Source organism: Anabrus simplex, chromosome 2, assembly GCF_040414725.1.
Source record: "Anabrus simplex isolate iqAnaSimp1 chromosome 2, ASM4041472v1, whole genome shotgun sequence".
Lineage (NCBI taxonomy): Eukaryota > Metazoa > Arthropoda > Insecta > Orthoptera > Tettigoniidae > Anabrus > Anabrus simplex.
Window position 1 is genome coordinate 555,308,682 of NC_090266.1, and position 72,089 is coordinate 555,380,770.

Genomic DNA, 72,089 nt, shown 5'->3' on the forward strand with positions numbered 1-72,089 from the left:
ATGCTTGAGGGCTAAGTGGCTGAGGTGGTAAATGTACGCTCGGTTTACGCAGAAGGACATGGCTTCGAGCACCCTTCAGGAAGTCTGATAGCGAAATTTGCTAGAGCCTCTGAGGTCTTCATTGTACCCTTTTAGCATGACGTGGCGGTGAAACTGGTTCGTAGACTCTGCCTCGGCTCTGAAATAAAATATACTCACCACACACGTGCAACTTACCTCAGGGAGTGAAGCGTCAATTTTACTCGTTTGGGTACACAGGGTAACTAGACTACGGGCAAATCTACTTTAAAATGACAGTAACCGGAATGGGTTAACTAACTGATTTATTAACAAAATCAAAGTATAATTGAATAAGTTGAAATGAGGAAGATTATAATGATTAAACATAAAAACAAATAACTGGAATTAAAACAAAACAAACACCCATCTAACCTAAATTTAAACTGAAATGAGGATTCCATAAAAAAATAACTCGCTCCCAAAACGAAGATAAAATTGCAACACCAAATTAAATTTGTTAATTACACTTACAAATCAGTAAATCTCTCATAAAGAAAAGAGTTCGTGACTTGAATTGGGTACACCCTTTGTAAAGTACACAAACCATACTGCCTTATGCACTCCTTTCTACCACCCATAAACCTGGTAAAATGTGTTATTCTTCAAACAATCAAGTGACATAAATCGATGAACCAGCACTGCAGACTGAAGGCTGCGTAAAAATCAACATTTAATTTATGTGAACACACACACACTCGTTAATTACACGTAGTTATAGTTATTTATGACTGATTAATATAATAACATGGCTCAACTGTTTTACGATGCTTAATGTCTCGATCAGACATCACTTTTACCAACATAACTAACTAAATAATATGATGCTGTGACGACACCTAATTTCACTGAAGGAACAATCGCCTTTCTTGACTGAATTGTAATCACCTGAACAGACCAAAATTTTGCACAGTATAAAATTGATGGTTTTTACCATATCTAACCCTTTTCTGTTAGATACTAATTATTGTTTCTTCACCACTTAACACTTTCTAGTACCCTTAGTCAAACCGAATACACACATAATTTTACATCACTGACTCCTAGGATGGTTAGTTCAGGGATTTTACATAGACTGTGTTATCTTCTTGATTGTAGTGAAAATGTGGAAATGTTGATTTCATTACAAGCTCCGAAGTGTTGTCCTCAAGCCTACTATCGCAAATAAAATTATGGATTAAATTTCCATTTCACTTATGTACAACTACACATGTAACGCTGTCAAAATGCTAACATTCTGAATCAAATGAACCAAACTAAAAACAACTCTGAAAATAGAACACCCTAAAATAGAATAAACCTGCTATTTACAACAGCTGATGTTCACGCACCTCTCCTGATTTGCATAAATCGTGTAGTAAAATTTGCACAAAATCGTGCTGCGTTGTATTGGTATAAGGGCATGCCAGTGACTATTCAATACGTTTCTCACTATCTCGCCAATGGTCATGTCCCAAATTATATTTTATGACAGTGTATTTCATTATTGGATAATCAAAATGTCTCCTATTCTCATCAATAAATGCTCACAAATCACACATTATTTAACACAATTTAGCTTATCGCACGGCTGAGTATGGCAGTAATTTCCTTTTTTACATAACAGCATTGGATCTCATTAATATTCGTACATATATTCTCATGACGGCAATTAGACGTAAACCAATTTCAAATTAACACATTGTATTATTCATCCCAGGATTGCCAAATTTGCCAACTGATTATCTCATCAGCCCAACTCTACTGCTATTTGCCTGCGGTCGAACTTATCGGAGTTAGGTCCGTTTAACAGCGTCGCTGAGCACTCAAACTCAGAACACAGACACATATCTCTCATTCATTTCTCTATTTATTTAACCCTTAATACTACGTGCCTATCGCACAACTATCAATATCGACATAGATTCGTAGCGCATTATTGATTGAACTACTTATATATTATCATCAGGTACTCTTTCTCCCTATTCTTCGCGATTAACCTCCTTTCATGTGATACACTGACCTGACTTTCACATCCCTCTTGACGGGAAATCCTATCTCATTTATTTACGAGGTACTAAATTTGGCCACTGCGCTCATATTTTCTTACGTTTTCTGGATCACTCAGCTTTTCATCAACTATTCTATCATTTTCACCTTCAAGTTAGTAACCGGAAGTTCAACTATTTAGAAGACTCAACTTTCACACAGTAAACTAATTGCCTCTTCATCAGAATTCAGCGTACTTATCTCTACCGTACGTTACTATTAAATCACATCTAGCCCCAATAGATTTAGTAAATTTATACAATTAATAAATTATTTGCTAGTTCTTCACCACAATTATTATAACTCCACATTATTCATCAAAATTATTATTTCTCAACCGTTTTTCACTATTATTATTATTATTATTATTATTATTATTATTATTATTATTATTATTATTATTATTATTATTATTATTATTGTACCGGTTGGTACACCCCGACCCCGCAAATTTAAATATTGCGCCAGTTGAAAAACTCCTCTACAGGAGAAAACCTGAACTTTAACAAACTGTATTAACTCAACGGTTTCTCGGAAGATGTCACTATTGTAAATTTGGTAATTTTGAAGTGTTCTGAACTGTGTCTATTTCGATTTGTGTTTGTTTATTCCGTATCAAGAAGGGTGGACATTCTCTTCTAGATGTCTCTACAGAGAAAAGAGTACGATTGTGCACTCTGGTGCGAAGTGAAGGGACTGTTCTTGAAGAAACTTTGTATTCATAGGTTGTTCTTTGTTAAATTTCTTTCTTTTATTGTTTGGGTTGGCAATATTAATCCTTCTGTCCGCCAGTTTTGAACTCAGCCAATCCCGAAATTCTTTAATTAATTTTCAGCCAATCATGTATGTCTTTGTCGATATGGATATGCTGCAATTAGTTACCCAATAAAATCGTGTGGCTGTGTCTACTTATTCCTGAAAGGCCTTGAATTCTCCACGAGGGTATAAAAACTGCTGATTTTCTTGTCTCGGTGCCACTTCAGTAACATCTCTCTTAGTGTGTGAATATGTAGCAGGGGGCGGGAAGCGCCTCTTTCCTCAAGCAGAAGTTCTTCAACAAGGTAATGGCCTGTTAACATCTTTATTTCTCGCTAGCTCAGCAGTTTAACTCTCGGGGAGGGTTCGAAGCCTTTAATACGTAACCTATTCCTTTAAAATGTAAATTTCCTTTCTGTGTATGTAAAAACTTCAAATATCTTTAACTATAAAGCGGGGATAGAGAGTGCTTCTCCCTCTCGAACTCCCCTTCATTGTGAAGTTGAGGTGACTATGTTTTCGTAACCGTTTTTCTCTTCCGTCTTAAAGTCTTAAACTTATTTTGCCGACTAGTCACCTCCATAGATTGGGATTAGCCCCTGTATTATCGGCCTAGCGCCACATAGGTTTTTGGACAAAAACGTTGTGTAGTAGTGCAAGTTATCGCCTCCATTCTATTTTGCATTATGGGCCAGTAACTTAACCTGATGTTTATTTTCCTCATGTAAAGACCCTGTAGGTTGGGTATCTAATACCCTTGTTTCCTGGTGTGCCTTGAGGGCAGTCTGAAGTGAAAGTTGTTGCGGCCTTTGAGGGGCTTGTCAAATTGAGAGCGGGTCTGCTCTTTTCCTTAACATTGCAATTAGGAGCAAGTGCTCCTTGTACTTAGGGGTTTTCTGCACTTTAGCAATTGTGATCGTGAGCTGAGAGCTCAGAAAGTAAACTTGGGGCTCGAAGCCCAAATTTTGTAATGAGCTGTAATTTATTAATTGTTGATCTGCTACTTGGTACCTGTTATACTCTGTTATTTGTTGATTTTGAAAAGAAAATATAACCTTTGTTAAATTTTTAAATTAACTTTAATTTTGTAGTTGAGACCTATTCCAGCCAGCACCTTCTTTCACCTCTAACTACCACGGAGATCTCCGTAACAATTATTATTATAACAACATCTAATGACAATGGTTACATTCAATATAAGTTATCCACTATTTGAGAAATTAAAACAATTACATCTGGACAGATTTGAATTCACTTACTTTAACCCCTCAAACACTGTATCATATATATTATTATTGTTATGGTACGTGAAATCATTTACGTTACAAAAAATGGTTATAAATAATCCTTCTTAACTGAGGATTCTTCATTCATTTACATAAAATCGGACATCTATTTGGACCTTGCATAATATTTACAGGTAAAATAAAATCAAAATTTCAAAGTTGCACTTACATTATTGCCGGCTGCATTCCATTCATTCAGTGGCCCTCTACATGGTTGACTACGCCATAACGATCATCTAATGCATACTGGTTGAGATGTGGTTATATCCATTGGAACACATTTTATTCACTTGAATCCACACGTCAAATATCACTCGGGTCTTCTTTGTTCTTATACCGCTTATTTCTACTTACTTCTATTATAAATGTTTAGCTTAATCGTCTGTCTCTGTAAGATTGGCTATTATAATTTATTCTAGAAGGCTGTTTCTTCCATTGAACCGCTGTCCAGTAGTTAAAGAAAATATTTTCCTCCTTCATTTCCCTGTCATTCCTTTCACATGTTAGTAAACAAAATCCCTGCTAGTTCAATGACCTGATGTTCATTTTACTGGACTTGAAATGCTATTGGAAAGTGATCTTGTCTTTCAGCTAAATACAGCCTACGTGCATGCTTTGCCATTCAACCCAACCTTGTTGCAGGTGACCATGCCCTTTCTTGCCGTACTAATTTCTTTCCTGCGTACTGCAGGAATGCACCATCTTTTCGAGAACTTGTCTCTAAGTTTATTGTCTCTGACTTTACGTACTTTTATAAATTCCCCTTTATTATTTCTGATTCGTATCTCCGTACACTATCATTGTCTATAGAATGAATAGTACGACATCATCCTAAATCATTTATGTATGACACTGAAAATATTTATAATGTTTATAAGTTTGACTTACTCCACGGCTGACGTCTCGGTATTGTACTCGGCACTTACCGCGACGCGGTAGACCGTCCAACCTCCATCTTCATTCTCCTTGCGGTGATAAAAAAAATTGTGCGACTGCACTAAGGATCGACTGAATGACACAGTTGATACTGATCAACTGAGATACCCTGTGTTAGTTGCCGTACCTTTTGTAGTCATCCAAGAGTCTCCATAGGATCCCGCCGGGACTATTTGCTGCGAATAGAATGTGTGATCTGCGAGAGCTCTACTTTCTAAGTATTTTTTTGCTAGGGGCTTTACGTCGCACCGACACAGATAGGTATTATGGCGACGATGGGATAGGAAAGGCCTAGGAGTTGGAAGGAAGCGGCCGTGGCCTTAATTAAGGTACAGCCCCAGCATTTGCCTGGTGTGAAAATGGGAAACCACGGAAAACCATCTTCAGGGCTGCCGATAGTGGGATTCGAACCTACTATCTCCCGGATGCAAGCTCACAGCCGCGCGCCCCTACGCTCACGGCCAACTCGCCCGGTCTACTTTCTAAGTCAATGGTCTAATATCATAACTTCCATGACTCCTTAATGTGTAAAATTAATGCATTTTCACTGAGGATTTCTGATTGTACACTCTTAAAATGTTTACATGGCTTGGATGTGATTAAGTTTCCTGGCGGAGATATACTTCCAGGGTGTACTTTGTCGATGACCGCTGGTAGAGTTGGCATAAGCATATTATATGATACACTTGTTCCCAATTAATTACTTCAGTCACGAGCGAGACAGCGTGCAGTGCGGACGGGCTAGTGAAAGTGTTGTTGATGATGATGATGATGATGCTTGTTGTTTAAAGGGCCTAAAATATAGGTCATCGGCCCCAGCGGAAATGTAGAAGGAGCGATGGGAATAACAACACAACAATACAGGTTAAGAATAGGGTGCTGGAATGGTGCAAGATGGAGTTGGAAGAAAGCTGGAGCAGATGGAGGAAGAGAAAAAAGCAGCTATAAATGGCTGCTAGAAATGATGTTGTGTGCGATAGTGGTAGCGACGTTACCGGCGGTAGGAGGAGTGGAAAAGAATGCGGGCCCAGGACCATTCTGGTGAGAGGAATTAGAAGGAATCGAGAGAGTGGTAAAGGAATCGAGCAAAAAAGAAGAAATCAAGGAGATGTTGCCGGAACACCGATCAGTCCAATTGAGGGAGATGAAGAACCTAAAAATCTTTATTAAAGAAGAGATTGATGGGGTGAATGAAAAATTAGTGGACTTGGAAGTGGAAGTAGGGAGTTTAAGAGAGAAGGTGGGTGCATTGGAAGAAGAACTGACAGTAATGAAGAGAGAAGCAAGGCTGGCGATGCAGGAAGCATCAAGGAAGAATGTGTTTATTTATGGTGTACCGGAAGAGGAAAAGGAATCGAATGTGGAGTTAGTTCTGAAAGTGGTGGACATAATTTCAAATTAAATGAAGATGAACTTTTCAGAAGTGGATATTGATGACATACATGGATTGGGGAAGAATACGAGGAACAGACTGGTGAAAATGAGACTGATATCAACCCTGATATCTGATATAATTCTAAGAAATGGTGGGAATCTGAAAGGATCCAACATATACTTGAAAGCCGAAACAAGAAAAGAGGAGGGAAAACAGATGGAAATTTTAAATAGACACGCATGAAAGGCAAGAGTGCAGGAATTGCCAGTTAGGATAGTAGGGAGATGTTTGGTTACATCAGACAGGAAATGGACCCGATCGTGGACACCGGAGGAGCTACTGATGATTAAAATAAGAGAAGAGGAAATGAGTCGCTGAGTGCGAGAGCAAGACGTCACCAGCGACGAGAAGAAAGACAGGAGTTGACAGCAAGCAGATGGTTGGGAATGCAGAGACATTGGTGAACCAAAACAGCGAAGAGGTGAATGAATCAAAAAATAAGACACGAGTGGTGCATAGTGAAGCGAGTGCGGAAGATGAAGGGGAGAGTGAAGGCAATAGGAGGCAGGGCAATAATTCAAACTCACCGAGTGAAGGAAATACAGAGAGGAATGTGGAGAGAAGACAGGCGCTAAATAAGGGAAGATCGATAAGTTTGAAATATTTATGGGGAGGGAGAAAAGGTTCTGGCACGGAGAAAGGAGAGGAGGAGGATGATAAGAAAGAGGAGAGAGATGGGTAATGCTTGTAGGGAAGAGTGACAATAAGTAGGGGTGGAAGGGGAGAAACACAGAATCAGAGAGGGGAGGGAGAGGGAATAAATAAATAGATATGGTGATAGGGCTGTTGAATATTGAGGGGATGATGGGGAAGCTAGGGAGCAAAAATGTTGTGGAATTAGTAAAAGATTTTGAGTTAATTGCTTTAGTGGAGACGTGGCTAGGGAAAGGAGTAAAAATTGAATGGGACGGGTATTGAGTATTTAACGTGATAAGGGAACAAATGGGGAAGATGGGAAGAAACCCGGGGGTATAATAGTTTTAATAAGAAGTGAGATAGCGGGGAGGGTAGAGAGGATACAGAGCAAGGTATAGGGGGTAGTATGGTTTAGAATTAAAATGGGAAGAGATGCACAGGGCGCAATTTGTCTGGCCCTACTATATAATCATCCTAAATATTCAGTATATGCAAACAACATTTTTTTTAGGAATTGACTGAAGAAATAAACACGGTTAAGTGGCTGTACGTGGAAGATGGAATGGTTTTAATGGGGAATTAGATTGCAACAAAGAAGCAACAGAGTACAAGATTATGCGAGAGAGGACACCGAAGTGAAATGGTACCAAAGAAGAAAAGATAATGGTATAAATAGTTATGGAGTAAGGCTTTTAGACTTATGTGCTATAGAAAATTTATATATTTTAAACGGTTGGATGAAGGGAGATAGTGAGGGAGAACTGACGTACAACACATCGAATGGGGGAAGTGTAGTAGATACAGGAATAAGCTCGGAGATAGCGTTAAGGGGAATGATAAGTTTCGAGGTCTTAGAATGTGGGGAAACAGAACACATGCCCATTAAGATAAAACTAAGAGGAGAGGATGATGAAGAGAGGAGAGAGGAGGGACAAAGAAGGGAGGGGTATAAGAATGAGGCATGGTAGTGTATATGGAACGATACTACGAGAGAGAAGATGAGATTGGAGTTAAGATGGAGGGGGAAATATCTTAAGGGTAGAAACTGAAAGGGCGTTGGAAGGAAATGACATGGATAATGTGCTACAATTCATAGAACGCCCAGTATGGAGTGTGGGAAAGTAAGTGAAGAGAAGAGAAGGGAGAAATAATAACAGAGTCACTGGGTGGTTTGATGAAGACTGTAGGAAGAAACGAGAGGTTGTAATGGGAGCTCTAGCGGAGTTTAAGAAGGGACGGGAGCAAGAGAAGAGAGAGGAATATTGTAAATTAAGAAGATAATACAAGGAGGTATTGAACGAGAAGAAAAAAACGGTGGAAAGAGGCGGAAGCAGAAAGAATAAACGGATATTGCACAGAGAAGAGATTCGAGAGGATTTGGGAATCTATAAATAAGAATAAGGGAGCGGGACCAATGGGGGAGGAGACAGATATAGGGGAAAATGAGTGGGTAGGACACTTTAAAGGGCTTTTAGGAGGAGGAGGAAACTGGTATGGGGAAATGTGCAATACATATATTGTAAGAGAACTAGAAGTAGGAAATCAGGTACTAGATGAGCAGATAACAAACCAGGAAGTAATTAGGGTTACAATAAAGGCAAGAACAAATGCAGAAGGTGGTGTGAACGGTATTACAAACGGTGTATGGAGGGAAGCGGGGGCCAATGACCCGATGTTGAAGGTGATGGTCAAATTATTTAACAGGTTGTTGGAAACGGCGAATTTTCCTAATGAGTGGAGAAAGGGGGTATTATGTCCAATCTATAAGAATAAAGGGCCTAGAAGTGATCCAGGTAATTACAGAGGAGTAACACTCTCAGACACTCTGTCGAAGGTGTATACAGGGATCTTAGCGAATAGGATTAAAATCGGGCAGAGAAGTATGGGAGGATATCGGAGTTTCAGAATGGTTAGGAAAGGGAGGAACACGGTGGATATTGTGTGAATTTTGGATACCTTGATCACGAAGTACGTGAGGAGAGCAGGGATGAGATTATGTAGCAGCGATTGATTAAGAAAAAGCATTTGATGCAGTGAGTCAGGAGGAGTTCTTTACGAGATTAAGGGAGATAGGGCTGTGGAAGAAAATGAGGGCGGTAATCTATATATATAAAATAGCTTGTCCTGACTGACTGACTGACTGACTGACTGACTGACTGACTGACTGACGGATTCATCATCGCCGAGCCAAAACTACTGGACATAATGAAATGAAATTTTGGGGATACATTCATATTAAGATGTAGGTGCTCGCTATGAGAGGATATTTGGATATTCCGTTGCTAAGGGGGTGAAAAGGGGGGTGAAATTTTAAAATGAGTGTATCTATATCTCAAAACTTTAAAAGTTTACAAATGTAAAAATTGGTATTAAGAGTCTTCTTTGAAAATAAGGAAACACGTATTTTTGGGTTTTCAGAAAATCCCAATAAGACGGGTAAAAAAGGGTGAAAAGGGGATTGCATGCCTTTAATCAGGATACCGGTACTTATATCTCAGAAACTGTAGATATTACAGACCTGAAAATTGGTACTTTTGATCTCTTTAAAAAAAAAAGAAACAAGTATTTTTTGTTTTTGAAAATCCAATTAATGGGAGGGCGAAAAGGGGGGTGAATTTTTAAAATGAGTGCTTCCATATCTCAAAACCTTGAAACTTTACAGATGTAAAAATTGGTATTTAGAATCTTCATTAAGAATAAACAAACATGTATCTTTTTGTTTTCGGAAAATCCCAATTGGAGGGGTGGAAAGGGGTGAAAAAGGGGTTGAATGCATTTTTAATGAGGATACTTATGTCTCAGAAACTGAAGATATTATAAACCTGAAAATTTGTGTTTTGGATCTCCTTTAAAAATAAAGAAACACGTATTTTTTGTTTTTGGAAAATCCAATTAATCGGGGGGTGAAGAGGGGTGAATTTGTCAGTTTAGTGTATCTATATCTCAAAACTTTAAAAGTTTACAGATGTAAAAAATTGGTATTTAGAATCATCATTAAAAATAAAGAAACACGTATTTTTTTGTTTTCAGAAAATCCCAATGGGACGGGTTTAAAAGGGTGAAAAGGGGTTGAATGCCTTTAATCAGGATACCGGTACTTATATCTCAGAAAATGTAGATATTACAGACCTGAAAATTGGTACTTTTGATCTCTTTTAAAAATAAAGAAACGCGTAATTTTTTGTTTTTGGAAAATCCAATTAATGGGAGGGGGAAAAGGGGGGTGAATTTTTAAAATGAGTGTATCTATATTTCAAAACGTTAAAAGTTTGCACATGTAAAAATTGATATTTAGAATCTCCTTTAAAAATAAAGGAACACGTATTTTTTGTTTTCTGTAAATCCGAATAGGAGGGGTGTAAAAGGGTGAATAATGGGTTGAATGCCTTTAATGAGAATACATATATCTCAGAAACTGAAGATATTACAGAACTGAAAATTTGTATATGAGATCTCCTTTGAAAATAAAGGAACACGTATTTTTTTGGAAATTCCAATTAATTTCGGTTAAATAGGAGTGACATATTGGGGTGAACTTTTTGAAAGACTATATGTACAGAATATCTGAGAAATATAGAATGATACAGACGTAAAAAGTGGTATTTGGAATTCCCTGTAAATGTAAAGGAACCTAGGTGATTTGTTTTCGGAAACTCCTCTTAAGGGGAACTAAAAAGGGGGTGAAATTTTAAAATGAGAATTTATACAGTATATCTTAAAAAAACCTAAACATGTTACAGAAGTGAAAAATTGTATTTTTATCTTTATTAAAAATAAAGGAACGTGTATTGTTAGTTTTCAGAAAAACCCCTTGGGTGGACGGTGGGGGGGTAAAGCGACTGAAAAGGGTGTAGAATTATTTTAATTAAGCTACTGTTATCTCAAAAATGAAGATGTTACAGACATGAAATTTGATATTAGGAATCTGCTTTAAAAGTAAAGAAACACGTATTCTCGGAAAATCCAATGAAGGGGGGGGGGAGGTGAATGAATTGAAAAATTAATTGACTTAATTGTATGAGAATACTTACATCTATTAAAAACTTAAGTTGTTAGGCCTACAGACGTGAAAATTGGTATTTGGATCTCCTTTCAAAACAAAGAAAAACGCATTTTGGGGGGCAAATCATCTTGGGGGCGGGAGTGAAAAGGAGATGAATTCCTTTCATGAGGACACATAAATCAAAAACTGAAGAAGTTACAGAGTTACAGTCGTGAAAATTGGTATTTAGAACATCCTTTACTATTAAAGAAACAAGTACTTTTTGCCGGAAATTTACTTAGTGGGGGAGGATTAGTGTGAAAATGAAAAAAGTGCATTATTTTAATCTCAAAACTGAAGGTACTAGACGTGAACATTAGTGTTTGGAATCTCCTTTAACATAACGAAACACGCCATCTTTTAGTTTTTTTTGGCGGGGGGTGGGGGGTTGGCTAAATAAACTTAACGGCGGTGGGGTGTAAAGAGAGATGAGACAAATTGATTTTACTGTTCATAATGTATTTATAAGGAGCCTCCGTTGCTCAGGCGGCAGCGCGCCGTCCTCTCACAGCTGGGTTCCGTGGTTCAAATCCCGGTCTCTCCATGTGACAAAAACAAAGGCGGGACAGGTTTTTCTCCGGATACTCCGGTTTTCCCTGTCATCATTCACTCCAACAACACTGTCCAATATAATTTCATTTCATTTGTCATCCATGAACCATTGCCCCAGAGGAGTGCGACAGGTTTCGGCTGCCGGCACAATTCCTATTTTCGCCGTTATATGGGGGCTTTATTCATTCTATTCCTGACCCTGTCGAATGACTGGAAACAGGCTGTACATTTTCGATGTACTCATTCTGATCATAAATCGATCATTTTTAATCTTTCCTGGGTTCGTTTCCTTCGGAGAACGTTCCTAGATTACAGTAGATTCTCCTGGCATATAAATAAAAATTTAAACACATTTGAAATAAACGATAGGAATGGGATTCACCGTCCAATTTTTCACCTCCATAATAAGGTAAATAATGCACGGAAGTATGTCATTCGTATGGCCAGAAATCCAGCACACTTGCCTACGCGCGACAATGCTGTTGGTCACATTTTCAACAATGACAATGGCAGCAGATGTAATTTACCGCCAAGTAGCGGTCTTGCATCTTGCTGTGGGGTCCATAACATCTATAATAATAATAATAATAATAATAATAATAATAATGTTCTGGACCGTCGTCAAATGTGCGGACCGCGCTGAAAACGGTTCCTGGACGGGTAATGACTAAGAATGCAGTCCGGCCGCGGGTTCAGTATCGCTAAGGCACCCAAGACGACACCACGCTGGATCTCCTGAAGGATTTGACCCATATTAAAAATGCTTATAGGAAAAGATGGCAAAGATTATGGACCCAACTGACCGGGTGGAATACCTGGACTTAGCACGGGAAGTACGAAATCGATTGCTGGAAAGAAAGATTGAAAAATGGAAGGAAACTTGCCATTATCTATTAGAAAACGAGTCAGATCACGAATTTTGGCGGATTCTCTCAGAAAACGAGTCAGATCGCGAATTTCGGCGGATTATATATAAAACAATAAGCATTCAATTCTAAATTTTAGTATAATACCGTAGCGAAGCACGGGTATATTGCTAGTAGAAGTAAAATATGAGAAAGTACTTGTGACGATTAAATTACAGGGGGGAGGGATGAGTAAGTGTATTGAGTTGAAGAGGGGATGAGACAAGGATGTACGTCATCGTCGATATTTTTTAATTTTTTATAAATCATATTTTAGAGAGGCATGGAGGAGAGAGGTGTATACGGAAGTGGGAAGTACCAGGCCTACTATTTGCAGATGATCTATTGATTTTGGCATTAACAGCAAGAGGGTTGTAAAGAGGGTTGGACGGGGTAGTTGAATATACTAGAAGATGGTCGCTCAGAGTAAATGTATGGAGGGCACAGATAATAGTATGTAGGAACAAAAGAGCCAGGAAAGAAAAGAATGTCTGTAAGGTAGAGCAGGAAGAAATCAGACCAGGGGAAATAGAGTATTTAGGTGTAATAATTAGTAATAAGTATCATGTAAAGAATTATGTAGCAGGGCCAAATTAAAGCGAAGGGGAGCACTGGCAGCAATAGGGGTACTAGAAAACAAATTCCCTGGAATAAAGTATAAAATTCAGAAAATGGTGTTCCAATCACTGGTAAAAGACAAAATGTTATTTGGTGTAGAAGTATGAGGATTGGAGGATGGGAGAGTTCTAAACCAAGTGGTGGCGAAATTATGCAAGATGGGCCTACCAAACTGCACTGCAAATGCGGGATCTAGATTAGTGTGTAAAGAATCGATGGAGATTGCAATTGCTAAGAGGGTGATTAAGTATTGGATAAGATTGGAAGAAGGGTAGGGAGGAGAATTACTACAAGAAGCGTATAGGTTTCAGAAAGGTATGGATAACGAAGGATACTGGGTGAATAAGTGTAAAAAGGCTACAAAAGCTATGTTGCGTGAGTTAGGGTGCGCGTGGTGGGGGGCGAGGAATGAATGGGCATGGAAAAGGGTAAAGGGGAGATTATTAGACATAGAAAGACAGAGTTTATTAATGGAATGTAGGGAGGGAGACTCTCTATCAGTATTAAACAAGTTGGTGGAAGTAACGAACCCGGAAACGGAATATGAGGGCAGAAGAGTTAAAAGAGGTTTATATTGGAGGGTAATGAGAGTTCCTGAAAACAGGGGATGGGTAGGGCGAGTAAAAAAGGATAGATGTATTTTGTGTGTGGAGAGTTGGTCGGACTTGCATATATTCAACCAATGCAGAGCCTTAGAGGAGATTAAAAAGAAATTACTGAATAAGAAAGAGATGGAAGATGAGAGCATGGTTGTGTAGAGAGTGGGAGAGAGGAGCAAATATAGCGAAATATTTAAATGTGGTTAGAGCCAGATTTTAAGGAAATTGAGGGAATAACAGGAAGAATGAAGGGAGCGAAAATGGGACAATGAAAAGAAGAGAGAGATAAGGTAGGGAGAAGAGGAGATGGAAGAAAGAAGGAATAAGGAGGGCTGGAGCTATGTTTAGAACAGTGATAGGAAGTGAGAGAAGCAGGGGGAGTTGAGTAGGAAGGTAGAAGGAGATAGGAGAAATGGAGAGTTGAATCTAAAAATTGAGTGCTCAGAGAAATAAGTAGACAGATTTAGATGAACGAGGGAAGCAACTTGCCCAGAGGAATGGTTATCCGCCCTGAGCAGGGTGGTGCTAACTAGAACGCGAGAGCTGTAATGATATAAGTTATGTGCAATTGAAGAGATTGTTATAGGGTAGTGTAGTGTAGTAGGGTAGTAAATTGAAGGAGGAACGATTGGCAGAGAGTTAGTGTAAATGGGAGTAAAAGAGAGTGGGAATGGATGAACTGTTGAATATCTAGAGTAGTTGACTAGTGAGATGGATTGAGCAAGTCTTTGATGAATGAGGGGGAGCATCTTGCCCAGAGGAATGGTTATACGCCCTGAGCAAGATGATGGTCAGTAGAATGAATGTCACGAGGTGCGTATGTATTATGTACAAGGTAGAGATATTAAGAAGAGATTTGTATATATTGGTAATTGAATGTATTATATCTAGATCGGGGGTGACGTCGAAAGGCTTTGTAAAAAGTAGAAATTAGATAGGGGAAGGAAGGCTGAGAGAGTAACTGTAAAGAGGTTAAAAGAGAGTAGGAAATGATGAACTGTTTGATATATAGAGTAGTGTAGTTGACCATGGAGATGGATTGAGCAAGACTTTGATGAATGAGGGCGAGCAACTTGCCCAGAGAACTGGTTATCCGCCCTGGGCAAGATGATGGTCAGTAGAATATTATATGATATACAAGGTAGATATACCAAGAAGAGATTTGTATATGTGGGTAACTAGCAATTACCCGCGGCTTCGCTCGCGTGGATTTCTTAATTTGATTAAATTAATCGCTCCCCGGCATCGTACTAAAACATTATCTGAAAATTCCTAAAGTATAAAAACTCACCCGGAAATTGAGTTTCATTTACCCCAGAAATTCTTTGTGGACCATGTTCGTGGTATTACCTTTTGGGGCTAAGACGACCATGCGACATAGAACTGCACATGTGAGAAACAGTCTTCTGTCAAGTCGAAAAAATAAATACATGTGTCTTTATTTTTAAAGGAGATACCAAATACCTATTCCCATATCTGTATCATCATCAGTTTTTGAGATATACATAAGTATCCCCTTGAAAAGAATTCAACCCCTTGATCAGACCTTCCCCATCCCACCCCAATCTAAGTGTATTTTTGGAAAACGAAAATACATGTTTCTTTATTATTAAATGAGATTCTAAATATCAATTTTCACGTCTGTAACATCTTCAGTTTTAAGATATAAATATCCTCATGAAAAGTAATTAAACTACTTTTCACTTCTTTTCACCCCCTGTTAAGTGCCTTCTCCGAAAACAGAAAAGTACAGGTTCCTGTATTTTTAAAGGACTTTCCAAATACCAAGGTTCTTGTCTCTAACGTGTTATGTTTTTGAAATATAATGTAGATATACCGGTACTCATTTTGAAAATTCAGCCGCTTTTCCAAATCTTTTCAGCCACTTAACTGGATTTTCCGAAAACAAAAAATATGCGTTTCGTTATTTTTAAAGTAGAATCCAAATACCAGTTTTCATGTCTGTACGTCTGTAACCCTTTCAGTTTTTCAGATAAATGTATACTCATAAGAATAATTCAACTTCTTCCTCTTCACTTATTTCTACCCCTCTCCCGCCTTAAGTGGACTTTCTGAAAACAAGAAATACGTGTATATTTATTTTGAAAGGAAACTGAAAATACCAATTTTCACGTCTGTAACAGCTTCAGTTTTTAAGATAAAATATCCTCATAAAAATGTTTCAACACCTTATTTACTTGTTTTCAACCCCATGTCGATTTTCCAAAAAAACATATGCGTGTATCTTCATTTTTAAACCGGATTCCAAATACTAACTTTCACGTCTGTAACATCTTCACTTTTTGAGATATAAGTATACTCATAAAAATAATTCAACTCCTTTTTCACACCCTCCCCCTCCTTTCCTACCAGTTCAGTTGATTCCCCCTCTCCAAACTTGCATGTTTATTTTTAATGGAGATTCCTACCAATTTTTAAGTCTTTAACATTTTCAGCTTTTGAGATATAAGTATCCTCACACAAAGAATTCGACTAATTTTTCAATTCATTCACCCCCCTTAAGTGGATTTTCCGAAGACAGAAGAACACTTGTCTCTTTAATTTGAAAGAAGATTCCATGTACAGATGTTCATGCCTCTAACTTCTTCAGTTTTTGAGATATAAGTAACCTCATAAAAAGAATTCAACTCTTTTTTCACCCCAGCCCGATAAGTTTTTCCCCCTCCAAAAATGCGTGTTTCTTTATTTTTGAGGTGAATCCAAATACAAACTTTCATGTGTTTTTAGTTTTTAGGTTATAAGTTTCTCCGTAAAAAGAATTAAAAGCTTTCATTTCCTTTAATCCTCCCCCTTAAATGAATTTTCCGAAAACAAAAAGTATTTATAACGGAGCTTCCAAATTCCATTTATCACGACTGTAACATCTTCAGTTTTGAAGCATATATTGCATCCGTCCAACTCCCGAGTCCCAGACTAGCATTTATCTCAGGGGTGTCGGTTCATTATTTTAAGTCCACGAATATATAAATATAGAGGCATAATAGAACACGGGAATGAACGGAGCAATTAAAATTAAAATGGGGAAAGCTCGATTGTAAACTTGAATTTAAGGACTCCATGATAGGGCTAGGAAGTTGCAGTTAACTTTAAAAAGGGTATCATCTAACTACAATAAAAAGATTATGAGAATGGTTTCCTTTGAAATAATTGCCAGAAGGAGCAGTTTATTACGCCATCCGACGTACGAAACTTTGATACATTTGGCAATGATATTTAAATTTCCACACATGTTACATAAACAAATCACTTGCTATACCGCAAGTGGTATCAATATGTTGCTGGGTTGCTTCTGAAAGAAATTACAAGTGGAGTATAACTTACGGATCGATTCCATTTGAATCGAACCGTTGTTCAAGGATATAGCTTCCTTCTATCGGGAGCCCGAGCATAACCCATGTTACGGTCGACTTCTCGATTTAACTAAGATGACGTACCCCGGCTATATACATTTTTCCGAGACCGGTACTTGGACTGGGTAATGTTTCTCGTGAATTACGAAAAATGGATTACACGGACAGTTCCTATCTTACGATGTCCAGCTGATGCCATACCACTGAATTAGCATTTATATTTTATTTACACATGATCTGAAATGTTACAAAGTAGCCTCAGTAGACTACTGCCACAGATGAGATAACGAGAAGTGGTGGGAAATACCGTGCCGATGACCTCCCCTCGCATCGCAAGCGAAGTAAACAAACACACTAAGTATTACTGTAACTCGTCCCGTGCGGAAACCGAACGATAACGAGGTAACAAATGACTATAATATTTATTATTCTTATTATTCAAACATACGAGTAGAGGGATGTTGTCACCAATTAATTAATTCACTATCGTCAGAATATTCATTCATCCCCGAATTTATTATCATCCTTGAAATTATTATTATTATTATTATTATTATTATTATTATTATTATTATTATTATTATTATTACTCAACGGTTCTTGGCACTGTTACGTTTGATTAATATCGTCATTATTATGCGGGACGCAAACACAAATGGCTATTACTGTTATTATTGTTATTATTATTATTATGATATCCCTCTTGTGATTATTATTATTATTATTATTATTATTATTATCATTATTATTATTATTATTATTATTATTAATGAATAGGTGACTCCAGATATTATCATTATTATTGAACCGGTCACTTCCGCCAAAAATGCATTAGGATATCGTTCGCGATTACAATTATTTTACTGATCAACCAACGACATCATTACTGTTATTATTATGACAATTATTATTAATCTGACCGCGACGATTTGACATCGTCCTAACATTGTTACTATTATTATCGGTTGCATATTCTCATTTAGATTCCCGTTTAACATCTTTATCAACGCTCATTTAATTAAGGCGGTCCAATCATTTATCTGCAATATTTATTATTATTATCACGGCATCATGATTGTCATTACTCGTCATTACAATGATTACAATATACGATCATTTATGTGGACTCTGAACTGTCATTATCCCTAGATCCGTTGTATCTCAACGAATGGCTACGCAATCTATTTATTTCGTACATGCTGTCACGGATTCGAATTCTACCCGCTACGTAACTCAGTATTTCTCTGTGACACTGCCCGTTCATTTTACACTCATTTCAATATCCTAAGTGTCTCTCGTACGGAATTTATATCCCTTTCTATCTCAATATTCCTTGATTCATTTATTTCTCACAGAATTATCAACTGACTTATTTATTCCACTTCTGACATCGTACGACCTTTTATTATCTGACTGCAGGTTCTTTAACATTTTTCTATCTCATTTTGATCTACGCCTTAGTTCGTTCTCCACAAATAATCGTAACATCTTGAAATTATATTTACCAAAATTTGACAATCATGGTTTCGTAACATTAGTCCTACGTGTTCCGGCTACTGAACTGCAAATTTAAGACACGACATTTATTCGTAAAGAAAAATATTGGACCGTAATTTAAACCACACGTTCATTAACATGTACGGATGATTAGCACCGATATACGTTTCAATATTATTAATTTATCAAGTTAAATTTCCACACACTTTAATTCCGAATTAAAAACGACATCCCGTCATTAAATGATTCCCGATAAACTCAACACCTGATCACTTAAATTTTATTATTACGCACTGCTCACTAAAATTTCCAATATCTCATGAATTATTATTATTATTAATATCGCTTCTCACAAATTTAACAACTTCACTTTGAAATTCTGAACACACTGATCAACAACAAAACACAGCTGGCATGACAAAGCTGGACTTTCTTTCAATGTCATTACATAACTCGTCAAATTGACTAACAGAAAAAGCACAGATCGGGTCTATTTGACTATGATAACAAAGTCAAATGTAAAAAAAATAGTCTTGACTACAAAGAAATATGAATGCATGCATGACTTAACGTACTACCCTATATCTACAAAATTTACATCTACAACAAACTGAATACATAAATAGACCCGATTATTTACATTGTTATTATTTAATACTGTCCGTGCTACAAATTTAGGATGGGGTCGTTAAGCGACTCATCTTGTTACAGAAGGTAACCAAGTCTAATCAAATTATTCCCATTTTTCCAATCACGCTAACATTTCCCAAATATTATCTACATTTTAGTACTCATCTTAGTTATTTGTAATCCATTGCAGCTTGGCAGATGAGAGGCTCCTTTCGGCCACTATCCGCCGTATTACTCCTCCATTCTTGATGGCGTAGTTCCACAAATGATTTCCTGGCACATTACCATTTTTACACAAATACCTTAATTATCACAATACTTCACCATTGACAATGTTAACACTGAAAACTTTACTTTTATAAAACAAATTAATACCCTAGACCCAAAAATTTAATATTTTACGCTGTTTTAAGCTTCGTCTAATTACCGCACACATGGACATGGACACGTACGACGGTGTGTCGAATTTTACGCCCGTCGCGATTTATGTCGTCCGACGCGATACGCCTGTTTCATACGGCCCTCTTGAAGTGTTCACAATAGCGGTGCGATATTCCAAAGTACAGGCTATTATTCCCTCAAAGTACTGTTCGTCACACAGTATGTTATTTACGTACTTATTGCGGTGCAATTCATATTACTCACGCTTACAATGCAATTAATTGACTTCACTATGATATTTATAACTGGCAAACACTGCCCTAAGTTAACTACTTTCAGTTCATGTTGCTTGAGCGCGATCACATTTTATAAGTACTGGCGGATGCTCGCGCCATTAAATGTTGAGTTACTGTACGCCCGACGGATTTGAAGTCAGCTGCGAACGACGGTTCAGCTCCAGAGATTCATTTCAAGTGTGTTGGCGAGTATCCCTTGCACCCGTATATATGGATGAAGCTTTCCCTCGCGGATTCATTGACGTCATACCCATGAGGGGGGGGGGTGGATTTTTAATATCGGCACTTGCACTCCGAATTGGACGTTAAAATTTATATCAAATTAATCCACTCCTCTAGCTTATTTGCTGGATTAAATATGAAATCCTGACGATCATAGATTTAGGAGATACGGGTGGATTTAGCTCCTCACATTTCGCGCCTTTGGGAAGCGTCCCTTACAACGTGGTTTTCGTCCAGCCAATGACATTCAAGCTGTCTGGTTTCCAAGAAATCCAGCCTTCAATTTATTTAATTCGCCAATAATTAGCGATTATTTTTCTATACGTGACATCTAATAAGTTCATTACATCGATCCGTGTACTCACAATAATTTATTACTGATTACTTTTGAAGTTACGAGAATATCTCATCCATCATTCCTTAAGATGGTATCCCTGAGTCTCCATCTAAATTTTCGTGATTGGCCTGCAAATGGTCACGTGATTTAAATTTCCACCTGCGATAACCTAGGCTAGCGAATGTCCCCGCAACCACTGTACTTTTCCATTCAACCTTTCCTGGAATTCATGACGTCGCGAAGTTTCCGTCCGCCAAAAATATCCCAGCGCACTACTCATGTTGCAAGCTTCCTTTGTGTCAAACTACCCCCTTCTCTTTCTGACCAAGACTTATTTGTGGACTTGTATTTTTGTGGTCGCCAACTAATGGGCTCCCCTGCTGTGAAGCAGCTAAATGTTGTTGTGTCGAGCTAATCCGTCAGGCTCCAGTCTGTCGTGTTCCTTAGCTCATATTTCAACACTACACAGATGAAATATTTTCAACTACACTTCTGTATTTCAATAAATGTACTATTTCCCTTCATAAATCAAATCATGATTGACTTTGGGCCTAAGTCACTCGGGTTCAATATATCCTCATAAAAAGGAATTAAATCCCCTTTCCACCGCCCCCAAGTTGATCTCCCCCCAAAATGCGTGTTCCTTTATAATTAAAGGAGATTCCAAATGCCAATTTTTACGTCTGTAAACTTCAGTTTTCAGATATAAGTTTCTCTAGAAAAAGAATTCAATTTTTCTACTTCCTTTCACACACCCCGTTCAAGTGAATTTTCCAAAAAATAAGAGTACCCGTTTCTTTAAAATAGCTTCCAAATACCAATAATCACGACTGTAACATCTTCAGTTTTTGAGATATATGTATCCTAGTAAAAGGAATTCATCTCCGATTTCAAACATACATATACATTCTCATACAAATAATTCAACTAATTCTTCAATTTTTTACCCCCCGTTAACGGTTGTTCCCGAAAACCAAAGAATACATGTTTCCTTATTTTTAAAGCAGATTCCACACACCAATTTTCACGTCTGCAACATGTTAAGTTTTTGAGATATGTTACTTATTCTTGATAAGGAGATACATTTAGTAAGTCCAGATTAGGTGTGTTAAACAGTACAAACTCAGTGAAGATTAGGTGATGACTAATAATAAGAGTAATGGTGTACGACTGAAAAAGCAGTATAAATCTGTCTGTACGTAGAACCAAAAATAAAACACTGAGCCAAAAGACGAGTGCAATAGAGGACACCAGCCAAGTCGTTACGTGGCAAACATAAAGTATTGTCAAGCTCCAGTGTACAAACATACAGGGAAATAGAGCGAAGCATAAATCAGAAAATCAAAACCTCAACATTTCAGCAGAATTAGCGCAGGGTTTCCTGGGCTATTTTCCAGGAGGTATGACGTGGTAAGCACATAAAAAGCGGGGAAAGAGGGGAAGTAGGGATAGCTAAGGTAGCTTAAACAACCAAGTTGAAATTTACAAAATGTATTGATAACACCTACAAAAGGAAGTATTTTACAATCAGGACTATTCTGAAATACCAAGAGTAAATTATTGTAATAACTTTACTTTCAACCATTAAGTAGAATTCGAAAAGTTTATGGAGATAATTGTGACTAGAGTTTCCAAATATTTCTTACCAATACAAAGAAAACGTTAAGGAAAAACGGTCACTAGACCATTATCTAGACCTGGGTACAATTAGGTAGATATAAATAACATCGCGATATAAGGAACTGCATATGAGATCGTGATAGACTTCTTTGAAGACAGAGTAATTTATCGACTATTAAAAAGGGATCAAAATAGCAACTCTTACACTTTAGAAGAATAAGTACAATAGTTACACACCAACAATGATAGTTAATAAAACGCGAAGGCCACTTTTACAAATTTGGAAAACACCAAAGAAAAGGAAAAATATTAGAGGGACAGGAAAGGAATGGACAGGGAATGAGGAAATCAATGTTAAATGTGACAAGAAAGGATAGAAACATAAGAATGGAGGGTGAGAGATAGTAAAAATCAGGCTGCTATAAATTCAAAGTCATTCTAACACACGCACGCATGTCGTTAATAAAGGTTGCACATCGGTCAGTCATTCACTACATTTAATTTTAAAATGTTCGCCCAAGCTAAGAGTCCTTTTTGTAAGATTTGTTACTAAGTCTGGATGATTTGAAGTTCATTAAATAAACAGTGAGAAGTGCCCTGAATGGGCCAGAGTTCGAAATATAACTTGGGGCCTGAGGGGCAAAGTTAAAAAAGAATAGTCTAAGGTGTCAGAATAAGATAGTAAAACTCTGCTCACCCAGCATAGTGATGATAACACAAAGTCACGTAGAAGATGGAAATATTGTAAAATCGCAACGGACCAGCCGTGAGTAAAGTTTCTGCTTCCACCGCTCGAGTTGACATAGAATGCCTGACCCCCGGAAACAGGGCAGCAGCGACTTATATAGCACAAGAGAAGCGGAGCCGAGAACCTACGAGAACCTCGTGACGTAGTAGAATGCAGTCCGGGAGGTAGAGTCAACAAACAGTCGCTGGTGAGCCCAGTTAGCAGACGGAGAAAGATGAGTTGACTTGCAGTATAGACAGCAGCAAGGCGGCGAAGTAGGCAGAATGTAAGGTCGAACATCAACGTAGTGGAATGCTTAGGAAGCTCGTAACATAATCCCACCACCCAGAAGAATCCGAAGGATGGGTGGTAGATACGGCGAGGCGTAGAAAAAGGACAATACAGATGGAGTAGAAGATGCGGTGAAGGTCCCACGATGTCCCGGAGAGGCGCCATGTCACGAACATGCAGAAGGGTGCCGTCGATAACACCAGATGCGGAAACAAAAGAACAAAGATGAGCGGCATGAAGAAAGAAGAAAAGAAGAAAGGGTGACAGGATAAAAGAAAGAAAAGGAGAGAGGGAAAGAAGTGAGAAGAAGGAACGATCCGGACCGTATACAAAGTAAATTAGCAAAATTATAAGTGGGCAATATACACACTAAAATAATTTTCAAGAATAACATATGATATTAACAATTCATGCTTCCCATGTAAAGGAAAGAAAACAAATCCCAGAAGGGAAAATTTACAAGTCATGGAAGAGTCAGGTGCGAGGGAATTTCAGTGGGGGAGCAGGGCTGGGTGATAAGAAAAACTAGCACAACAAGAAAAAAAGGGTCATGCCTGGGCAAACGTTAGAAGAAAAAAGGTGAGGCAGACTGATTAATACAATCATCTCACTGCCGTCAAAGATTAAGTAGAAAAAGATTTTTATTGCGAAAAGTGGACTTTTTTAATATCATTGGGAGACTGAGTGGATTGCAGTTGGGCAATATTGGGAAAGGGAAACGAAAGAATCCGAAAGGGGCCAAGCCAATGAGGTGAAAGTTTGGCTGAGAGATTCGGAGATGTGGAACTGACAGGGTGATTTTTAAGTAACACAAGATCATAAAGTTTAAAGGTGGGGGTTCGGGTGCGAGAATTACAAGCTTCCTTATGGAGGAGGTTTTGAAAGCCATGTCGCAATTGAGACTCAGTGAGAAGGTGAGTGGGGTATCCAATAAGGAGGGTATATTCCAACTTAAAGACAAAGGCGTATGTAGTTCCCTACCTAAAACAACTTAGCTGGAGTATACGAAGTGGAACTATTGATAGTAGAATTTAGAGCTAAAACAAAATGTGGGCGTTCAGTGTCCCATGATTTATGATCCTGGGAATGGAAAATAGATAAAAAGGATTTTAGGTTTCGGTGGTAGCGTTCAACAATATTGGCTTGTGGATGGTAGGGCGAAGTACAAATCTTTTTAATACCATACGAAAATCAAAAATTATAAAAAAACTTTAGAAGTGAAAATAGATGCGTTCAGAAACAAGTACCTATGGAAGACCAGTAATCGGAAAAATTTGATTGGATAGCAAATTAATAATGATTTGTGAAGAAATGTTACGCAAAGGTCGGACAATAAGCAATTTAGAAAAGCCATGAAGTAACGTAAAAATATAGGAGTTAGATTTAGAATATTTAACAAGTGGACCAACAATATCAATATAAAAAATTTCAGCAGGGTAAGTGGCAGGAGAAGCAGCATAAATACCATAGGGTTGATGATTGAGGGGCTTATATTTATCACATAACTCACATAAGCGAACCCAAGAACAAATATCCTTTCGCATTTGAGGCCAGAAAAATTGAGAAGCCAGACGGGCGTAGGTCATAGCCATGCCAAAGTGTCCTCTGACAGGGGAATCATGAAAGTACTGAAAAATCATAGAACGTAAAGCAGAGGGAAAGACAAGACGAGGAGTAGCCTTGGGGGTAGGTTTGAAGAGAAGAAGCTTATTCTGCAAACGAAAAGGACCGGAATAATCAGGGGAAGAAAGGTCACGAACATGTTGTTGGCAGTAGGGGTCATGTTTTTGGTGTTGCAAACAAGACTTGAAGAGAGAGGAAAATTGGTTAGTGAGGAAATGGAGGTAATGGAATTAATAGGAAGATGGCTTATTTCGGAATCAGGAGACTGATGATCTTCAAAAAGACGAGATAAGGCGTCAGCAACGGAATTGTGGTAACTACATATAAACTTAAGAGAAAATTGGAATCGGGATAGACGAAACAACCAACGGCCGGTGCGACCTATCTTAGGGGCGTTATGAAGCAACCAGGAAAGATCTTGATTATCAGTACTTACAATGAATTCGCGCTGATCAAGATAGTCAGCAAAGTGCTCAATGGAAAGAATGAGAGCAAGGGCTTCTTTTTCATAGGTAGAATATGTGCGTTCAACTAGTGATAAGATGCGGCTGAAATAGGCAATGGGTAAAGTTTATCCATTATAGGTTTGTTGCAGTACGGCACCGATAACTACATCAGAGGCGTCAGTAGAAAGTTCAAAGTTCGGATTAAAGTCGGGAAGCCTGTGATAATTTAGATTTCAACATGGCAAATGGAGTTTGTTGGGGGGAAAATAAATAGAATTTAATGCCTTTCCTCTTGAGAAGATTTAAAGGCTCGGAAATTAATGAAAAATTCGGAATACACTTCGCATAGAAACCAACCATACCAAGAAAGGAACGTAGTTGTTTTACATTTTTCGGAGGAGGTATTTTGTGAATGGCGGAAACTATCAGCATCAACAGTGATACCCTGAGAACTCAAAATATGTCCAAGGAATTTAATAGATGTTTGGGCAATAAGTACTTTCGAAGGGTTAACAGTTCAGGCAACAGCGCGAAGACGGGTAAGAACTTCACGAACATGTGATAAATTAGATTGAAGATCAGGAGAATGAATCAGGATATCGTCAATAAAGGGAAACAAATACTTATACTAAATATCAAAAAACAAAGAATCAACAAAACGTTGCATAATTTGATAACCAAGATAAAGACCAAAGGGAACTTTTTTAAACTGGTATAAACCATTAGGAGTAATGAAAGCGGTGTAACGAGAACTGATTTCATCCAAAGGAATTTGGTTATAAGCAGAGTTAAGATCAAATATGGTGAAATATTGAGAACCGGAAAAGTGCTGGAAAGCAGACTGTAATTGTGGCATGGGGTAAGCATCATATAATATCATAGAGTTCAATGTACGATAGTCAACAATGAATCTAGCTGATACATCGGGCTTGTCCACAATAAATGCGGGTGAGGCATAGTTAGAATATGAACGGATGATAGTGTTATCAGTGAGCATCTTGTCAACTAATTGGTTTAAAACATTCATCCTAGGAGGGCTCAGAAAATAAGGGGAGGAGCGGACCGGAGTGGTATCAGTAAGGTCAACATGAGCAGAAAAGTTTTTACGGTATCCAAAGTTGGGCTAATAACATCGAAAAATTCAGTAAGCAAAGATTGGACATGATCGGAGCGAACTGAAGTAACATGAGAAGAAGTAGAATGTAAGGAATGGGGATAATGGAAAGTATTGACCAAGGAAAGTGACTTAGAAGAAAAATGAAAAGGGACCTTAGAATTCGCAGAATGAAGAATAAGTCCAGTATGCTAGGGGCTTTACGTCGCACCTACACAGATAGGTCTTATGGTGACGATGGGATAGGAAAGGCCTAGGAGTTGGAAGGAAGCGGCCGTGGCCTTAATTAAGGTACAGCCCCAGCATTTGCCTGGCGTGAAAATGGGAAAACACGGAAAACCATCTTCAGGGCTGCCGATAGTGGGATTCGAACCTACTATCTCCCGGATGCAAGCTCACAGCCGCGCGCCTCTACGCGCACGGCCAACTCGCCCGGTAAGTCCAGTATGAAAAAAATCGAATAGGAGATGATAATTCTTCTACAACGAGAAAGGTAAATGGCCAAGAGAAATATTGTATTTTGATATTCAAAGAAATGGTACCAAGAATATGCAAAGGATGCAGAAAGACATTGAGTGGAAGTCGGAAAATAATGCAATTGGGTAGAAATTGACTTTAAAGATTCAAAAAACTCGAGACTAATAAGAGGCACTGCTGCGCCCGAATTCAGGAGGGCAACAGAGGGCAAATTGTTTACGGCTAGAAGAACGTGAGAGGTCGGTGGTAAAAATGAAGCAAACTCAGTCGAAAAATCAGAAGAGGGTATTTGAGAAGAAGCTTGGGATACATGAGAAACGGAAGGCAGGTTTTCCCTTTTTAAACGTCTACTACCTAACGACGTGGGTGAAAGTCGTTTCCCGAAGGCTGAATATTACAATATTTAGCAATGCGTCCTTGTTCTTTATAACGAAAACAAATGACCGGGGGACGAACAGTAGAAACGGAACAGGAAGGCAATGATCGAGGTAGTGATAACTGGTGGTGGAATAGAAGAATAATAACAACGACCGCCTAAGGAATTCATAGCATGAGATTGAGCTATATTATATAATTGAAGAATGGAAACGGGAGGGTTAAGCATATTAAAAAGTTGACGGAAAGAAGGGTTAGCATAAAATTGAACAATGGAAATTAATTCCGAAGTATTATGGGCAATATTGAGAACATCACTATAGGTAATGATAGAGCCTAAGTAATCATGTGCTGGTTCATTAGCTAAATGATGACGTCGAACGAACTCGGTACACAACTTATATCGCAATTCAAAAGGTAAAAAATAATTGTGTATCGCATGTCGTAATGCGTACCAATTAGAAAAACTGGACATATTATTTAGCCAAAATGTCGAAAACATCCAATAGTCTTAGCGGATAAGAGGCCAATTAATTGTGGAAAAGAAGCAAACTTAATATTTAAAAATTTTCATACAGAAGAAAGCCAGATGGTTAAACTACGAGGGTCAGTTGCCTGTAACTGAGTGACCGGGAGTAATGATTGCTTAACTATCTGTATATAAAGTGAACTATCCACTGGAGTAAGTTGAGGTATGGGAGAAGAAGAATAGAGAGGTGGAGACGGAACCATGGAATGCTGTCGAAAGGACGAAGAAGGTTTTATATCCTCGGTTAATATGTCAGGTGTAGGAGTAGTAGATGGAGGGATATGGGGAAGACATAGAACTAGAAAAAGAAATCAAATCACCAACAGAAGGGTTAGGCAAAGACAAGTTATGATACGGAAAATTATTGGGAAAACGTGCCATTTTGGGTGAGATGGAAAACAACATGAGTATTCAAGAAGAAATATAGATCGATATAGTGGTGAAAGAATCAGGTAAAGGGATACTCTGCTACCATTTGTTACGTATTCTTGATAGGGGGATACATTTAGTAAGTCCAGATTAGGTGTGTTAAACAGTACAAACTCAGTGAAGAGTAGGTGATGACTAATAATAAGAGTAATGGTGTACGAATGAAAAAAGCAGTATAAATCTGTCTGTACGTACAACCAAAAAATAAAACACTGAGCCAAAAGACGCGTGCAATAGAGGCCACCAGTCAACATAAAGTATTGTCAAGCTCCAGTGTAAGAACATACAGGGAAATAGAGCGAAGCATAAATCAGAAAATCAAAACCTCAACATTTCAGAAGAATTAGTGCAGGGTTTGCTGGGCTATTTTCCAGAAGGTATGACGTGGTAAGCACATAAAAAGCGGGGAAAGAGAGGAAGTAGGGATAGCTAAGGTAACTTAAACAACCAAGTTCAAATTTACGAAATGTATTGATAACACAAACAGAAGGAAGTATTTTACAATAAAGAATATTCGGAAATACAAAGAGTAAATTATTATAATAACTTTGCTTTCAACCATTAAATAGAATTCGAAAAGTTTATGGAGATAATTGTGAGTAGAGTTTTCAAATATTTCTTGCCAATACAAAGAAAATTTTAAGAAAAATCGGTCACTAGACCATTATCTAGACCTGGGTACATTTAGGTGGATACAAATGACATCTCGATATAAGGAACTGCATACGAGATCGTGACAGACTTCTTTGCAGACAGAGTAATTTATTGAGTATTAAAAAGGGATCAAAATAGCAACTTTTACACTTTAGAAGAATAAGTACAATAGTTACACACCAACATTGATAGTTAATAAAACGCGAAGGACACTTTTACAAATTTGGAAAACACCAAAGAAAAGGAAAAAAGATTAGAGGGACAGGAAAGGAATGGACAGGGAATGAGGAAAGCAATGTTAACCGTGACAAGAAAAGATAGAAACATAGGAATGGCGGGGGTGAGACATAGTAAAAATCAGGCTGCTATAAATTCAAAGTCATTCTAACACACGCACGCATGTCGTTAATATAGGTTCCACATCGGTCAGTCATTCATTTCATTTAATTTTAAAATGTTCGCCCAAGCTAAGAGTCCTTTGTGCAAGATTTGTAACTAAGTCTTGCAGTGGCGTATCCTGGAATCTCCATTGAGGCATGCAACTAGTAACCATGCAGTTAACACAATGTATTAAGTAAATTTCAATTCTACTCACCCTAATTACATGTAGGTGAACTCGAGCCAAATAGTTTTACTGTAAGTTTCTGGATTGAACGTGCGTACACAATTCTTGTTTTCTGTTTTTAAATTTACGAGGGTCCGCCTCTGTGGTGTAGTGGTTAGTGTGATTAGCTGCCACCCCCGGAGGCCCGGGTTCGATTCCCGGCTCTGCCACGAAATTTGAAAAGTGGTACGAGGGCTGGAACGGGGTCCACTCAGCCTCGGGAGGTTAACTGAGTAGAGGTGGGTTCGATTCCCACCTCAGCCATCCTCGAAGTGGTTTTCCGTGGTTTCCCACTTCTCCTCCAGGCAAATGCCGGGATGGTACCTAACTTCAGGCCACGACCGCTTCCTTCCCTCTTCCTTGTCTATCCCTTCCAATCTTCCCATCCCCCGCAAGGCCCCTGTTTAGCATAGCAGGTGAGGCCGCCTTGGCGAGGTACTGGTCATCCTCCCCAGTTGTATCCCCCGACCCAGAGTCTGAAGCTCCAGTACACTGCCCTTGAGGAGGTAGAGGAGGGATCCCTCGCTGAGTCCGAGGGAAAAGCCAACCCGGGAGGGTAAGCAGATTAAGAAGAAGAAGAAATTTACGAGGGAAGTTAGAGGTCTCCCGGCTTTAACTATTTGAATCTTTTCATCAAACGAAAGGCCAGTAAATGGCTTTTCAAACTGATTTACAATTATATCCGTTAATACCACATGTGCCACAAAATATAATAAAACACCGAAAACACAATGAATTACCTCACTAGTTAGCCACAACTCAAGCACTGGAGGTGAGTCACCCCAGTGGCATTGGTCAGTTTCGTCACGTTGGGTAATCTGTGGGTCCCGTTCGCTGTAAAGATGCCGACTTTCTCCAAGTTGCTAACAGATGGCAGAGCGTAGCACGGGTATGGGGTGACAAATTCTGACCAAGTTTCAATTGCAGCGACATCGTTCGGAGGGTTTCAGAACTACGTCTGCCACCGAATGCAATTTTAAGATTGAATGCCTTACAACCGGAACTCCTCCATTCGCTGTCTCTTTCTTCCTAGAGTGGTGAAGACGGCGAGACTACACCAGCACCACACGTAGTCAAGCAACAGAACCAGTACAGTTGCGCGGACCTTTTGAACTTCTGAGAGATGAAATCATTAATATTCGACTTGAAACAACCTAAAATCGTACATCAGACAGTTCTTTGTGTTATCATAACGCATGCAATGAATGCCTTGCATTCAAGGAGAATACGCCCCTGAAGTCTTGATGATTTGAAGTTCACGAAATAAACAGTGAGAAGTGCCCTGAATGGGCCAGATTACGAAATATAACTTAAGGCCTGAGGGGCAAAATTAAAGAAGAATAGACCAAGGTGTTAGAATAAGATAGTTAAATTCTGCTCACCCAACATAGTAATGATAACACAAAGTAGCGTAGAAGATGGAAATATTGTAAAATCACAACGGACCAGCCGTGCGTAAAGTTTCTGCTCCCATCGCTCGAGTTGACACAGAATGCCTGACCGCCGGAAACAGGGCATCGGCTTCTTATATATCGCAAGAGAAGCGGAGCCGAGAACCTACGAGAACCTCGTGGCGCAGTAGAATGCAGGCCGGGAGGTAGAGTCAACAAACAGTCGCTGGTGAGCCGAGTGAGCAGACGGAGCAAGATGAGTTCACATGCAGTATAGACAGCAGGAAGGCGGCGAAGTAGACAGAAGGTAAGCTCGAACATCAACGTAGTGGTATGGTTAGGGAGCTCGTAACAGATATACTGTAGATACGCTAATTTAAAAAAATCACCCCAATCTTTCAATTCCGCTTAAGTAGATTTTCCGAATAAAATTATGTTTCTTTACTTTTACAGGAAATTCAAAATACAATTTTTCATATCTGTAATATGTAACGTGCCTGAGATAATTTGCAGATATAGTCTTCTTTTATAATTCACCCCGTTTATCACTCCTGTTCACCCCCTATTCAACGGATTATCCAAAAGCACAAAGTATGTCTGTAGCATCTTCAGTTTTTGAGATATGTCTCCTCATAAAAGGTGTTCAACTCCTCTTTTTTCACCCTCTCTTAATGGGATTTTCCGAAATAAAATATACGTGTTTCCTTATTTTTAAAGGAGATTCCAAATACCATTTTTTACATCTGTAAACTTTTAAGCTTTTGAGATATAGATATCCTCACTTTAAAAATTCACCCCTCTTTTCACCCCCTTAGCTACGTAATATCCAAAAATTCTCCCTCAGCGGGCACCTACATGTTAGTTTGAATGTATCCCCAAAATTTAATTTATTTATGTCCAGTAGTTTTGGCTCGCCGATGATGAATCTGTCAGTTAGTCATTCAGACAGGACAAGTTACTGTATTTTATACCGGGTGGCTCTCGAATGCCGTACTTTCTACTTATACATGCCCCGCATGCACAAGTGATGAATGGGAAATCTACCAAATGTTTTTCACAGGGGAACTACAGCCAGCGGGCAAGTTACGTCAGAATATGGAGAGATGAAACGGAGTGTCGGTCGCAGCATATTACTCAGCGCTTCCGGACTAATGCACTCCTTGCATTAGCAAACATTGTTTTCGACCGCATAGTTCTAGGCTGGTGTATGGTACAGCCGCACTATATTTGCTGTCTGCATATCAGCAATGGCTAGTGTGATCAGCAGCGACGAATACACAGATATTATTTTAATCTGGACAATCTGGTCGGAATGCAACCGAAGCTCCAAACAGACGTATGCTTTCTACACACGTACTTCACCGAACAGTATTAGTTTTTGTTTCATACAAGCAACTCTTCCACCGAGTGGAATGTTTACACGCGTATAAATTAATAAGTTATTAGATATCCTTTTCGGCATCTTTGGCGTGTCTACAAACAGTAGTGGCGATTAGGAGGTGAGGCGAGGAGGGACAGTCGTCCCCCCCAAACTTTGTGGAGTAAACATTACATTTTTAATCCACTTTAGCCAGCTGGAAGGGGCCGCCTGGCCGAGGCGGTAAAGGCGTGCTCGGTTCGCCCGGAATCCCCGTCAGGAAGTCGTAATTTCTTTTGCTAGTTGCTTTACGTCGCACCGACACAGATAGCTCTTATAGCGAAGATGGGACAGGAAAGGGCTAAGAGTGGGAAGGAAGCGGGCGTGGCTTTAATTAAGGTACAGCCCCAGCATTTGCCTGATGTGAAAATGGGAAACCACGCAAAACCATTATCAGGGCTGCCGACAGTGGGGTTCGAACCTACTATCTCCCGAATACTGGATACTGGCCGCACCTAAGCGACTGCAGATATCGAGCTCGGTGGCAGTCTTTTTAGTGTCTGTTAATTTCTTAGTGAGTATTCAAATACCAAATGATGTTTAATTGCATAATCATGCCCTAATTCTATTTAATTATACCGGGTGAGGTGGCCGTGGGGTTACGGGCGCGCAGCTCTGAGCTCGGTAGCCGTAAAATTTATGAAACAAAATTTCCACTTCCGGAGGTGCATATGGCTCTGAGGTTCACTCAGCCTACACCAAAAATGAGTACCAGGTTAATTCCTGGGACAAAGGCAATTAGTGGAGACTTTGCGTATGCTGCGAGGAAGGGCAGTAGGGGTACATATTTTTTTGCCGAGGTCGTGGCCACTGAGTTATAATTCACCAACTTGCTGCGCGCATTCATCAGTCTGGCAGTCTTTTTTTTAGCTATTTGCTTTACGTCGCACCGACACAGATATGTCTTATGGCCACGATGGGAAATCAATCTTCCTGTGCTAGGGAACATCAAAACGGCAGCTATGAGTATTGGAGAAGGGTTGTAATTCGTTTCTTCATCTGGATGATATAAATTAATTCAACCTGGGGCTGTACCCTAATTAAGGCCACGGCCGCTTCCTTCCCATTCCTAGGCCTTTCCCATCCCATCGGTTGTATGCATGTTAACTGTGTTGGCAAGCTGTATTTGATCGATGGTATCATGGACCACAAACTCTACGTTGCGTTCTGAAATTTCAATTTCCAAAAAGTATCAACCATACGGCTTAATGGGTACTAGGTTTTCACCATAGATCTAAACATACAGACTTCAACATAAAAATATGGTTGCTGTACAACACGCCACACTGGATGGCAAATTCGCTACAAGTACCGGAGTAGTGGTTTTGCAGGGGTTCTGCTGCCACCGCCACCGCTGGCCGCCTGAACGAGGCCTCCACCTCATGTAATGTGCTGACTAAGACTGCTTGCTTGACCTCACATGACCTTACTTGGCAGGCGATTTGAAAAGTAAGGTGGTTGGCTAAGACTTCACCCTTAACCTCACAACATGTCCAGGTTTAATTTCACAGATCTCGGGTTAGACACCAGGCCTAAGGGCCTAAGACCCTAGTTCGAAGCACGCATCCAGGCTTAACTGTACTGACCCCCGGGTTAGACTCAGGCCAAAGGGCGTTAACCGTAGAGACCTTAGTTCGGAGCATGTGTCCAGTTTTAACTTTACAGACCTCGGGTTCGATCCTAGGCTTAGGGGCCTAAGACCCAAGTTCGATGCCAAAAAGTGCAAGCTTACCCCAACAGCCAACGTGATTGTTGTTAAGAGGACAAACTTAACCTAACACGCATTACGTATCAAGTCTTAACCTCACAGATCCCGGGTTCGACCTCAGGCCAAAGTGTGTTAAGCCTACAGATCAAAGTTGAATGCCGAGGCTAATCGCATAACTGGAGTTGAACTTGGAACAAGATGGCGGCTATAAGTCTTAATACGTATGCTTTTAGACTTCAAGTTCGATACCAGGGCTAACTGCAGGCCTAAAGTTACGCTTACCATGCGTTAACCTAACTTATCCTCTCAGGACTTGGAGTTGAACTTGTAACAAGATGCCGGTTATAAGGCTTAATACGTGTGATTTTTAGACTTTAAGTTCGATACTCGGGTTAACTGCAGGCCTAACGTTACGCTGACCACGCGTTAACTTTACTTAATATCCCAAAACTTGGTGCTGAACTTCGAATAAGATGGAGGCTACAAGACTTAACGCATATGATTTATTCATAGCGGCGTAACATTGGAAAGCAAATTAAGGGAGCTTTGAGCTGAACTTGGAACAAGATGGCGGCTATAAGTCTTAATACGTATGCTTTATTCATAGGGGCGTAACATTGGAAAGCGAATTAAGGGAGCTTGGAGCTGAACTTGGAACAAGATGGCGGCTATAAAGCTTAATACGCATGCTTTATTCATAGGAGCGTAATATTGGAAAGCGACTTATGGGAGCTTGGAGCTGATCTTGGAACAAGATGGTGGCTATAAGGCTCAATACGTATGCCTTATTAATAGGGGCGCAAGGCGACTTTGGGGACACATAGCTGAACTAGGAACAAGATGGCGGCTGCATATGGGACTAGGGAGGTGGTGTAAGGCTTAATGCATGTACTTTATTCATAGGGGACGTAACGTTCGAAAGCGACTTAAGGAAGCTTGGAGATAAACTTGGAACAAGACGGTGCCTGTGCTGACGCGTAATGCGCTGTTCGTTTCTTAGTACCTGGAACACTCAATTTTAGGTTTGAACTTAGAGGTTATAGCTTTGAACTCTAGAGACTTACAGCAGCCTACAATATTGTTTATATTGTAGACTAAACCCTTGTGTTTAAAACTGAAAACTCTTTTGCGCTATTTACCAGGTACCTAAGAAGAGAGATTAAGACTTACCTGATAAATACTGACGACATTTTCAAGACATATCACTGGAACATAAATAATACTTACAGGTAGCACGCTGCAAAAAAATTATACTGGATAGCTGTGCATATGTTCATTGATGAATGTAGATTGCGGTATTAGGAGTGGTGAATAATGGTATAGGCGTCTTGAAATAAATTAATACCATTTCTTTGGTTTATCACATACATATTAACACAGCTGATATACAGCTTTAAAAGTACATAGCGTTAAAATATATTGCTTAATTCAAGCTTACACAGCCTACAGTCCTTAATCATTGGATTTAATCCATCCCATTCGCTATTACCGTTTGTACCTCGATTCTTGTATTGTTTCTGGCAACGCCTGCATGCGACTACTTCTAATGCTATCTTAGAATGGAAAGGTAGCATCCCCAAGCGGAATGTATATTGTAAGCAGCGTAAGTTGATAGAAAACATGGTGGTAAATACATAATCAAATACTGCGATATACAGCGTAAGCGTTTATGTATATAGGAAACTGCAATAGCCATACTTACTAGTGTATCATTAGGTCCAATGCAAGATTTGCACAAACAAGTTTTTCTTACTTCATCGTCTCCACTTTCGTCTTTCCAATCCATGATTCTCAATGTAGAAGCACACACACACACTAATAATAATGAAGTAAAATAATCTTTTCATAGTCTTGTGACGATATTCGATAGTGGATGGTAAGTAACATCAGTCATCTGAATTATAAGACAATAGACTGTAGTGTTAGCAGGAATATTTTTAGATGTTTCAAATTCTAGACAAATATCGACAGGAGATTCTTTTATAGCCTCTTCATGATAAAAGCAGTCTATAACTACAATCGATGCTTTATTCTTAAATTCTTCAGAAGAAAATAGGGGGCGATCTTTTTCTTGTAATGTAATGATTGAAATTTACGAAACATGTCATAGAGCAAGCCAAATTTATTTTTCTCTAAATTAATGTCCATGTTTTCGTAGGGGTAAGTAACTCCATTGAGGTGTCGTCTGATATTTCTTAATTTGCAGTGATCAAACTGAGAGCTATCTTTCTCATGGTTGAAATTACGATCCGTTGGAAATCCATAAATAATGTAGAGAGGTTTTTCATGTGAAACGTGATGTTTTTACTGCCCAGCTATGCTTGCTTGTAGGTGGTAACACAGGATACTCATGCAGATCCGAAATTCGAAACCGTATTGGTAATGGTGTATCATTTCCTACAATCTTGAGCAATCGAAGCTTTTCTCGATCAGATAAAGCTGCATGTGGGATGCTCCACAGGATACGTTGAAGGGTAAGTTTTGAGTCTACACGTACAGCTGCTGCTTTAAGAGCATTGTAATCACTACGATCACGGATAAGAATTAGCTCTTGTTTTGCGTTGATTATAATACGTCTATAATCATCAGCGAAGCCAAGAATATGTTAAAATGATAATATACCTGCAAAAGTAACATCATCTTTAATCATCCAGTTGTTGGTAGGTTTTGGATACCATCTTGCCATCCGTAAAATTACTTTCTTGAACAATAAAAGAAGGGTAGAATTTTACTGCACTTGTAATACCCACAATCTTCGATCTATCTATCTCAACACTATTTACTTCGTAACGCGCCTCCGAAAAGATAAATCTAAACCATGGTTGTTTATTTGAGATGTGCTCGATCCACTTGCATCAGATTTATCTATTATTCCTTCGATATAGCGGTGGCTTTCGTGAGGTAGGTTGTAAACATCTTGATAATCGATAATCATGCGAATTTCATAATTGTTATTAAGTCCGAACGCAAAATTTTGATAAGAATGGAACTCACTTCGTACTACACATTCATGAGTTTCCCCTGTGTTCATAATGTCTAGCATCTCTTCCGTATTTTTGTTGTAGTAGCGTATAACCTAAGTCTTGGAGAATCTGCCTATGCACATCTGCTAACTCGATAACACCACGCAAACATGTGGCATGTCTCCTCGATGTACATCGTGTTCTATAGATTTCTTTCATATTGATTTAAGCTGAAGTTTTTAAGCTACGTACGTGTGACTATCTAAATGAATAAGCTAATTTCGTTTATTCTCAGGTCTAAGAGTAATAATATGATGTGTTTTACAGTTACTGGATGATAAAGCACAACTGATTGTTTTTCACGAATACCGTAACCACGTCCTTCAGTAAAGACAAAGTCGTGCAGGACGTGCGAAGTTTGTTGATTACTATGCAAGTCTGTAATAATATTAGAAGTAACGCTTACGTGAAGGTCATCGAAAAGTGTTATAGGTTGATCAGACTCATAACGTACGTTCGGTGTTAGTTCTCGTGATGAAAATCAGAGCAACGGTCCAATCGAATCAGGTTGTGATGTAAAGTCAATCTTGAAAGAAGATTCAATAACATATATATTTGTAAGGCTGCTTAATGAAAGAGAGGACTTGTATTTATTGTTACTAAGACTCTCATTATTGAAACTGTTCAATCAACACACTTTCAATGTATTCATGAATATCATCTAAATAATAAGTGCCTGATGGTAGGGTTAGGACATACTCATCGTAGTAGAACTTGTTTCTGCCATCTCGCACGTTATAGATTTTATTGTAGCTTTCAAATGGCACTAGCCCAAAACTATGTAGCCGATGATTGAGTTCGATCTGTGGTTAAAGTAGACAATTGTTTCAGCTCCTTCTCCACGTACAGTAAACGTTCATGCAATGCTCATCATCACATGCACACCAATGCCTTTTATCTGCAGTCTGGGTTTGATATAAGAACATTAGACATAATAGCCCACACATGTGTGTATTACATTTTTTGCACACGCTTTTTATTGTAAACAATGTCTGCACTGCTTCCGAAATATTGTATGAGCTCAGATAGAGGGGGCAAGTCTCCATAACTATCGAAATACCATACTTTAGAGTTACGTTTTACGTAGGCAACGTAATGAGTTCCAGGTCCAAGGCTGTCGTCTAAGTTGATTACAGCACTCTCAAGTTTTCGTGGGCATGCTGGTAGCTGATCTCGCATATACACACCGCGAAAATCGTGAATTCCTAGTGGTTTAGCATAAGAAGCAACTTCCTCATGGATTAAAGCTCGATGTGGCAGTGTATTCATTAGGCGTTTTTTGGCGACATGTAGATACCAAGCCCTTTTCGTACTGCGCAGGCTTCTTGTGCACACCTTTACCTCGCAATGCAATTGCCTTCATCGTCTTTTTATGACTCGCACCTTCTTTTAATTGCTGATTCGCCTTCTCTACAGCCATAGCATTTCATGCTACTGCACTGGCACCACCTAGCAGAGACCCTAAAGCCGCTAGTCCTGCAAACAGCGCTGGAAGGAATCCGCCTCGTCTCGGTACAGGAATAATTGGAGAACGATTTATAAACATTACTTTACTCTTAGGCGAATTTCTCGCTCCGGCTGCACGTAGTGGTTTGGTAATAGCTACACGTGGATTGCATTCTCCTCGAATAGCTTTATCGCACCCTTTACAAAACTTCTTTCCATCCATCAGTCTTAGTTTTCATCTTCTTCATAATGTCAGGATACCGTTGTTTCACCATTCTGGACACGACTTCTCTTGCCAACAGCGATTTATGAACTGATAGTTACTTGTTGTTACGTCTTTCGTTATATATCTTTATGATGTGCCCCTTCTTCATTCAGTCAGCATGAATATTATAGGATACTGCACCAAGGCACACTACATGTCAGTGACATAGTGTCACATCTGCTACCGAGTTCTGCTACAACTACGGAATGTTGCCATGGAGCATTCTTTCTCTCTACTGTTCAATGTATCAGAACTGGACCATCAGGATGTGACAAGACAAATTTTTTACTTGCACTTATTACCTCTTTAAATGGCATACGCTTCAAAATCATTTACATTTTCGCAAAGTCACTCTATCAACCTATGCACACTATTCTACAACTTATTATGCAAGATCTCATAAAAGCTAGTTTCAGATATTATCAATTTAATGCGCGTGAGCAAGTATTGCCAGCAGATGATTTTCTACCCAATTCTCTTATGATCTTTGACGATATCGCTACAGAACAGCAAGATGTTATTCGTGCATACTTTAGTATGACACGTCATAAATACGTAGATTGTTTTTATTTATGTCAAACCTATTCTCGTGTGCCTGAGCGGTTGATACGTGACAAAGCCAATATTACTGCGCTTTTTCGACAAGATGAACTCAACATGCGACATGTGTGTGACCATCATGTTACAACTGATATGACATTCAATGTCTTTAAACAACTGTGGGCTACATGTTGGTCATCACAACATTACGCCTTACTTGTTATTGATAAAGAGATTAATGCTAAACGCGGACGGTATCACATGGACTTTGATAATTTTATAAGCATCAACACAACGGTTACAGACTGCACTTGATCTAAAACAGACATCATGTCCACATCAAGTAAAGTCATTACACAACGTACAAGGTATTATCCGTGCGCGAAACAATATTCGACGTAAATATAAGGAGCTTAAACGAATTCAAGCAGATACTGATTTCTTTCTGAAAACGCAAGTCGGTGCAGCACTAAAAGAAATTTTTAATTCCACGTCATCGTCTAAGACTAGTACAAGTTCTGGTGCTATGCAAATATCTACAAAATGAGAAGCAAGAGGAGAAGCCTGATGAAGAAGAAGAATAGAGGCAAGATGAGGAAGAGGAGAAGCAGAGTGAGGATGAGGAAGAAGGTCCCAACGCCTCTTTACCATCCAAGCGAGTTAAGTTTTTAACTACAGACGTTGTTGCTGAAACACCCACTACATCAAAACTCAACCTTCTTTGTCTGAGGTTCTAATCTCACCAGCGTATCGTAATCCGTTAAAGACTTTTATTCAAAACCCCTTTCGGCTCACTCTTTGCACCTTACATAAAAAACTCCTTAAAGGAAAAAGCGACACCACCTACGGTATTCGCTATGGAGAAGACTGTTTTTGGATAGGTAATACAAATGTTAAGGTTAATGCTAAGAGTCCCATCGTAACAGGTGTAACTTATAAACATACTAAAGGTCATTGAGAACTCCTTTCTTTCTCGGATACCTGAAAAAGATATCAGTTTGCAAGATGATCTTAAAAAACATAGAACAAAACTTTTTGTTACTGACGCTACTCGTCGTAATTACAAAGGGACAGAAGCTGAGAATGCAAATAAGAGTCGCAAGTACCCGGATTTTTTTTCTAAGATGTTTCTCTCCCATCAACAGTCTGCAAGTGGTCTTAATGTTGTCTACAAGCCTCTGTTACCCTACGTAGACGTAAGGTACTGGAACGATACTAACTTACTCGTACGTTTGCAACTTCTAAGAGCTTCTCAAGATGCCGATCACACAGGTCATGAAGCAAAGATTCTAGAAATAGAAGAGGAGTTACTTCATGCTGGTATTATTGAGTACTGGTTCCTCAATGCAAGACCTCGCCTGTGAAGCTAAGCGTCGCACACGAGTTAAATAAACGAGCTTGTCGCACGTACCATCGCAGACGTGTCTTTACAAGTCGAAAGGATGAACTATGACAAGCTGACTTAGTAGAAATGATTCCGTCTGTCATCGATATGTACTCTCAGTTCGCTTTTGCAGAAGCAGTGCGTTCTAAGATAGCAGCTTTCCAACGTATTGTTCAATAATCAAAACGCTGCCCACGGCTTCTTCAAACTGATCAAGGTAAAAAGTTTTACAACAACGTTTTTCTACTCATCTCAAGTCAATCGGCACATCCTAATCACTATTTAATAGAACGTGTTATTCGTTGTCGTGGTAATAAACTGTATGTAAAATGTCTTGGTTTTAATAACTGATGGGTTAATAAAGAGGATGCACTTTAAAACGTTTGTTAAGTTTTTATTTTTGTTCTAGAACCTCTACCTCTCCCGTCTACTATTACATAAACTTGTTAGTCAACATTACTACTACTAGTTAAGATTGCGTAAACTCGTTAGTCAAAATCACTACCACTTGAGTTTGAGTTACGCTATGAATTGGAATAGAGTTGGACACGGGAGTAGTTAAGAAAGTAATCCAGCAACAACTTCACTATGTTTTTACAAATCTTATTTATTCCGCGTATGTGTACAATTTCTTTTTCACCAAAGTAAATCTGCTTATTTCTTAGATATTTCTCTGCCGTTTATGTCTTTTAAGACCTCCACATAGCATCAGTTTCCCTTTCAACGGCAACGTTCACTTTAAAGCCTTGTACATCAATTATCAATGCCCTCGTCATGATGAACTACAAACCGAGCAAGTACATGTTACAGTATCTGACTGACTAAGTAAAACAATATATATTCATAGTATATAAAAACTTGAACTTACAAGAGAGAGAGAGAGAGACAGAGCCTGACAGCGAATAAGTCTAAACATGCATATCCATGACCACGTGTTCACTGCGTGCCAAAAAACAGTGTAGCCTCGTTATGCTGCATGCTCATCACTTTTATACGGTTAGTTCGGGAATCGAACTTAAATTCTGTCAAACTAATCTTACACTATTTTCGCGGTTAGCCTGGGAGATTAGGCTCAGCTTCGAACTCCAAAGATGGTTCCTAAATGTTACGTCCCATACATGTACACACATTAAGCCTTTCACCATCTCCTTATTTCAATGTGCACCCCACCATCTTGTTCCTAGTTCAGCTCTGATCCCCCGAAGTCACCTTCTGATATTACGTCCCTATGAATAGGGCAAACGTATTGAGCCTTATAGCCACCTTCTTGTTCCAAGTTCAGTTAGGAATTTGAAATCTTGAAATTATCTGAATGATGTCATCCTTTGTCTCTACTCCATATCAGATTATATTATCGTAAAGCATACCGTTACCCCAAGGCAGATTCTTTATGCGGAGTACTTATGTTCGTTTTTGTAAAATAATCTGAGAGCACCGCTGAGAAGAAAACGGCGACACTTTATGCATCATTCTGCACGACAATGCAAGAGCTCATGCAGCAGGAGTGGTGTCAGATTTTTTCTATCGCTGTGGTTGGGAAGCGCTCTACTATTTCCCATACTCTTCGTATCCAAGTTCCTGTGACTTTAACCTAATCCCTAAGATGATGGAACCACTACCTGACACGCTTCCGAACAGTTGAAGACGTTCTGCAGGCGAACGACCGCTCTCTCCGCACCATCCAGAGATTAGACAATTCAAAGTTTTCCGCGTCGCTGGAAACACGTTCTTCGCAACGCTGGTGGCCACATCAAAGTTCTGTAAAACGTAGCACTTTATACGTATTCTATGAATCTAGAAAACAAATATTTACCACTAATAAAAATACAACCTATGTATTTGGGATATGGCTTGAGCTATGGCAGTGGCGATGATAGCCACAGCAAACTGCACTGATATCAACAATATGTGGAACTGTTAGAAGAGCACTTCCGGAGAGGACAAGGAAAGAAACACAGCTCTGTTCTACAGATGTGAAACTTGGGCAGTGTAAATAATGGCGTATGGCCTCCGGGGAGCCCTGGCTCAGGTCATTTCTAGTAGACGGCCTATAGGTCTCCACTATGTCTGTAAGGATGGGGCCCTGTCTAATATGATTTCTAATGATGAAGACAGCATACACTCCCAGCCCCCGAGTTAGACGTATTAACCAATGAAGGTTAAAATTCCCGATCCAGCCAGGAATCGAACCGAGGACCCTCTGGACCAAAGACCAGAACGCTAACCATTTAGCCACGGAGCCGGGGACTTAGGTACTGAACATTTATGATAAGTGATACTGTACTTTCAAACAACTGAAATGAAACTTCTGCGAGGATTTAGGATGGTCGTGTACAAACAGGATTCGGAATGAGGACTTCTACCTAGAACGGCTTGTAGATCCTATACTTGAGCAAGTGGTTAAACACAAAACCCGCCATCTTGATCTCAGAAGGCCAGTGCTCTATCGTAAGAACTACTCAGCGCGGCACTGGACCATTTATTCCTCGATTCGTCAACATTTCCCTGTAAGTTGTATAACATTTCTGTAGACAGGAACAATGATAGACGGCGTCAGTTAAATGATGAATCTCCGGATCGTTGGCTGAATGGTCATCGTAGCGGGTTCCGGGTTTAATTCCCGGTTAGGCCGGGGATGTTAGCTATGTCTGGTTAATTCTTCCGGCTCGGGAGTTGGCCCTTTCTTTTCTACTTTATACTCACCTCTTCATATTCACACGACATATCACACTACCAGCGACCACAGAGACGAATAATAGTACATACATCCCCCATATAGAGGTAGTCGAAGGAAGGGCATCCGACCGGACGAATCAACATGTAATACCGACCCCAAGTAATTGGGAAAAGGTTAAGAAGAATAACAAGGGGAAGACTAATACAGAGGCATAGACACTTTCCACACCTTGAACACATTTCGTCTAGATTTGTTTTTATCTTATTGATTATTGGTGGAGTCGTAGGTCTTCTTTTCCCAAGATAGCGAGTCCGACCCAACTGATGTCGATACTTGTCTAGAGTATTTAACAGTGACAGCTCTGTATAGTTTTCTTTGGAGTGAACTCCTGAAGGACAAAACTACGACACCTAGGCGCCAGTTAAGAGAGTTGGCTTTTAGAACCGACGTTAAATAATTATTGCTGTTATTTCTACTCTTATTCTTATTAAGTCCTTCTATTTCCACCTGAAAGTGCTTCTGTTGTTTCCCTCATTAAAGTAATTTCAAGATTCTTCATCCCTTTCTTTGTTCAATGAAATCCATAAAGAGTAACCATAGTTTATGTCTTGTTGTTCTCATTATGTGAAACCTAATATTGCCATTCATCGGTTTTAAAAGTCTGTGGCCACTAATGTGTTTTATGATCTAAACAAAGAGTTTCTATTGATCGGGTCAAGTTGAAGATGCGGTGACCTCACAAAGAAAGGAACATGTCATGCGATAAAAGTGTGTTGTCACGCAGCCAGCCAAGGGAAACTTTCTGGAAGACATGGAGGTAACAAATTATATCAGCCAAAAATAGCTTGGTCGTTACCACTAACTTTAAGAGATACGTATGTCCTCATTTTAGTATATTCTTACGTTGGTATTACAGATATCCTACGGATATATAGTATATTATGCAGTTCCTCAAAAAGTATTAAAGGAAGTAATGCAGTGGGTACCTTAACACTCAATTACTGTGATGTAAGTACAAAACATACATAACCTAGCTGCCTTATTCTACCGTACGAATAACACTAAATACTAAGAGAAGAAAAGCACACATCATTTCACCAGAAATAAGAATTCGTCGCAATACATAGAAACATCTGAGGGTCTCCTCCTACGGTGGGATCCGCATTTTCATTTACGATTTCCTGTAAGTTTCGGAGATTTATTTGAATAAGTTTTCTGTTGTTTCTGCTGGAATCTCCCTCCATTCTTCTAGAGATCATTTTTGTATTCGACGTTGTGTTTCGTATCCTTTCTTCCGGAATACGCCACAAATTCTCAATGGGTTTGATGCCCGGTAAGTAGTGGTTTTGCAGGGGTTCTGCGGCCACCGCCACTACTGGCCCCCTGCACGAGGCCTCCACCTCATGGAATGTGCTGACTAAGACTGCTTCCTTAACCTCACATGACCTTACTTGGATCAGTAGTGATTGGTCGATTGATGATTGGCAGGCGATTTAGAAAGTAAGGTGGTTGGCTAAGACTTCACCCTTAACCTCACTACTTGTCCAGACTTAATTTTACAGACCTCGAGTTCGACCCCAGGCCTAAGTACCTAAGACCCTAGTTCGAAAGCACGCATCCAGGCTTAACTTTACAGATCCCCGGGTTAGACTCCATGCCTAAGGGCGTTAACCGTAGAGATCTTAGATCGAAGCATGTGTCCAGGCTTAACTTTACAGACCTAGGGTTCGAACCTAGGCTCAAGGGCCTAAGACACGAGTCTTGCAGAAAAGTGCAAGCTTACCTAATAGACAACGTAATTATGGTTAAAAGGGCAAACTTAACCTAACACGCATGATGTGTCTAGACGTAACCCAGCAGATCCCGGGCTCGACTTCAAGCCTAAGGACCGAGAGGATTCGTCGTGCTGACCACACGACACCTCGCAATCTGCAGGCCTTCGGGATGAGCAGCGGTCGCTTGGTAGGCCAAGGTCCTTCAAGGGCTGTAGTGCCATGGGGTTTTTTATAATTATTTATACTGTGCACGTGCAAAGTCATTCTACGTCATCATCAACTAACTGCTTCGATCCGCCCAGCTATTTTCCTTCAATTAATTATAATACTATTAAATCTCGTTATACGTATGACGTTATTTAGGTGCTGTAGAGAGGATGTAGAGGAGAGAGCTTATGTCACCGATAAGACCCCAGTTAGAGTATGCTTGCTGTGTGAGGAACGCTCACCAGGATTACTTTTTTCGAAAACTGGAAATGATTCAAAGGAAGGCAGTGCAATTTGATCTGGGTTCTTTTTTATTTGATTATTATTATTATTATTATTATTATTATTATTGTACCGGGCGGTACACCACCACGCCGCTAATTTAAAATTTGCGCCAGTTGAAACTCCTCTGCTGGAGGAAGTCTGAACTTTATCTACGCTATTAATTCTCTACTTTCTCAGAAGATGTCACCACGTGGAAAATTTTGAGTTTTTGAACTGTGTCATTTTTGATGTGTTTTTGTTTTGCTTGAAGTAAGAAGTGTGAACTTTCTCTTCTAGAGGACACTACTGAAGAACTACAATAGTGCACCCTAGTGCGAAGAAAAATAACTGTTCTTTGGAGAAAATTTTATTTCAAAAGTTTGTTCTTTGTTAAATTTCTTTCTGTTATTGTTTAAGTTGGCTGTATACCCCTCTCTTTCCCCTTGTGTTGCATTTAACCAATCCCGAATTTCTGTTATTAATTTCTGACCAATCATAGGTATCTTCCCCCAACTTGAATATGTTGCTGTATCCTACCCAATAAAAAGTTTGTGGGAGGGTGTTTTCATTCCCCTAACACCTAGAACCATCCGCGAGAGAATATAAACTGCTGATTTTAGGGTCTCCGGGCCACTTCTGTTCCATCTTTCAGTGTATTAAGTACATAGCAGGAGGCGGGAAGCGCCTCTTTCCTCGGCAGCGGTCAGCAACAAGGTAATGGCCAATTAATAACTTCTTTCTTGGCTAGCTCAGCAGTTTAACTCTCGGGGCGGGTTCTAAGCGTTCCACCATGTAACCTTTTCCTAAATGTAACTACTCCTTTCATATATTCTCTTTTAAAGCTACATACTGGGATAGAGAGTGCTAACCCTCTCGAGCTCCCACTCATATTGTTTTGAGGTGAACTTATTTTTCTCAACCTATTCTTCGTTAACGTAAAACAAATTGTTCTCTTCTTAAGTCACCTCTTTAGTATGGGATTAGCCCTTGTATTAACGGCCTAGTGCCAAGTAGGTCTTAATCAAAGTGTATTAGGAGTGCAAGTTCGCCTCCTCTCAAATTGTTACCTTAGAGGTCATTTAATTAACCTTCTTTTCATTTAATAGACCTCAGTAGATTGGGTATTTTACCTCTGTGTTTATGTCCGTTGAGGACAACTTGAAGGTGGAGTTTGGTGTGGCCTGGGAGAGGCTTAAATTTGAGAGCGAGTGGCTCTTTTAAAAATTGAGTGTTGTACGCCTCGTGGAGGCTTTTCAGTGTAATTTGGAGCAAGGGCTCCTAGGCATGAATGGGGTTTTCTGCCCCTCAGTTGAAACTTGTGTTTGGGGTAAAATTGGGCTGATTGCCCAAGCATTGTGTTTTCAGGGCTCGAAGCCCAAATCCTGTAAATATTGTAACTACCCTTTGACTTGCTACTTTGTACCTGCCATGCTTGTTATTTCTTTGTTTTTGAAAAGAAAATATAACCTGGTTAAATTTTAAATTAATTTTACTTTCGTAGTTTGAGACCCGTTCACACCCGCACCTTCTTTCACGCATAACTACCACAAAAACACGGTAACAAGTGGTAGCAGAGCGTGGTTGAATGGGTCTCAATTTAGCCCCTTTTGACGGCTAAACATTGTTTTGTTCCGAACTCTAACAATTTTCTCAGTTGCTGGATTTCTTTTTGAGTTTTTCAAAATTGTTCTGTCATCATGCCCGGACCTCGCGATGTTCTCCATCTGAACTATTTGCGCAAAGAGTAGTTGATATATGAGTTAACGATTAGAAATGTGCAATCTGGAGGCACGGTTGCAGTAGACACAAATAAGCTTAGAGAGTCCCTAGATTTGCCCATTTCCATCCCCAATTTGGGAGAGAAAGAAATTGACGACTCTCTTTCCACGATCACGGAGAATATTACTGGGCTAGCTTCTGTAGTTAGTTTTTTTGATGAAAATGATCCTTCTCCCAATCAAATTAAGCGTGTGCAAGCTAGGCTGTTTCATTTTTCAAATAGAGTTAACGATCTGTTGTCTCTAAAGTTGAATGACGTTCAGAAGAAGGAAGCTAGTACGCTGCTTGAAAATATGTCTGAATTATCTAGCAAGGTCACTCAATTGTTAACAGGGGAGGTTCCTCCCAAAAGCGATCTACCCACCACAGCGAATGTAGGTAGCGAGGAAGAGTCTCATAAGGGAGAAGTCAATAGGATAACCGTTGCTGCTCAAACTATCTCTGCCCCATTGGACAACGAATCTGAACGCCGTGCATCGTTGAGTAACATCCGTTCGGAATTAACTTCCTTGCCATTGAAACCTTTACCTACTATGTCACCCGGGTTCAGCAGCTTGCCTCATCCATTGGCAATGTTGCTCAGAGGTATCTCTAAGTTTTCGGTTAATACCACCAGTGAAGTAATTTCCTTTTTAAGATTTTTAGTTGAATTTCAGGATCATGCCCTTGTGTTTTCTCTTTCTCCATGTCAAATTTTGCAAATTATCTATCCGTATGCTATTGGTATTCTCTCTGACAAAATAGTAAGAGCCATAGCCGAACAGTCATCTATTGAGGATTTCCATGCCCACTTGCTAGCTAACTTCATCCCGGCTAGGGCCAGGTCCTCCCTTATTCAGAAGTACTATTATCGTGTACAGCGCTTGGATGAGAAATTGGCTGATTTCATACAAGATATTAAATTCTATACTAGGGTGTTTGCTCTTCATTTCCCTGAGGATCAGATTGTACAAGCTATTGTGGAAGGTATTTCACCATCCTATAGGTCATGTTTGTGTTTCGCGGCGTGCCCGCAAACTTTCTCGGAACTTGAAGCATTGGCCGTCTCAGCGGAAGGAGTTAGATACGCAGATTCATTGCGTGTACCGAAAGAACCCCCGCCTTCTTTTAGTAATACTCGGCCTCCACCTCGCCGACCAGTCACACCCCGTAAATGCTATGCTTGTGGGTCGCCTGACCATCTGCGCAATAAGTGTCCACTGATCAAGTCTAGTAGGGCAAATAACGGAGCTGGTTCAGCACAACGCTGTTTTAAATGCGGGGCTTTCTCACATATCGCCAAGAATTGCCCAAATTCGAATAGCACCCCCTCCTGCTCAACTTCTGGTGCAAATTCCACCTATGCCAATAATAAAAATTGACTAGTGGCTTCGGCTGAGTCGACTAATCCATCTTCCCGAGACTCAGCCCCTGGTAAACAGGTTGTAAATTCAGAGAACGATAAGTCTTCAAATTCACCTTTTGAATGCCCCAAAGAGTGTCTTAGAATTGCGGCGGATTCCCCCGCACCTGTTCCTTTTCTTAAGATTGAGTTAAATAACGAGCCCATAACAGCTCTCTTAGATTCAGGCAGTGTTTGTTCGATTATTTCGGCTGAATGGTATTCTAAATTGAAATCTGTTTGTAAACTACCTGACTATGTCTCCTCTCCTATTCAATATGTTTCGGCTAATTCATCCCCATTAGAAATTCTAGGTTCCTTACTGGTCAAAATTCGTATTTTTAAATTTACATGGAAAACCAAACTGTTTGTGGCTAAGCACTTGTCTTGCCCCATCATACTGGGAGCGGACTTCATTTCTCACACTGGTCTTGTGCTCGATCTTCAGAGTAAGTCGTGCACATTCAAATTTGCGTCCAAAGGTAAAATTCCCTTGTTAAAGTGTAATTCTGCATCATGTTCTTCTATTTCGCCTACCCAGGATGAGATGTTGTTAGACCTTAGACATCTACCTGAGGAGCAGGCTGATAGTATTCGTAAGCTGTGTCAGTCGTTTCCAGAGGTGTTTTCTGATACTCTTGGTGTTACTGACCTGATAGAATACAAAATTGAGGTCACGGATTCGATTCCTGTCCGTTTTCCACCTTATAGGCTATCTCCACCTAAAATGAAGGCTCTGAAAGAAATTATCGATCAGATGTTGAAGGATGGTATTATTAGACCCTCTAAGTCGGCGTATTCTTCGCCTATTTTTCTAGTTCCGAAACCCCAAGGAGGCTTCAGGCCTGTCATTGATTATAGGACTCTCAATCGGAAGGTGGTGTTACAATCTGTGCCCCTTCCTGACCTTCATTCTTGTTTTTCATGGTTTCGTAAGGCCAAGTTCTTTACTATCTTGGACTTGAATCAGGCCTATAATCAAATTCCCCTTGCCGAGGAGTCTAAACATCTTACAGCGTTTGCCACGGACTGGAACTTATACGAATACAACCGCGTGCCTTTCGGGCTCCCCACGGGAGCAGCTGTACTCACTAGGCTACTAGATAGGGTCTTCTCCGACATCAAATTTGAGTACTTATATCACTACTTGGATGATGTCGTCGTATTTTCAGAGACTTTCGAAGAACATCTAGATCATCTGCGAGAAGTTCTCGATCGCCTTCGTAAGGCGGGGTTAACTGTTAAGTTGTCCAAGGTTGCCTTTGCTAAGCCCTCTATGTCTTTCCTAGGGCATATTGTGTCACCTGATGGTGTAGCCGTCGATCATTCTAGAACACAGGCCATCCGTGATTTTAAACCTCCCAAGGACATCAAAGGCATCGCCAGGTTTATTGGTATGGTGAATTTCTTCAGGAAGTTTATTCCTAACTTCGCTAATAGAGCGGCGCCCTTAAACCTTCTTCGTAGGAAAGGCATCAAATTCGAGTGGGGACCTTCTCAACAAGCCGCTTTCGAAGACCTTAAATTAGCTCTTTGTAATGCCCCTGTACTTGCTATGCCTGATTTCTCGAAGAAATTCATCGTCCAAACCGACGCGTCGTCGTCAGCAGTAGCGGCCGTCCTTCTTCAAGAGACTGAACTAGGGAGGCGACCTATCGCCTATGCATCCAGGACCTTGTCGGCTCAAGAAGCCAAGTATTCCATCTATGAGCTTGAAGGTTTGGCAGTCTTATTCGCCTTAGAGAAGTTCCGTCTCTATCTGGAACATGTTAAATTCGACCTGGAGACAGATAATCAAGCCTTAAGCTGGGTCTTAGGTAGGCCGCGTCGTACTGGTCGTATAGCCCGCTGGGCCATCCGTATTTCTGCCTTCCAGTTTGATGTTAGACATATCAGAGGTTCCGAAAATATTGTCGCTGATGGACTCAGCCGTATGTTTTCAAACGACGTTGAGAACCATGAACCGGTCGACAGTTCATCATCTCCCGAGTCCATACTATCTGGTGTTAATGCCATCTTAACATATGCTCCCATGCTTTTTAGGGATATTGAGAAATACCAACGTGAAGATCCGACGCTGGCTCCGATAATGGAAACCCTTTCTTCTGGGGAACATGTCGTCCCTTATGTTCTGAGGAATGGTGTTTTATGTTGCCCTTCGAGGCATGACAAGATGATGAAGGTCGTCGTTCCAGCTGTCCTTGTGCCTATGATCTTCAAATACTATCATGAGACCCCATTGGGGGGGCATCTGGGAATATTTAAAACTCGTGAAAAGATTCGTGAAATGTTCATCTGGAAAGGTATGGACGGTGAAATCCGTGAACTTGTAAAAGCTTGTAAATCTTGTTTGCTCAGTAAACCCACCATGTCCACCAAGGTAGGCCTTTTGTCTTCGCATCAAGCGTCGCGCCCCATGGAACGCCTGTATATTGATTATGTAGGACCCTTCCCCCAGTCGAAGGGAAATGCCAACAAATTCATCTTTGTATGTGTAGATGGTTTTACAAGATTTTCCTGGTTATTTCCGACTAAGCTGGCTACCGCTCAGTCTACCATTACTTGCTTAAATTCTATTTTTGCTTCTTTTGGTCCGTGCCAATATATTGTATCTGATAATGCTAAGGCGTTTACATCTAATTTATTTCGTAAATTCTGCTTTGACCTGTCCATCTCTCATGTAACAACTTCTGCTTATTACCCTCAACCATCTCTGGCTGAACGGGTTAATCGTAATCTCAGGTCCGCACTTATTGCCTATCATCATGAAGATCATTCCAGGTGGGACACGTCCCTGCATTGGTTAGCTTTTGCTTTGAATTCGGCGGTTCATGAATCACATAAATTTACTCCAGCTTCTTTGATGTTCAAATTTGTTCCCAACACGCCGCTCTCTAACCTCTGGTCTCTGAGTGACATTCTACCCGAGACAATAGATCCGGATAATATTAAAGATCTTTGGAAGAAGGCTAAAGCCAATCTTAAGGTATCTCATGAAAAGGTTAGGGAAAGGTATGATCGTGGACGGAGACCCACCACTTTGAAGGTAGGTGACCAGGTGATGGTCAAGAACTTTGTCCCCGCGGGCAAGCTTGCCCCCAGATTTCATGGGCCTTGTATCATTCTCGATTTTCTTACGCCGGTTACGTTGCTATTAAGTAATCCAGCCACCGAGAGGATATTTAGGGTTCACCTGTCCCAGGTGAAACCGGTGTAATTTCTGTGTTAACTTGCTTCATATTATTTTGAAAGGAATATCAAGCTTATATTTTTTTGAGTTTTACTTTTAAGGCTTTCTGCCCCTTCTATAATAGTTTGTCTTATATGTAAGCTTTTTGTAAAACCTTCCCCGATCCGTTAAACTGCCATTTTGTCCTTACCATGGCCATTACCACGCTCCCGTCTCCTGCTATATACACTGTGGCTTGATTACATTTAATGCCATGGACACCTGCACGCCGCTGACCCCTCAACCTCTTCACCAAGCCTGTGCCCTCAAAAAGATGATGGTCCAACACAATTCTGCCGCCTAGCTTTAATGTTTCAGTGCCCCCGCAGCCGCGCGGCGCCGTGAAGCAACTGGGGCAGAGGACGGGCCCCCTCTTCTCCAGCGAGGACGACATGTGCACGGCGAGCCGGAGCTCTCCTCCCGGCCAAGGCTGATGTGCGGCGCACGACCTGCTACTTGCCCGCAGCCTGTATATCTTCACCGCGGGCGCGGCGTGTTTCAACACCTCTGCTCCCCTCATAGTGCGGGCGAGCGGTATCTCAGGGTACTTGAGGGGTCCGAGCGGCCTCCCTTTGGACGCAAGCTGCAACGGCCGGTCTGGCCATTCAACTTAATCAACATCAACTACATGGACAGTTACGATAAGCAATGACTACACTTGGGAATTCAACAGCAATATTTGGTGGCAGTTGCAAAAATTTTCTTCACCTCTAAGTATTAAAAGTTTATCTTCAAAAATTCAACTTCTACAAATATAAAGACTTTACTTCACCTGCAACAACAAAATTCTGAAACTGAATCGAACCAAATTAAGAAATCTTATAAATGCTTCCGCAATCAATCTGCATATCCACAGCATAACTTGGACCTTGTTTCAAACAGATTTCATGTGCCACCCCTGGAGGTACTTTTGGGGGGGGGGGAGGTCTGTACCGGGCGGTACACCTCCACGCCGCTAATTTAAAATTTGCGCCGGTTGAAACTCCTCTGCTGGAGGAAGTCTGAACTTTATCTACGCTATTAATTCTCTACTTTCTCAGAAGATGTCACCACGTGGAAAATTTTGAGTTTTTGAACTGTGTCATTTTTGATGTGTTTTTGTTTTGCTTGAAGTAAGAAGTGTGAACTTTCTCTTCTAGAGGACACTACTGAAGAACTACAATAGTGCACTCTAGTGCGAAGAAAAATAACTGTTCTTTGGAGAAAATTTTATTTCAAAAGTTTGTTCTTTGTTAAATTTCTTTCTGTTATTGTTTAAGTTGGCTGTATACCCCTCTCTTTCCCCTTGTGTTGCATTTAACCAATCCCGAATTTCTGTTATTAATTTCTGACCAATCATAGGTATCTTCCCCCAACTTGAATATGTTGCTGTATCCTACCCAATAAAAAGTTTGTGGGAGGGTGTTTTCATTCCCCTAACACCTAGAACCTTCCGCGAGAGAATATAAACTGCTGATTTTAGGGTCTCCGGGCCACTTCTGTTCCATCTTTCAGTGTATTAAGTACATAGCAGGAGGCGGGAAGCGCCTCTTTCCTCGGCAGCGGTCAGCAACAAGGTAATGGCCAATTAATAACTTCTTTCTTGGCTAGCTCAGCAGTTTAACTCTCAGGGCGGGTTCTAAGCGTTCCACCATGTAACCTTTTCCTAAATGTAACTACTCCTTTCATATATTCTCTTTTAAAGCTACATACTGGGATAGAGAGTGCTAACCCTCTCGAGCTCCCACTCACATTGTTTTGAGGTGAACTTATTTTTCTCAACCTATTCTTCGTTAACGTAAAACAAATTGTTCTCTTCTTAAGTCACCTCTTTAGTATGGGATTAGCCCTTGTATTAACGGCCTAGTGCCAAGTAGGTCTTAATCAAAGTGTATTAGGAGTGCAAGTTCGCCTCCTCTCAAATTGTTACCTTAGAGGTCATTTAATTAACCTTCTTTTCATTTAATAGACCTCAGTAGATTGGGTATTTTACCTCTGTGTTTATGTCCGTTGAGGACAACTTGAAGGTGGAGTTTGGTGTGGCCTGGGAGAGGCTTAAATTTGAGAGCGAGTGGCTCTTTTAAAAATTGAGTGTTGTACGCCTCGTGGAGGCTTTTCAGTGTAATTTGGAGCAAGGGCTCCTAGGCATGAATGGGGTTTTCTGCCCCTCTGTTGAAACTTGTGTTTGGGGTAAAATTGGGCTGATTGCCCAAGCATTGTGTTTTCAGGGCTCGAAGCCCAAATCCTGTAAATATTGTAACTACCCTTTGACTTGCTACTTTGTACCTGCCATGCTTGTTATTTCTTTGTTTTTGAAAAGAAAATATAACCTGGTTAAATTTTAAATTAATTTTACTTTCGTAGTTTGAGACCCGTTCACACCCGCACCTTCTTTCACGCATAACTACCACAAAAACACGGTAACAATTATTATTATTATTATTATTATTATTATTATTATTATTATTATTATTATTATTATTATTATTACATTGCAACTGGGAGATGGCAATGCTTACTGTACTTACATCAATATAAGAACGAAGTACAAGTTAAGCATAAATTACATAACAACAACGGAAGTACAACAAACAATTCCACTAAAGCCAAATATTACAAGAAATCATATCGAAACAAGAAATTTCACGATAACGAAAGGAGTATAAAAAGGAAGTACGTTAAAACAAGAAATATGAAGGAAACGGCTTGTCAATTAAAAATTACATACGAGTAGTGTAACATAATAATTAAAAGCAATCGCAAAAACATTAATACGATATTTGCGGAAAATAGCTGCCTTTGTGTATCAGTGGTAGAGTGTCGGCCACCGGATCCTAAGATAGCGGGTGCACACCTGGCAGAGGTAGTCGGAAGTTTGAAGGGCGGAATAAAGTCCATCAGACATTCCATATCATGGGATGCCGGCTTGTAAAAGATCTCTGGTGACAAATTTTGTGTTTACCCAACAATATTGATTAAAATTCAGTCATTGACGCCCAAGAGAGATTCGAATTACTCTGCCATCTAGTAAAATTAGCGTAAAACGGAACCTCCAAATTGACGAACAGGCAGGAAGATGGCGTCAAATTAATATGCTTGCGTACGGTATCTGAAGCCATAACATTATTATTATTATTATTATTATTATTATTATTATTATTATTATTATTATTATTATTATTATTATTATTATTATTATTATTATTATCATTATTATTATTATTATTATAGCAATCACATATAATGTCTCAACATTGTAAATACAACACAACCAAATACAGATTCACATACAACTTACATTTTTCTAGTGCCTGTGCACTATGACTTACAGCTGACAAAAGAGTGGTACTACTAAAATATTGCAAATTTCGGGCTGGTAAGGCTTTGGAGTAAGGAGACGAACAGCTCGACTGTGTAGTATGTTCCGAGCTGTCAGTGGAGAGATGACGTGAAATGACTTTAGTAGACTAATAACCTCGAGTATTTTTTGCAAAAGTAGGAAAGATACCAATATAGAGATAAAATTGGAATTCCAGAGGAAAATTGGGGAAAATATTTGTTTATAGGAAGAGAAATTCGATACTGAAATTCGCCAAGGGAAATGTTCAATTAATTTCCAACTTCCTTGAAACAATTTAAGAAAAGAGTAGGTGATACCTGGATGACAGCCCAAATTCAGATCAGTGGTGATTGATTGATTGATTGATTGATTGATTGATTGATTGATTGATTGAGTGAGTGATTGATTGATTGATTGATTGATTGATTGATTGATTGATTGATTGATAATTGATTGATTGATTGATCATTCACTCTGTTCCAAACCAAACTTCACCTATTGTTTCTTTATTTGTGGTGTATCATCTTATTCTCAACATTCTCCTGAAACATCTCATTTCAAAAACTAAGTATGGCATTCTTTCTGCACTAGTCAGAAAACATCCATATATTCCATACAAACGTCTGTAAAATTTATTTCTGCTTGAGATGGTTGAGATGAGCAAAACTCCTTCCTTCAGAAATGATTTTTTGCTTTGGCTAGTCTTGTAAATTGTGTCCTTTTGACTTCTTCACAACTCATACAGTAGACTTTGTCTATTTTCTTCAATATTTCGTAATATGATATTTCCAGTCATCTGACTAAATTTGGCTACAATGCATTAACTTTGTTTTCGTCTTACATCGATTACGTTTGATCTGCTTATTAGAGAGCCCTGTTTCATTCTTTTTCGATAGCTGTTTCTCTTACAGATCCCCTGAATCTTATCACTGAGATATTCTTGTTATACAGTTTAGAAAACTCTTATTCTCTGATGGATGATTCTCACCCATGATGGTTACGATTTTAACATAAACGCTATGGAATATATTTTTCAGTTTTAAACTGCAATTAATCGGGCTTTACTGGTCTTTATTGTTTTCTGAAATTGGACGTAGAGTCAGTATTCGTTCACGTGTTCTACCACTTTTTAGGAAACTAATTTGATTTCCCTCTCAATTGAACTTATATTTCCCTTCTCCTGTTTCCAGTATAAAAATCTACAAATGTTAAGGTTTTACGAAACTATGTGTTATGATCACATTTGTCAGCAACCCCTTTCTTTGATGTCTGAATAACGTTATTCCTGAAATCATATGATGCATATTTCAAACTCTGTCATTGCTATCTAAATCGACTTTCAACCAATTAGATCGTGTTACGTACATATAGTAAGTGTTGAGAAGATGTTAAGAACAGAACAAAAGTGGGCAAGCGGACACCAATGAGAACCGAACCCACAATTTAACATCTCTTCAACATGTACTATACGTACCTAACACGACCTAAAAATCGATTTCCATTACAATGTGGACCTGAAAGTTCAATATTCACCTGTCACTACTGCTTATCCGTAGGCGGCTTGTATCATAGATTTGGATAATGAGTCACTGAGATAAATAAAAAATAACAATATTGCATGTTACAAAGTCATGAACTGGGGAGTCACCCACTGAATTTCCTTCGTTTGACAAGTGCAAAATACGACTCCACATGAAACTTTAAATGACTTTCACTTACACGGGAAGTAAACAAATCAACGAGCTTTCCTCAGATAGAAAGATAATCATTCCCCTTGTATGAGTTTCCTATAAGTGATCAGTTTCAATTCAACCTCCGAGGTGAAAGGACGTAGAGTGTCGAGTGAGCGATAAGAATTCGAAGTACGCAAACGAATGCGTTAACCAAACATGGGAGTATCAATTGAGCAATAACGGTGAACTATAGGCAGGTGGCAAGGCAGGTTGAATTGAAATTCATACAAACGATCAACAATAGCTCTAATATTGTGCACCTGGTGTTAACATTAGTTGTGGTGATGGTGCTACTACTGATCGGTGACATGGAGCTAAACCCGGCCCTGGGCTGGCAGGGGAGGATATGGAAAAGCTTAAGAGAGGTTAAGAATGAAATATGTCAAGTGGATAGAACTAGGGAAATATTAAAGGACCAAAATAAGGAATTCAAGGATGTGGAGACCTTCTTAATATCAGAACCATTTGACTTCATGGAGAACCTGTTGTAGAATAAACTCGAGTTAGGTGAAATGACGAATAAATTCGTGGATTTAGGAGAAAAGCTAAGGAAGCTTGAGCTAACGGAAAGGACACGACAAGAGGCAGATATGAGGAAAAATATAATAATCTGTGAGCTGTCAGATTCAAATTAAGAGAAGTTTAATGATGTGTTGGATAAAGAAACTTGCCCTAATGAGGTAGAAACTGAATGTTTAGTGCAGTGAGAGTGAAATAAATGATGCCTTTAAAACAGGAAAAATATGGGAAGAAACAAGTTAATGTACGTATGGTATTAACCTTCAAGGTCCGAAAACGTTTGGATAGTGCGAAGAACTTGAACGGATTAAAAATATGGATTAAGAATGAAGAGGAAATGTAAAGTACGAAAACATTAGGTTTTCATTTAGGAAGAGCGCGTCATTCAGGATTAAAAGCATATAGCCGAGGAAACAGAGTCGTGGTAGCAAGCGATTTACAGAACAGGCAGTGGACTGGAATAGTATGAGCTATGTATATACTAGAACAATGGGTGCTGTGTCAGCATTTTCCCACGAGGTCATTCAACCCTAGTTGAGTAGTAAGGCTATGCCGATACGAGAATGAGGTCATTGACCCGTAGTTGAGTAGTAAGGCTATGTAGGTTCAAGACAACTGAAGGCGGAGTAACGTCATAACCTTGCGTACCAGAGCAAGCCATACCTCATAGATTCCATTAGAGAGGCCTAATTGGTCAGGGAATGATCTGGGGAGCTTTTGACACCCCTAGGTGAGGTTATAACGTCATACGCATACGCACGACGGAAAAGCTAAACTCACTGGCCAGTCTGGAAGGTTTTTGACCGCTAGGTGCGGTTATGACGTCATACCCTTACGTACGAGGGCAATGGTAACCTCACGGGTCACTTTGGAGGAGCCGAATCGGACAGGCCTCCCTTGGGGATCCGAGTCGGAAAGGTCACAGACCCCTTTGGAGAAGCCGAATCGATCAGGCGCCCATGGGGGAGCCAAAAATCGGTTAGGTGACCTGCAGATGAGGTTAGGACGTCATTATATCGTGTTAACCTAACCTTGCGAACGAACGCTAACGTAACCTCACACACACAGGCTCACCATGGAAGAGTCCAATCGGTTAGGTGACTGGTAGTTGAGGTTATGAAGTGCTAACCTATCCTCGCTACGAGGAACGCCAACCTAACTTCAGACAGGTTCCCCTCGGAGGAGCCGAACTATTGAGGTGACTTTTAGGTGTTGTTAACACGTGTGTTAACCTAACCTTTACCACGAACGGTAACCTAACCTCACACAGGCCCTTTGTCGTCTCCCCCTTGGTGTAGTGATGGAGCTGATACGTAATAAGCGCGGGCGATTTAAAAATGCATGCTTATCTTGATATAACCGAACGCGTAAGCCTTCTCCTGAGAGAGCTGTGACGTCACAGCGTGACAAATGACTGTCAGATACCACTACAGACATATCAGAGCGCTCTCGCGGCGAATTCGTGAGTTATTGAAATCAAAAAGATATTAGATGCCGCTAGAGACATAACAGTGCACTCTCGCCACGACTTCGTGAATTACTGTAAATAAATGACTATTAGATCCCGCTAGGGACATAAACAGGGGGAATATCTAATTCGCATGTGCGCATGTACATAAGCTTGAGGTACACTGTGACGGCGAGTTTGCAAGTTACTGTAAAACGGATTACTCACGCACACACAGGCTCTTTGCCCGTCTCCCTCTTAGTGTAGTGACGGAGCTGTGACGTAATAAGCGCTGGCTATTTAAAATGCATTACCTCACCTGGGCTTGTCAAAAGCGCCCTGGACCATTCCCTGACCAATTGGGTCCCTTCAATGGAGTCTGAGAGGTTAGGCTTGCTCTTGTACGGAAGGTTATGACGTTATTCCGCATTCGATGGTCTAGAACCTACAAAGCGTTACTACTCAACTAGGGGTTAATGACCTCGTGGGAAAATGCTGACTCAGTACCCATTGTTTTAGAACATACATTGCTCGTTCTACTGACCGGTAATCAGGTACGGGAATTAGAATAAAATGGCGTATGGATTTTAGTGCCGGGAGTATCCGAGGACATGTTCAGCTCGCCGAGTGCAGATCTGTGGATTTGACGCCCGGAAGCGTCCTGCACGTCGTGATGAGGATGAAATGATGATGAAGACAGCACATACGCCAAGCCCCCGTGCCAGAGATATTAACCAATGATGGTTAAAAATCCAGACGCTGCCAGTAATCGAACCCGGGTCTTCTGTGATCAAAGGCCATCATGCTAACAATTTAGCCATGGAGCCGGACACGAGAGATGGAACAACGTCCTGATGTGTCAGCTACGCGGACGGTCAGCGGCACGGCGAGCGACCGTGGCAGAGCTGAGTCAGCGGCAGTGTGTGTACCTGAGCAAGGCAGAACCAGAGGCCACGATGACTCGGCGATGAATTCCGTACATCTTCACTAAGAATGACAAAACGTAAGTCAGCTTTAAGTTTATAGGACATTCGGAATATGAAAAGGTATGATGAGTGTTGATGAAGCTAGGTGTTTGGAAGAGGAAATAATTAGTTCCCCAAGGGGTTCCATCATACAGTTAGAGAAATCAGGAATTACGTGGAGTAGGGCGGCGAGTTCGACAGATATACCCACGAGCAAATAACTAGACTTGGTCTTGGGATTAACAAATATCGGTGGTATATTGAATGAGATTGGAAATGATGAAGTCAGGGATTTAATGTGAGGTAATGAGATTACGGGGATGATTTAAACATGGCTTCCGGTGGGATGTGAATTACAAATACCAGGCTATAATAAATGGAGTAAAATGAAACAAAGAAGAAGTCCGAAGAGGCGCTTTCCGGCGGATATCTGTGCTTATAAGATATGATTTTTTCTTTACTGAAATTAAACACAATGTGTACATATATGTTAAAGGTTACAATCTGTCATTATTTTTTCTTTTGGTACGTCACTTCGTTTTTACCAGTCCTTAGCAGGTGTGGTGATGGGTTGTGTTTGTTTAGTACAGTTCATCAGGTGGTACCTAGGACAAGACATGCCGCAGAGACGGCAGATACATTCTTCGTCTGGGGCGTGGAATCTGGTGGTTAGGCGTATTTTCCCGTGGAATCCGTGGACACCGAAGCGTGTGCATACATGGCGTAGTTTGTAGTTCGGACCCTTCCATTCATTGTTCTTCATTACTTCTGCTTCGTAGAAACCTTAAGGTGTCTGCTGGGCTCTCTGTCTCCTTTCTTCAAGAACGGCAGTCGATGAGGCGTATGCGATGTAGTATCATTTTAGAGAAAAACTTGAAGGTATTACACTCTTCTTCGATCAGCTTTCTCTCTTCCTTTTGGCTATAGTATTTTTCTTGTTTCGTATTAGCCTTTGCATTTCGTTCTTATTTCTGCATTTTCTGTAGGCATTGTTGCTTGTTTCTGGATCTGGCTTCTTGTAGGAATTTCAGTGTCACTTGCCTATGTTTTAGCTGTTCTTTGGTTGTGTGGCTTGGTTGTTGATGACAAGAGAATGTATTGTAGTTTATTCATGGCTTCGTCTAGGTTTCCTTGTTCCATTTCCAGTATTGCTTCCTTTTTCGCCTTACAGAGCTCTTCGACTATGTTCCTTGAGTGTCTTACGTACGTTTCTGGTTGTTCTATGTGCTTTTCCGTATTCAGTTTGAAATAGGTTTGAACTGGCATTTGATTTCTAATTGGCTTGGTGCCAACCCTTTGTTCCACTTCTTCGGTCCCTTCGTTGCTGATAAATACTAGGTCGCTAGTGCTCTTCCTGTTATGCACAATGTATGTATACTCCGATTCCGAGTTGACTAGTCTCAGACCGTGGTATGTTAGGAAATCTATTACGCATCTTCGGGCATCTTTTATCAATTCGACAGTTGAAGTCACCGGTTAACATTAAAGGTTTGTTGTTATTGAATGTTTCGATGGCTTCACCCAGTCTGTCGATTAAATTTTCGGCACATGTGTTTGGGTTAAAATGGACTACTATTATATTGATGAGTTGATATAGCCATTCTGGTCTGTGTTTTTAGGACCGTCCGCATTGGTTGTAGATGCGGCTTCACGAAGAAGCTCACCCCTCCCACGGGTCATCCTCTCTTTCCTTGCCTTGCTAAAATGTGCGCACCATAGAATTTTTCCAATTCCGCTTCTTCGGTGATGAAGGTTTCTGTGAGCATCACGATGTCGTATGTGTCCCATCTGGTGTTTGCGTCTGCGGATAGTAATGATTTCAGGCCCTCCGCATTCCAAAGCATGGCTTTCAGTGGAGTCTTTGTGTTGGTGTTGTCAGTTCCCGCCGTGGAGTCTGCGTGGTCTGCAGGCGGTGTTCTGGCGTAGTTCTTGTTAATGGGGTTGCTTGGTTTCTTAGTGGAATTCATATGTGCGAAAAGACATGAAATATATAATCAGGTAGAGCTATGGTAATCAAGAATTGATAAAATGATTCAGATAAAAATAGCTCAAATAACTCAGGGAGAGAGGGAGAGAACATTTTTCATAGGTTTCGCTACAACCTTCCGTCGAGGTCCCATTTTGAGAAACAACTTCTTTCATGATCTTATTGGAGTATTAAATCAAATTAAATTAAAGAATGAAGAAGCAGGAATAATTATAATTTGAATGTAAGGGTTGGTGGAAAATTCTTTGTACGATGGGAAAATATATGAAATATTAATAGAAGAAGGGAGAAATAAAGATACATAATGCAACAACAATGGAGAGAAATTATTAGAAGTGTATGTAATAGAGGAATTAGACGTTCTGAGCCGTGAGTGGTTGGGGGAATGAAACAGGAAATTTAACGTATATAGATGATGCAGGAGAGAGTGCGATAGATTTAGCGATACGCTCTGACTTATAACAAAGACATACATGGCAGATTCTCATCATTTTCCAATTGTTATTCGATTACTTAGAGGTGAAGGATAATTTAAAAACCAACATATTAACTACGTATAGAAACAATTGGTATGGTACAGATAGAGTGAGGAACAATGAGATAAATTTAGGAATTATTATAGGGGAATACGTTTGAGATTTTGAAGTTAGGTAATGAGAATATGGTAGGGAATAATAACATAGGTGAAGCAATAAGAATTGTTGAACGATCAATATCAATAGCTGGCAAAAATTGTTGTAAGAAAAGGGACAAGTAAACAAAACCTAGGGTATAATGAATGTAAAAGAAACAAAATTGAAGCGATAAGGCAATTAATAGTGTACGGAAATGAGGGGTCTCAGGTCCTGAGGATAGTTTTCTGTAGAAAGAAGAAGGAGCACAGAGATTTAATTAGTGAAAATAAAAGGAACAAGCAGGCCAAATAGGCACAATTATTAAATAGGAATAGTAAATAAAATGAAACTAAGAAAGTGTGGAACAGAGTATCCATCCATCCATCCATCCATCCATCCATCCATCCATCCATCCATCCATCCATCCATCCATCCATCCATCCATCCATCCATCCATCCATCCATCCATCCATCCATCCATTTACTGAAAACCGAAGGTAATACACAAGAATTAGGCCTACGCAATTTTAACTGCAGTTAAGTCTACCCTAATTACTGCAACAGAATTAGTACAGATACCACAGATACTATAAATACCCAGATACTATACTACACAAACATTTCACAGTAATAGAATAAACACACTAATTTATAATAAGATACCTACTATAATACACTACAATGATTTTAAACTACGTTCAGACGTATCCTAATTATAATACAACAGGTTATTACTAAGCACAAACTGAAATGGAAATTACAATTAATGTTTGAAATTCGCAAGACTACTCAAAATAATAGAATAAGCACTCTAAATCCTACTAAGTCACTACAGTACACTACAACAGTTCCTGTACCACATTCAGACGTATCCTAATTACAATAGGTTATTATTAAGCACAAATATAAATGAAAATTGCAATTAGACCTGAAGTGTGAAATTCGCAAGAACTACCGTACTCAAGGATTACCAACAAAGTTAAACGCGTAGACAGAAGATTATTTCTTTCGTATTACTTTATCCTACTATGCTCTAATAGAATAATGAAACCTTGTGTTTGGTTAGATGATTAAGCATCGAAAGGATTGCCGTACACAAAGAAGAACACGAATATAACAGGCAAGACACTATCTAATATGCCGTATCTTCACTACAATTCTCAACTGAAATGTGGTTATGTGATTATTACAGCTGGTGGATTACTATTATTTTCCCTACTCCACGGGACGGAGAATAAAAGTGTCCTTAATTACTGAAAAATACGAGGTCATCTACAATAATTTCTCAAAAATATTTCTGTCAAAACTATCCCTACTACTCCAGGGACTTGAATTGCAATTACTGGGATATATGAACTTTATTATTTTTAGCTAACCGCTCATAAATTCTGAAGGATCGAGGGAGCGAAATATAAATTACGGATACTTTAACTATCTACTCAGAACTACAAATGATCGGAATACAATCTCAGCTGATTTTTATTTATATTTACTTGACTACACTACCGGTACACCCTTTGTTCACGACTGTAGCCAACAATGCAATATTTGAATATGAAGAGCGACAATTTTTAATTTCGTGTGGCTATTTCTAGCCGAGTGCAGCCCCTGTAAGGCAGACCCTCCGATGAGGGTGGGCAGGCATTTGCCATGCGTAGGTCACTGGGTGTTATTGTGGTGGAGGATAGTGTTATGTGTGGTGTGTGAGTTGCAGGGATGTTGGGGACAGCACAAACACCCAGCCCCCGGGCAACTGGAATTAACCAATGAAGGTTAAAATCCCCGACCCGGCCGGGAATCGAACCCAGGACCCTCTGAACCGATGGCCAGTACGCTGACCATTCAGCCAACGAGTCGGAAAAGAGCGACAATAATCAATAACAATACAACGACTCTTAACAATTTCACCAGTGAAATAGTGTATATTCTGTTGAAATCCCTTCTTTAAACAAAATTTACAACAGTATCGCGTTATTTGAAGAATTTGTTACCTTCGTGATAGGTGGGACAGTCGAACTGCTATTTGAACTACCCTATCAATTACCTGCACTAATATAACCACTATCAAAGTTACGACTCTTTTTAATATCCCGTCTTTGTAAGTACTTTGTCAACAAACCTACTGATATTTTAATAAAAATATTTAAAAAATTATTCTCTTTTGTATCCTTCAGTTCTATTTCCAACTCTCACATTGAAATCGCCCATTTACACTTATCGTATCCTTGTTGTTCACGCGGACTACGATGTCAGTCAATGCTTCATAAAGCTTGTCAACTTCATTCTCATCTGAACCCTCACATGGTGAATGTACTGAGAAAATTATTCTAGTCCTAATTCCTCCAACTGCCAAATCTACCCACATCTTTCGCCCTTTTACGTGCCTAACAGAATCTATGTTGCATGCAATGGCATTCCTGGTGAACAGCCTTGCCCCACACTCTACCCTTTTTTTTAACACCCGTCAAGTACACTTTATAATGTCCTATCTCTTTCTCGTTATCTCCCCTTGCCCGAATATCATTTACTCCTAGCACAACCAGAAGCACCCTCTTTGCTGACTCAGCCAGTTGTACTCTCTTTCTTCCATAAGCCCCATTAATATTGATAGCTCCCCATCGAATTCCATTTCTTTCGCTAAGTTGTTTCCAAGGAGTCCCTCGCCTGTCACATGAGAGTGGGACTCCATTACTCCCATAGGCCCGAGGCCTGCTTAAAATGTTCTGAGCTCGGTAAATACTGTGAAGCAGGATTCTACCCTTACTTACACATAGTCCAAGTGAGGATCTCTCCTCTAACGGGTTAGGGACCAGCGGTGGACTGTATAGTCGTTGCCTCCTGAGCACATACAGGGCCATGACTCACAGTATGTCCGAGATGCCCAGTTCCATTGCGTAGCAACTGGTATCCCGACTCTCAGGACCACTTACTAGGCCACTCAGCCGTTGCCCATGGTTCACGAACTAGGACGTGACTACTGTAACCCGCCCCACGAACTATCTAAATGAGTAATCATGCCGATAAAACTGTAGAACTCTGATGAAGATAAATTAAAAATTATGTTCTTTCATTAATTTGGTATATTACTCATACGTATTTGACGTGCTTTAAAAACACAAGCGTACATATCTGTTATAAAATATCGACGGCAACGCAGATCTTTCACAATGAAATGCCATCGCAAGAGTTGCGTTTCCCGGTGAAGGCCCTATTGATAAGCGGGAAGAAATTCCACCTTTAAGTACGGAAATTTGCATTAAAAAGCTAATTAGTAAGGGTGATAGATATAATCTGCACTAAGTAATGAGTGACATGAAAACAGCCTGTTTGTTGAGGATGTAGCTCGAGTGATATGGGAGTTTCTTCACTATTATTATATTTCTATGAAACTTCCAGAGAGTCTAAAACTACTATTTAAATGCCTACTAAATTAAAGTTAAGAGACAGATTTTACAAATACAGTAGCGTACAATATGACCATAATGCACCTAGCTTAGGAATAAAACTGTAACAAACAATGATAGAGGAAGGTCAGATTTTAGTAAATGGTTAGTTTTTTCCGAAATGCATTAGTTTGAGAAAGAAACATAGCTTCGCTAGTGTCGTCTGGGGTGGGAGTGGCCGCGCTTCAGAGCATGGCGGTAGCGAGACGATCGATTCATGGTGAGTGGACCGACTAAGAGTGCCTGCCAGTGTGGATATTGCAGTGTAACATGAGAGCTTACTGGAACTGTAAAGTCAGCATTAGTTAGTGAAACACCTTGACTCAGAATGGATCGCCTGCTGGAAAAGCTCCGTCAAAATATGGTAACGTAAAACAAACCTTCATCCACTTTTCATTCATGTATTTCATGTTCATTCTTATACGGAAACTTAATATTTTCACGTGATCTCCTCAACTTAAAACAGACATTCCAATGACCCAGTGCTTTGAACTACCTTCTACAGTAAATCAACTATCTTCTACACTTGGAAATTCGCTTGGAATATATCGAAATTTCATTAAAAATTAACTTTCCTCCACTATTCACATAGTTATCCCAGGAAGTCACTAAGGTTCCGAAAAAGATCAGTGACATAAGAAATGATGGAGTAAACTGCACTGGAAAATGGGACAGGGGCCCGATCAAATATCTGGCAACTGGAGAATAATTATGGTTTATAACACAGAATCATCCTATATATATTCTGTGTATTTGTGTGTGTGTGTGTGTGTGTGTGTGTGTGTGTGTAAGTAGACGTCGGCGGCGATGTCTAGGGTCATTAGCCCCAAACGTACACCTCGTAACGAGAGGATCAATGAACGAGACCGTGCTTCCCTCCTAAACGAGCCTATTAGCCTCACGGATAGCGACTAAATATTGGACATTTTCCCCGAAAATATTTCCTTTTAACCGACGAAATATGTGGGCAAAAATAGGGGTGGAGACCAAAGAACTTCATGATGCTTTCTTGGAAATGAACACTTTCGTTTCTCTACATTTATGTCTCCGATAAATAGATCTCATAACAATATTTCAACATTTACAGGTTCTTTAGTGAAGTCGGACATTTACCTGTAGAGATGTGGAGGAGTGAGACCTCTTCTACCTAACATGGCATGTACCAATTAGTAGGCATCTTTTGTATTGTTGATGACAGCCAGTCAACACTACCAGGTATTCTTACACTGGGGAAGAACAGATATTAACTAATGTCCTCTTGTTTACCTAAGGAGCTACCTGAAGAAACTGAAATGATCCTGAACTGAATAACAGAAATTGCCACACCTGGGCTGCACGGTCATACCATTGACAGTCCTGAGCGGAGTGTAATGTCCTGGAAAACATTTCACCCTACTCAGGCAATGCACCCAGAAACGTTCCCGCTTTTCATCGTGATGCTATGAACCCCATCTACGAAGTAAACCTACTTTCCCATCCAACGTACGGAGGTATTTAAGGTGGAGAGAAATGTTAGTGTTCAAGGTATTACCGGCGCAAACGAAAATAACGACTTGCATACACAGTTGCTGAAGAAATGAATGAGTTCCTAGTATAAGTTCTTCGGAGGTACACTTATCTCAGAAAGAACTGAAGCTATAGACATAATTTTCGTTCTGTGTATCCAAAGCGTTTGTATCTACATGGGAGGTGAGTGCCATTTTGATTATAATTAAAATTTAGTCTACCGAGCTCGATAGCTGCTGTCGCTTAAGTGCAGCAAGTATCCAGTATTCGGGAGATAGTAGGTTCGAACCCCACTATCGGCAGCCCTGAATATGGTTTTCCGTGGTTTCCTATTTTCACACCAGGCAAATGCTGGGGCTGTACCTTAATTAAGGCCACGGCCACTTTCTTCCCACTCCTATCCCTTTCCTGTCCCATCGTCGCCATAAGACCTATCTGTGTCGGTGCGACGTAAAGCAACTAGCAAAACAAAACAAAAAAAGTCTGATAAAATATTAAATGCGAGGCACATACAGTACCACGCGACTATACGTCAACAGGATGCATATTAACGAAGTAATCACTCTTCTACTCTTTAGAGTTAATATAATGTCTGCAGTTTACTACCATACAGCAATGAAATATAATTGTAGATAGACAAAGGAAGGTCATCACGCTCACTTACCCTTCCTGAATAAATAACAGGTCAGAAGACATTGCATTGTTTCGCTGATGATAGAAAGCATGTACAAATTTAAATGCCACCTCGCAGCCTAAAGTTTTAATTACTTTTGGATTCAGTATATGTCATTAAGCCTATTAAGTCGGTAACTGCGGGACAAATAGCGATCATATCCAAGCCAAGTTCACAAGGTTGTCCAACATCCAATATAGGGGGTGTTCATTGCAGAGAATAATATGTACTTATTAAAATATAGGATTTGACCGGTTCCATGAAAAGGTAGATATATAAAGCGGGAGAGAGAGAGAGAGAGAGAGAGAGAGAGAGAGATAGTGGGGGCTGGGGGAGGTCCACGAAGAGACATGATTTGTTTCACTTAAGGGTAAAACCTGCAATCTTTGTTTTTCCTCACTTCGCTTGTTCAATCTTCCTCTGCCGTTTAAATGTTTTTGAAAGTTAGTAAATTTACTTTATTTAGAAGCTGAAATTTATGGGGTGAAGCAAGTGAAGAAAATGAGCCTCACCCCCTTCCCAGCTGAGAGCCGTGTAGCACGAGTACGTATCCGTGAGAAATCGATTTTGAATGAGTTCCCCGCACATGGATTCCTTTTCGTTAACCGAAAATCACAAGGTGCGTGGGTTTCTCTATACTAAGAGAGAATAGAGGATAGAATACGTCTTTCAGCAGTATGAGATTGTGGTCACAATATTATTTAGGTACATTTTGTATACCTGGATTCCTTCTAGTGAAAGGCCGGACGAAGATACGGTGGTGCTATGAAAACAGGCATTCCTGCCATCTGAATGGTTTTACAGACTCTCTCTGTGTACTGAAAAATAATTCAGGTTGTTCATTCTAACCATGGCGTAGTGACTGCCGAGATTATTATTGTTACCAGCGCGCGGCACATTTTTCTTCTTTCATCTGAATTTATTCATTTCGTTAAACCTTAATAATAGCTTGTAAGAACTCTTCGTCTTTATGTGTAACATTCATACCTAGCTACCTACCTACCTACCTACCTACCTACCTACATACATACATACATACATACATACATACATACATACATACATATTTAATATAGACTATTATGCTTTTCAGAGCAAAGTCTGAAAGCCTATCTGAATTAACTATGCTCCTCCACAGTCCTATGCTACATTTGCAACTAGATCAGTGGTATCGTTTAGTTGTACACCGCTTAGCTTTAAACTATGAACAACTGCGTCTAACCATCGTCGTCTTGATCTCCATCTGCTTCTCTTACCCTACTTGGCCGAGTTTATTATTCTCCTAGGTAATCTATCGTCATCCATTCGTCTCAGATAACCCCACCACCGAAGTTTGTGCACACATATCTTCATCCATCACGTTCTGTCCTAACTTAGCCTTTACCCCCATGGCACTCTTCTCTCAAGCATGTACTAATAATCATTCTAAATACCTTCACGTTTGTTACTTTCAACTTATGAGCAAGATATCCTGAATCCATCCACCTTTCGCTCCCAAAGAGCAAGGTATGCTTATTGTACAATAATGGTATTAAATACATACGTACATACATACATCATCATTATAGACCTTTCAGTGTCCAGTCTGCAAGTCTCTGTGAATTTACTAAACGTCGCCATAATCCTCTATTTGCATAGTGCTGTGGCTTCATTTAGTTCTATACATATTTAAATCGTTAGAAACTCAGTCTAACCATCGTCACCTTGGTCTCCCTCTACTCCTCTTACCCTCCATAACAGAGTCCATTATTCTCCTACGTAACCTATCCTCCTCTATTCACTTCACATAACTCCACCACCCAAGCCGGTTTATGCGTACAGCTTCATTCATCCAGTACATTCCCAACTTAGCCTTTATCTCCGATTCCGAGTACCCTCCTGCCATTGTTCCCACCTGTTTTTAGCAGCAATCATTTTCGCTACTTTCATGTCTGTTACTTCTTACTTATGAATAAGATATCCTGAGTACATCCAGCTTTCGCTCTCGTAAAGCCAAGTATGTCTGAAAACAGACCTATGTAATGAAAGTTTCGTTCGGGAGCTAACATCCGTCTTACAGAATACTGTTGATCGCAACTGCAAGCTCATTGCATTAGCTTTACTGCACCTTGATTCAATCCCACTTACTGTATTACCATCTTGGGAGAACACACATCCTAAGTGCTTGAAATTAACTACCTGTTCCAGCTTTGTATCACCAATCTGACATTCAATCCTGTTGAATTTCTTACTTACTGACACCAATTTAGTCTTCGAAAGGCTAATTTTCATGCTATACTCATTGCACATATTTTCAAGTTCCAAGATATTGGAGTGAAGGCTTTCGGCACAGTCTGCTATTAAGACCAAGTCGTCAGTATAGGCCAGACTGCTTACTACATTTCTACCTAACTGAATCCTTCCCTGCCACTTTATACCTTTCAGAAGATGGTCCATGTAAACTACGAACAGCAAAGGTGAAATATATCAGCCTTGTCTAACCTCTATAAGTACCCTGAACCAAGAACTCACTCTACCATCAATTCTCACAACAGCCCAATTGTCAAAATAAATGCCTTTGATTGATTTTAATAATCAACCCTTAATCCCATACTCCCTCAGTATGGTGAGCACCTTTTCCCTCGGTACCCTGTCATATGCTTTCTCTAGGTCTACGAAACATAGACACAATTGTCTATTCCTCTCGTAGCATTATTCAATTACCTGGCGGGTACTAAAAGTCTCATCCTGACTACCCATCTGTGATCTGAAACCATACCGGTTTTCATCCAACTTCCTCTCAAACATTGATCGCACCCTCCCTTTCAAGATGCCAGTTAATACTTTGCCTTGTATACTAATCAATGAGATACCTCGATAGTTTTTGCAATCCTTCCTGCCCCCTTGCTTATAGATAGGTGCAATTACTGCTTTTATCCAAGTTGAAGGTACCTTACCAACACTCCACGCTAATCTTACTACTCTATGAAGCAATTTCATCCATGCCTTCCCACTATACTTCGCCATTTCAGGTATAATTTCATCTATTCCTGCTGCTTTATGACAATGGGGATTATTTACCATCCTTTCCACTTCATCAAGCGTAATTTCACCAACATCATTTTACTCCTCCCCTTGAGCTCGGTTGTTCGCGACACCACCGTGAAGACATCCTTTTACGTTGAGAAAATTTTCAAGACCGAACCTTTCCAGGTTATAACCAAAATTTTCCCACGACTTCTTTTTTGATTCAGCAACTATTTGTTTCGCTCTGTTTCTTTCATCTATGTACAATTCCTTGTCTGTATCAGCCCTTGTTTGGAGCTGTTTCTGGTAAGCCTTCTTTTTACGTTTATAAGCTGCTCTCACTTCATCATTCCACCAAGAAGTTCGTTTTTCCCATCATTACACACAGTTGTTCCAGGGCATTCCCTTGCTGTTTCTACAACGGCTTCTCTGTATGCCATCCATTCTCTTTCTATATCCTGAACCTGCTTACTGTCCATTATTCGAAACTTCTCACAAATCCTATCCATGTACTTCTATCTAATTTCCTCGTCCTAGGGATTTTCTACGCTTATTCGTTTGCAGACAGATTTCACTTTCTCTATCCTAGGCCTATTGATACATCGTTCACTGCAGATCATATAGTGGTCTGTATCATCGAAAAATTTCGGAAAAACCGCACATTCCTAACATACTTTCTGAATTCGAAGTCGGTTAAAATATAGCCTAGTGGATTCGGTACCCCTACCTTCCCATGTGTAGCGGTGAATAGCCTTATGCTTGAAGGATGCATTCGTGACTGCTAAACCCATACTAGCACAGAAGTCCAGCAAACGCTTCCCATTCCTAATAGCTTCCATATCTTCCGCAGATTTACCAATCACTCTTTCGTATCTTTCAGTGTTTTTTTTTTTTTCTTGATAGTTGCTTTACGTCGCA